At 32.7% G+C, this 72,089-nt stretch overlaps 3 protein-coding genes across 3 annotated transcripts; all 3 read left to right on the top strand.

Annotated features, from left to right (window-relative positions):
* The first annotated feature begins 36,554 nt into the window (after nt 1–36,554).
* Nucleotides 36,555–45,736, top strand: LOC149945481 (nose resistant to fluoxetine protein 6-like). Its single transcript, XM_090175597.1, has 11 exons — nt 36,555–36,647; nt 36,706–36,879; nt 37,971–38,064; nt 38,133–38,222; nt 39,574–39,739; nt 39,860–39,939; nt 41,007–41,129; nt 41,829–41,949; nt 44,212–44,398; nt 44,461–44,603; nt 45,209–45,736. The coding sequence occupies exons 1-11, from the start codon at nt 36,605–36,607 to the stop codon at nt 45,605–45,607; spliced, it is 1,620 nt and encodes a 539-aa protein (XP_090031723.1). The 5' UTR covers nt 36,555–36,604; the 3' UTR covers nt 45,608–45,736.
* A 762-nt stretch (nt 45,737–46,498) lies between these two features.
* Nucleotides 46,499–55,993, top strand: LOC149945480 (nose resistant to fluoxetine protein 6-like). Its single transcript, XM_090176575.1, has 10 exons — nt 46,499–46,799; nt 50,855–51,099; nt 52,930–53,044; nt 53,110–53,197; nt 53,826–53,926; nt 54,217–54,393; nt 54,468–54,561; nt 54,623–54,712; nt 55,676–55,841; nt 55,910–55,993. Exons 1-10 carry the CDS (start codon nt 46,499–46,501, stop codon nt 55,991–55,993), a joined length of 1,461 nt encoding a protein of 486 aa, XP_090032701.1.
* A 964-nt stretch (nt 55,994–56,957) lies between these two features.
* On the top strand, nt 56,958–59,679 carry LOC149945479 (O-acyltransferase like protein-like). Its single transcript, XM_090176573.1, has 4 exons — nt 56,958–56,999; nt 58,321–58,507; nt 58,854–58,996; nt 59,464–59,679. The coding sequence occupies exons 2-4, from the start codon at nt 58,450–58,452 to the stop codon at nt 59,677–59,679; spliced, it is 417 nt and encodes a 138-aa protein (XP_090032699.1). The 5' UTR covers nt 56,958–56,999; nt 58,321–58,449.
* Nucleotides 59,680–72,089: the final 12,410 nt, after the last annotated feature.

The following is a 72,089-nucleotide window of genomic DNA, read 5'->3' as shown; positions in this document are numbered from 1 at the left end:
ACAATAAACCCCTCGGGTACTCTTCTTGCAAATGCTAGAGCGGCCCAGCGGCCTCCCAGATTAAACCTTTGTCAGTAGATGGCGCTTAGAGCTCTTTGAGAAACGATTAAAAATGAGTGAACGTGCCAAGAGTATGAATAACACGTGATAATGATTCGCTTTCTGTATGTAGAGATTTGCTGTTGCGAATAAAATAGAAACTTGAAGGCCCGAACACTAATATATAAAAAGCCCGACCCGACCTGCTCAGATTTATATAAAAAGCCCGACCCGACCCTTTTAAAAACAGGCCCGGCCCGGCCCGGCCCGGCCCGGCCCGGCCCGGCCCGGCCCGGAAAACAAATTATAAAATTAAAACTGACCCTCCAAAAACTTCGATATCTAAAACCCGAGCCCGCTCCAGCATGTGTTGAAAACCAAAGCGTTGTTGGGTGTGGGAGCATTTCAAAATTGAAGGAAGAATGGCTATTTGTCACTATTGTTAAGCATTATTTCGGTTACAACAGAAATGATTGAAGCAAAAATATCAGAATATTCCTCATACACTGGAGACGAATTTCTTCAGCGATAATCCTTTCAAAGCCCACTTTCTTCAAATTTCCACCCGACGTCGATGTCAATGCTAGCCTGTGTTCTACTGTTTAGTGCTGTATTTATTACTTGGCGTGTATGTATTGTTTTATATCTATATGCACGCGCGCTTTATATTAAGAAATTCGCCGCGACTTTAGCGGGCTCTCTTTATGTCGGTTGAACAATCGAATTAAAATCCATTGTAAAAGGAAGCTCGTTCATTTTGGATTTTATCTTCACGTCCCTCGTGTTTTTTTTGTGGTCTAAAAACTCAATTACGGTTTTTTTTAAACACTGCTTTATTTTACTTTTAATCTATTTTTCGCTTTTTTTAACCGTGCATGCACCGGCATACACATAACCAATCAACTAAAACTTAATATGAGTAATAAAAAATATGCCTAGATCAAACCATGCACAATTTTTTTAATTTTTCTTCTTCTTTGTTGTACTGAAAGGGCTTATACATTTATTTTTTAATCATTACTAATGCATAGAAAGATTTATAGAAAAAAAAGGAAATTTTCAAGCGAATTAAAGGCACTCCACCACAGTAAGAACCCCTACCCCTTTTACCCATGTGAGAATTTCCGTAGTACCCTTTTCCCCATAGTCGAACCTCCGCAGTAAGGGCCCCTTACCCCTTTTTCCCATGCGATAATTTCCGTGTCACCCTTTTCCCATAGTCAAACCACCGAAGTAAGGCCCCCTCCCCTTTTTCCCATGTGATAATTTCCGTGGCACCCTTTTCCCCATATTCGAACCACCGCAGTAAGGTCCCCTCCCCCTTTTTCCCATGCGAGAATTTCCGTGGCACCCTTTTCCCCATATTCGAACCACCGCAGTAAGGCCCGCTTCCCCTTTTCCCATACGATAATTTCCGTGGCAACCTTTTCCCCATAGTCGAACCACCGTAGTAAGGCCCCCTCAGAAGCGGCGCCAGGATTTTTCGGGAGGTAGGCCAGCCATTTGGAGGCGCCCCCCCAAATTATGCAGCCCCTCCACAATTTTGTCAAATTTGTCCACGTTGATTATTTTTTTTAACAAGTGGTGCAATTTTTGGGTAAAATGGGTACGCCACGGAACAATTAGAACGAATTAGGAATTTTAACATTACTAAAACTAGAGTGTATTGATCCTTTTTTTGAACCGATAACACTTAACAAATGAGTGGTTATTTACTTATTTCTACGACTGAATTCCAGTTCATCAATTTACATTCATTCCTTCGGTACTTCGCATGTGCATCTCTTACATGAGAACTTACAACTTTACGATAATGACTGTACGTAGGTACACTAAGTAAAGTAAGTTTAAGAACCATTTATTTGTAAAGATAAAATTAAAGATATAATTTGGGTCCAGTAGTCGCAAACAAATTACAGAATTGTTTCTGATATTAAATAATTTGAAGGCCAATATATTCAATTTTGGATAACCCTTAAGACGACTTTTGGAGGCCCCTACCAAAAATTCAAGTCGGCCTACCCCGGCCTGTTTCTGGCGCCGCTACTGGGCCCCCTCCCCCTTTTTCCAATGCGAGAATTTAAGTGGCATCCTTTTCCCCATAGTCGAACCACCGCAGTAAGGCCCCCTTTTTCCCCCGCGATAATTTCCCTGGTACCCTTTTCCCCGAAAAATAACTCAAACACTCGCCTTTCTCTCTCGTTACAAACCCCCCTGTACCCCTTCAAACCCACTGTATCGAATGTCTGATTTGCTCCCCTAATGACGAACCGAAAAAAATACGCTCATCCTTGAGCCCCGATTTCCCTCGGTCCCGCGAACCGCTTTCTCTTCGCCGCCTTCGGCTTCCTTACTGACTAATCAAAACCTCGAACGAACGAAGGGCTCCTTATTATTTAGATGAGAAAACCTAAGGAATTTGTAGGAAGGTGGGGTGGTGGAGTAAAGATGGGGTGGTGGAGTAAATATAGGGTGGCGGAGTAAAGGTAGGGTGGCGGTGTAAAGGTGGGGTGATGGAGTAAAGGTGGGGTGATGGAGTAAAGGTGGGGTGGTGGAGTAAAGGTAGGGTGGCTGAGTAAAGGTGGGGTGGTGGAGTAAAGGTGGGGTGGTGGAGTAAAGGTGGGGTGGTGGAGTAAAGGTGGGGTGTTGGAGTAAAGGTGGGGTGGTGGAGTAAAGGTGGGGTGTTGGAGTAAAGGTGGGGTGGTGGAGTAAAGGTGGGGTGGCTGAGTAAAGGTGGGGTGTTGGAGTAAAGGTGGGGTGGTGGAGTAAAGGTGGGGTGTTGGAGTAAAGGTGGGGTGGTGGAGTAAAGATGGCGTGGCGGAGTAAAGGTGGGGTGGCTGAGTAAAGGTGGGGTGTTGGAGTAAAGGTGGGGTGGTGGAGTAAAGGTGGGGTGATGGAGTAAAGGTGGGGTGGTGGAGTGAAGATGGCGTGGCGAAGTAAAGGTGGGGTGGCTGAGTAAAGGTGGGGTGGTGGAGTAAAGGTGGGGTGATGGAGTAAAGGTAGGGTGGCGGTGTAAAGATGGGGTGGTGGAGTAAAGGTGGGGTGTTGGAGTAAAGGTAGGGTGGAGGTGTAAAGGTGGGGTGGTGGAGTAAAGGTGGGGTGTTGGAGTAAAGGTGGGGTGGTGGAGTAAAGGTGGGGTGATGGAGTAAAGGTAGGGTGGCGGTGTAAAGGTGGGGTGGTGGAGTAAAGGTGGGGTGATGGAGTAAAGGTAGGGTGGCGGTGTAAAGGTGGGGTGTTGGAGTAAAGGTGGGGTGGCGGTGTAAAGGTGGGGTGTTGGAGTAAAGGTGGGGTGGTGGAGTAAAGGTGGGGTGTTGGAGTAAAGGTGGGGTGGTGGAGTAAAGGTGGGGTGTTGGAGTAAAGGTGGGGTGGTGGAGTAAAGATGGCGTGGCGGAGTAAAGGTGGGGTGGCTGAGTAAAGGTGGGGTGTTGGAGTAAAGGTGGGGTGCTGAAGTAAAGGTGGGGTGATGGAGTAAAGGTAGGGTGGTGGTGTAAAGGTGGGGTGGTGGAGTAAAGGTGGGGTGATGGAGTAAAGGTGGGGTGGTGGAGTGAAGATGGCGTGGCGAAGTAAAGGTGGGGTGGCTGAGTAAAGGTGGGGTGGTGGAGTAAAGGTGGGGTGATGGAGTAAAGGTAGGGTGGCGGTGTAAAGATGGGGTGGTGGAGTAAAGGTGGGGTGTTGGAGTAAAGGTAGGGTGGCGGTGTAAAGGTGGGGTGGTGGAGTAAAGGTGGGGTGTTGGAGTAAAGGTGGGGTGGTGGAGTAAAGGTGGGGTGATGGAGTAAAGGTAGGGTGGCGGTGTAAAGGTGGGGTGGTGGAGTAAAGGTGGGGTGATGGAGTAAAGGTGGGGTGGTGGTGTAAAGGTGGGGTGTTGGAGTAAAGGTGGGGTGGCGGTGTAAAGGTGGGGTGTTGGAGTAAAGGTGGGGTGGTGGAGTAAAGGTGGGGTGATGGAATAAAGGTGGGGTGTTGGAGTAAAGGTGGGGTGTTGGAGTAAAGGTGGGGTGTTGGAGTAAAGGTGGGGTGGTGGAGTAAAGGTGGGGTGTTGGAGTAAAGTAAGGGTGGCGGCGTAAAGGTGGGGTGGTGGAGTAAAGGTGGGGTGTTGGAGTAAAGGTTTGGTGGCTGAGTAAAGGTGGGGTGGTGGAGTAAAGGTGGGGTGACGGAGTAAAGGTAGGGTGGCGGTGTAAAGGTGGGGTGTTGGAGTAAAGGTGGGGTGGTGGAGTAAAGATGGCGTGGCGGAGTAAAGGTGGGGTGGCGGTGTAAAGGTGGGATGGCGGAGTAAAGGTGGGGTGGTGGAGTAAAGATGGCGTGGCGGAGTAAAGGTGGGGTGGCGGTGTAAAGGTGGGATGGCGGAGTAAAGGTGGGGTGTTGGAGTAAAGGTGGGGTGGTAAAGTAAAGGTGGGGTGTTGGAGTAAAGGTGGGGTGATGGAGTAAAGGTAGGGTGGTGGTGTAAAGGTGGGGTGGTGGAGTAAAGGTGGGGTGGTGGAGTAAAGGTGGGGTGGCGGAGTAAAGGCAGGGTGGTGGAGTAAAGGTGGGGTGTTGGAGTAAAGGTGGGGTGGTGGAGTAAAGGTGGGGTGGTGAAGTAAAGGTGGGGTGGCGGAGTAAAGGTAGGGTTGTGGAGTAAAGGTGGGGTGTTGGAGTAAAGGTTGGGTGGTGGAGTAAAGGTGGAGTGATGGAGTAAAGGTGGGGTGGTGGAGTAAAGGTGGGGTGGGGGAGTAATGGTGGGGTGGTGGAGTAAAGGTGGGGTGGTGGAGTGTAATCGTTTCGGAACAAATTTTAATATTTTTTATTTAAACCATTGTTTTTTTTTTAAATCACTTGGTTAAAGCCTTGTAGAATGGCAGGTGATTCAAATGGGGCCCAGCACAAATATAATCCATGATCGATAAATAATCTTGTGGCTCGAACTTGACTCAAAGAAATATAGCCCATACGGGCCAAAATATATCGGGGGCGGGATTTTAATGCAACGCTATACTTACAAAAATAATGAATTTTGGAACCCATTGGCTGAGGCGTGTTTTTTTAAGGAAGTGGGCAATGGACCGTGGGCAATGTGAAGTGGGAAATGGGTCGCGGACAATGGATCACGGACAATGGGTCGCGGGCAATGTGAAGTGGGAAATGGGTCGCGGAAAATGGATCACGGACAATGGGTCGCGAAAAAAGGGTCGCGGGCAATGTGTCGCCGGCAATTTAAAGTGGGCATTGTGTCGCGGCTAATGGGATTTGGGCAATTGTTAGGGTGTGACTACTTGAGATTCTGATATCTTATAAAATTATTTATGATGGTGCAACCCCAATTTAAATCAACGTTCTTTTGCTAAATGGTTCTTTTTTGTTTTAAAATAGTATTTTTTTTGCAAATCTGATGACCGTTTATTTATATCTAACCATTAACCGATAATTTATCAAAATCCAATATTTTATTTAATAAATAAATTTAATGGATTTTAATTTAATTCAATTTAATTTAATTTCATTCAATTTATTTTAATTCAATTTAATTTAATTTAATTTAATTTATTTCAATTTAATTTAATTTAATTCGATTTAATTTAATTTAATTTAATTTATTTCAATTTAATTCAATTTAATTCGATTTAATTTCATTCAATTTAATTTAATTTTATACAATTTAATTAATTTAATTCAATTTAATTTAAATTAATTCAATTTAATTTAATTTAATTTAATTTAATTTAATTCAATTTAATTCAATTTAATTCAATTTAATTCAATTTAATTTCATTAATAAATTTAGTTTAATTCAATAAATTTAATTTCATTAATAAATTTAATTTAATTCAATAAATTTAATTTCATTTAATTTCATTAATAAATTTAATTTAATTCAATAAATTTAATTTCATTTATTTCATTAATAAATTTAATTTAATATAATTATATTTAAATTTCATTAAAAAAATTTAATTTTATTTTATTTTATTAATAAATTTAATTTAATATAATTATATTTTATTAATAATTTTAATTTTATTTTATTTTATTAATAAATTTAATTTAATATAATTATATTTTATTAATAATTTTAATTTTATTTTATTTTATTAATAAATTTAATTTAATATAATTATATTTTATTAATAAATTTAATTTAATATAATTATATTTTATTAATAATTTTATTTTAATTTTATTTTATTAATAATTTTAATTTAATTTATTTTATTAATAATTTTAATTTAATTTTATTAATAAATTTAATTTAATATAATTATATTTTATTAATAATTTTAATTTAATTTTATTTTATTAACAAATTTAATTTAATATAATTATATTTTATTAATAATTTTAATTTCATTTCATTTTACTAAAAATTTATTAAATTTAATTTAATTCAAAACACTATAAATAGCTGTAGAAGATTATTAGGCGTAACTTTAAAACTCAGTAAGAAAATAAACTCTAAAAAACATTTTATACTTCTATATCATAGCTTGATTAGGTCCAAATCTATCTACGGATCTTTAACCTGGGGAGGGTGCAGCAATTATCTGTTGCAACATATCGAAAATATTCAAAAGAAATTTGTAGAATATCTTCATACATATTTTAAAAAAAATACTATTTATAATTATTCAAAAATTCTAAATGATCTCAAAATTGACACACTGGAAGACTCTCGGAAAAAGGCTGAACTAATTTTTCTTTATAAACTACTAAACAATATAATACCCAGTGAAAATTTAATTTCTAAACTAAATATATCTGTTCCTCAGTACAATACTAAAACTACAAAAATGTTTAAAACTGAAAAGAGTACTCTGAATCCTATTAATAGAATAGAAATAACTGCAAACACCCACTCCAATGAAATAGATTTGTATATCTGTAAAACATCTGAAATCAAAGCATTGCAAATGTATGCGAAATGTATGAAATTAAATTAAATTTATTAATGAAATTAAATTTATTAATGAAATTAAATTTATTAATGAAATTAAATTTATTAATGAAATTAAATTTATTAATGAAAATAAATTTATTAATGAAATTAAATTTATTAATGAAATTAAATTTATTAATGAAATTAAATTTATTAATGAAATTAAATTTATTAATGAAATTAAATTTATTAATGAAATTAAATTTATTAATGAAATTAAATTTATTAATGAAATTAAATTTATTAATGAAATTAAATTTATTAATGAAATTAAATTTATTAATGAAATTAAATTTATTAATGAAATTAAATTTATTAATGAAATTAAATTTATTAATGAAATTAAATTTATTAATGAAATTAAATTTATTAATGAAATTAAATTTATAAATGAAATTAAATTTATTAATGAAATTAAATTTATTAATGAAATTAAATTTATTAATGAAATTAAATTTATTAATGAAATTAAATTTATTAATGAAATTAAATTTATTGAATAAAATTAAATTTATTAATGAAATTAAATTTATTAATGAAATTAAATTAATTAATGAAATTAAATTTATTAATGAAATTAAATTTATTAATGAAATTAAATTTATTAATGAAATTAAATTTATTAATGAAATTAAATTTATTGAATAAAATTAAATTTATTAATGAAATTAAATTTATTAATGAAATTAAATTTATTAATGAAATTAAATTTATTGAATTAAATTAAATTTATTGAATTAAATTAAATTTATTGAATTAAATTAAATTTATTGAATTAAATTAAATTTATTAATGAAATAAAATTTATTAATGAAATAAAATTTATTAATGAAATAAAATTTATTAATGAAATAAAATTTATTGAATGAAATTAAATTTATTAATGAAATTAAATGAAATTAAATTTATTAATTAAATGAAATTAAATTTATTAATGAAATTAAATAAAATTAAATTTATTAATGAAATTAAATAAAATTAAATTTATAAATGAAAAGAAATGAAATTAAATTAATGAAATTAAATTAAATACAATTTTTAATGAAATGAACTTAATATCAATTTATTAATGAAATTAAATAAAATGAAATTTATAAATGAAAAGAAATTAAATTAAATTAATTAAATTAAATTAAATGCCATTTTTAATGAAATGAAATTAATATAATTTATTGATGAAATGAAATGAAATTAAATGCCATTTTTAATGAAATGAAATTAATATAATTTATTGATGAAATGAAATGAAATTAAATGCCATTTTTAATGAAATGAAATTAATATAATTTATTAATGAAATGAAATGAAATTAAATTAAATTTTTTAATGCAATGAAATTAAATTAAATTAAATTTTTAATGCAATGAAATTAAATTTAATAATTTTTTTAGTAAAATGAAATTAAATTTAATAATTTTTTTAGTAAAATGAAATTAAATTTAATAATTTTTTTAGTAAAATGAAATTAAATTTAATAATTTTTTTAGTAAAATGAAATTAAATTTAATAATTTTTTTAGTAAAATGAAATGAAATGAAATGAAATGAAATTTTAATGTGTTCCAAAACAACCCTTTTTACAGTGTCAACTAGTTGGTACACAGCGTGTTACTTAGATATACATATTTAAATATCACAGTAGTGAAATCAGATATATTATAACCTGAATTTATAAAAAAAACTTGAGTCTGATAAAATATCAAAGACTTAACTAGGTTAGATACAATTGGTTGTTAAATTTAGAAATTTTCGCATACATTTGCAATGCTTTGATTTCAGATGTTTTACAGATATACAAATCTATTTCATTGGAGTGGGTGTTTGCAGTTAATTGTATTCTATTATTAGGATTCAGAATACTCTTTTCAGTTTAAACATTTTTGTAGTTCTAGTATTGTACTGAGGAACAGATATATTTGGTTTAGAAATTAACTTTTCACTGGGTATTATATTGATTAGTAGTTTATAAAGAAAAATTAGTTCAGCCTTTTTCCGAGAGTCTTCCAGTGTGTCAATTTTGAGATCATTTAGAATTTTAGAATAATTATAAATAGTATTTTTTTTTAAATATGTATGAAGATATTCTACAACAGATAATTGCTGCACCCTCCCCAGGTTAAAGATCCGTACATAGATTTGGACCTAATCAAGCTATGATATAGAAGTATAAAATGTTTTTTAGAGTTTATTTTCTTACTGAGTTTTAAAGTTACGCCTAATAATATTCTACAGCTATTTACAGTGTTTTGAATATGGTCTCTAAAAAATAAGCCTTTATCGAAAATCACACCAAGATCTTTAATTAAGTTTTTTCGGGGAATAGGTTCATTATCAATTTAAAAAATATACCAAATGTTTTCAGTTTTTCTACTAAATGAAACAAGAGCTGATTTTGATGGGTTAATAGCCAAATTGTTAGAAGAAACATCATTTTAAACTCGATTAAGATCTTCTTGTAGAGGTACGGAGTCCGAAAAGTTTGAAATTTCTTTACCAATTTTATGATCGTCGGCGAATTGATACAAGGAGGAATTTTTAGTTTCGAATTGCAAGTCGTATATATAAATATTAAATAAGAGGGGGCCAAGGGAGGACCCCTGGGGAACCCCCGTATTGACACAGTAGGAGACGTCGGTTAAAACACCGTTGCATTTCAGTATGTTTTTACGATCGGACAAATAGTTTTCTAACCAACGCAACAGACTGCCATGAAGTCCATACTTTTCAATTTTCTTCAGTAGCAATGGGTGCGAGACTTTATCGAAAGCTTTGGAAAGGTCCAAGAAAACCACGTCAATCTGTTTCTGGTTTTCTACCGCTGTGGTGACGTCACTTAAGAAATTCATATGATTCGTTTCAACACTTTTCCCTCTCAAGAACCCATGTTGGAAAAGAGTTGAACCAGTTCGAAATATATTTGTGTATGATATAATATAATTTAATTTCATTAGTAAATTTAATTTCATTTCATTAATAAATTATTTTCATTAAAAAATTTAATTTAATTCAATAAATTTAATTTCATTTAATTTCATTAATTAATTTAATTTAATATAATTATATTTAAATTTCATTAAACAAATTTAATTTAATTTTATTTTATTAATAAATTTAATTTAATATAATTATATTTTATTAATAATTTTAATTTCATTTCATTTTACTAAAAAATTTATTAAATTTAATTTCATTGCATTAAAATTTTTTATTTCATTTCATTTCATTTCATTAATAAATTGATATTAATTTCATTTCATTTAACTAAAAATTTATTACATTTAATTTCATTTTTCTAAAAAAATTATTAAATTTAATTTCATTGCATTAAAAAATTAAATTTAACTTAATTTCATTTCATTAATAAATTGATATTAATTTCATTTCATTAAAAATTGAATTGAATTTAATTTTATTAATTTCATTTCATTTCTTTTCATTTATAAATTTTCATTTTATTTAATTTCAATAATTAATTTCATTTAATGTAATTTCATTTATAAATTTTATTTAATTTAATTTCATTAATTTAATTTCATTTCTTTTCATTTATAAATTTTATTTAATTTAATTTCATTAATAAATTTCATTTAATTTAGTTGTTTTGAGCTTATTTTTAACGTATAATTCGACTTAAAATACGTTTTATTTGAAACATTATTTATTCTATAATTGCCTTTATATAAATTACAAATTAATTGTTGCGTGTTTGTATTTAGAATGTAACTCGATTAAAGGACGTGGCCTAATAAGAAAGGGTAACAAAGCTGGTTTTAAAAGAATGAAAACGTTTTCCTTGAAAATATGCACCATTTGAATGACAAAAGGAAAGTTCATCGGCGACCTTAACATAAAAACATCAATTCAAAAAATTTAAAAGTTGTAATTTTTCACTCATTTCTGCGTAAAATGAAGTTGGAACAAAGAAAGAAGTAAAAGAAAACTTACGCATTTGAAATGTTATTACCAATTTCCGTTCAAAACATTGAAAAGTAAATGTGTTAGTTCATTATAAAATTGGAAATGTTTTCCCCGTAATAGAATATCTACAGGGTGTATATAAATGACACGTTTATTGAAATGTCATTTCATTTAGTATGCCTTAAATGAAATATATATTTACACTTTATGCAAAAAAATATAAAATCATAATAATAATAATAATCAGCTAGGCTAATAGCCAAGGCACCACCCTAGGTCCAAGTCATCTAGCTACTTTTAATGCCATCCTAGTGTTTTCCGTACACGTTTATAATTATTCGTGTTTAACTCTCTACTAAAATAAGCCACTAACTCTAGAAGAAATTGCTATTAATCAAAAATTGAAGTTATTTAAATAATTGGTTCAATTATTTAATTTCATTTATATTATGTTATATTACATTACATTACGTAACATTACGTTACGTTACGTGACGTGACGATTTATTACATCGCATTACATTGCCATTACATTTACATTACATTGCCATTACATTTACATTACATTGCCTTTACAATTACATTACATTTACATTACATTTACATTACATTTACATTACATTTACATTACATTTACATTACATTTACATTACATTTACATTACATTTACATTACATTTACCTTAACACTTACATTAACATTCACATTAACATTAACATTTACATTAACATTTACCTAAACATTAACATTAACATTTACCTTAACATTAACATTAACATTTACATTAACATTTACATTAACATTTACATTAACATTTACATTAACATTTACATTAACATTTACCTAAACATTAACATTAACATTAACATTTACCTTAACATTTACATTAACATTTACATTAACATTTACATTAACATTTACATTAACATTTACCTTAACATTTACCTTAACATTTACATTAACATTTACCTTAACATTTACCTTAACATTTACCTTAACATTTACATTTACATTTACTTTAACATTTACATTAACATTTACATTTACATTTACTTTAACATTAACATTAACATTTACATTAACATTAACATTAACATTTACATTAACATTTACATTAAAATTTACATTAACATTTACCTTAACATTTATCTTAACATTTACATTAACATTTACCTTAACATTTACATTAACATTTACATTAACATTTACATTAACATTTATATTAACATTTACATTAACATTTACATTAACATTTACATTAAAATTTACATTAACATTTACATTAACATTTACATTAACATTTACATTTACATTTACCTTAACATTTACCTTAACATTTACATTAACATTTACATTAACATTTACCTTAACATTTACATTAACATTTACATTAACATTTACCTTAACATTTACATTAACATTTACATTAACATTTACCTTAACATTTACATTAACATTTACATTAACATTTACCTTAACATTTACATTAACATTTACATTAACATTTACCTTAACATTTAAATTAACATTTACATTAACATTAACATTTACATTTACTTTACATTTACATTTACTTTACATTTTACATTATACTATTAAAATTTGATTTAAAATGCTCAGAGAAGATTTACTTTGCCGTCACTCTGTATAAGTAATTAATTAATTATTTATTTAAATAATCAGGTCTCGGTGCAACTGGTTTACTGAAACTATATAATGAAAATTCTGTTTAATTTTCGGAGTACATTTGATTCACGATCACCCTGTATGAGTCAACAAACATTAATGACAGTCACCTACAATTTACCCTTGAATCATCTCCAACCGACCGTAATTTGGGGAACAAAATTAAACAATTACAGGAGGCTTTTTTAAATCTCTGGAAAACAATGGTAAAATCGTTTCCAACCTAACGGAAGCGGTGAAAGAACTTGAGTCGCTTTCGGCCGAAAAACACACGCTGAAATTTCCAAAAGTTAAAACGTTAGAAAAATGGTCGCGTTAAAAGTGTTCGTTGCGTATTTCATCGCCTTTTCGACTTTGTTAGTGTTCAATTGTAGACGCGTATCGAGTGAGGATTTGACCTACTTGCCGGCGCCGGTGACTGAAGCGACGGAAGAAATTGCCTTTCAAAAACTAAGAAATATGGAGAAGTCTATGAAAGAGAATATCAAGAAAATTATCGATCAGGCGCTGCCCATGCTGCTTAATTCCAATGGCACCGGCATCGAGTTGAGCGGAGCTTGCATGGGCGCCATCTTGAAAACTGTCGCGGCTCTCAAGAAAATGAAAACATGGCCATTTGAAAGTAAAAAAATCCCTTAATTCGTGTATTTTGGTTTAAGGCAATATAAATGTCGAGCTCTAGTGTAGTCGAGATGTCGTCAAGTTTTAGGGCCGAATTTAGCGACAAATTTTATTTGGAAAATTATAATAAACAACTATTTGATTAAACAAAATAAATGTAAATACAAACTGAGGTTAACGGTAATAGATAGTGTAGGGAGCTGTTGGCTCGCGTTGCACGAAGGGCTTGCAAACACCCGCCTACGCATTGTAATCCGGCCACCTAATTTAAAGCAATAAAAGTCGCTTGATGACTTGGGCCTAAGGCGTTGCCAAGGGTATTAACCTGATCATAAATTAAACTTATTTATTTCAACTTAGGGATAATGACTATATTGAGACGACATTTAGCGTTGCTCCTAAAACAATGAAATCGGCTCGAAGGCAATAGCAAACGCCAGATCATAGGTGATACCTTGGAAGAGCATGACACCTCAGCGCCACCTACGTTCGTTTACCCGGCATCTCATTGGTTCCCTAAAAATTACGTCTTCCAACGTGATTGGACCACACGCCGATGACCAAATACCACGATTTAAATTTTATTTCAATAGCTGGGATGACTTAAACCTAGTTGGAAAGGTTTTTTGGTGCAGCCACGAACATGTTTTTTATCCCAAAACAACATTAAGTAAATTAAAATTAACCTTAGATAGACATTTTACCGAAATGTATAGCAGGGTGTTTGTGACGATTAAATTTGAGCTCTAACGATTAAGACGGTGAACGTGTGTAATTCGATAGACTAGTACTCGAATAGCCACTCTGCATGCCCTATGGCAAATATACGGCCCTTATTTACTCTCCGTTCCTAAGCTTTGGAAATCTCAACCAATCGAATATATACACTAGGTTGGTTGACCTATCGAAAACGCCATCTATCTTATCTTTTAGGTACTATACTAAAGCGGCCACTTACTTTAAATACAAATACCGCTTCTATACCTTTTCTGTACAATATCAATTTGCCCAAAACACTACCTTCAACAATATTTTGTTCCACCGACTACTTTTTGCGCTACCCTACGCCCGACTACCTTCGTTTCTCTTCAATATTCGACAAATTACTGCTTTCAGAAGTAATTAGCGTAACTAGGATTATAGTGGTTCGGTTAAATCAGCTATTCTAATCAAATTATTTTGTTTAAAATCTTTGAAGTAAATCGCCAATGTTGTTGCAAAGTTTTTATGAAAAAGTACAATAATTATTGCTATATCATTGAACACAATAATTAAAAGTACTAATTAAATTTCATTGAGTTTAATTTAATTTAATGTCGATTGACATATCACTGACCCCATAAGCCTATCATTAGGTCCCCATAAGCAAAGGTCTACCATAGGGACCCATGGTAACGGCGTTGTCCTGTAGATCAGAAAATTACAACGATAGGGCAGTAGCGACATCTTCCTTTCTACATTTAAACTATTATCTGACTTGGTAGAGCAGCCACGCTCGAGTTTATAAATGCCACACAAAACGCGTCTTAATCTCAAATTTGAAAAAATAATACCTTCAGAAACACAACCCTTATTTCTAATAGTCAGTTTTCGTTTCTGATGAATCATTTTGCCGCGATAAAAGATAAAATTGCGAATAAGCCTTGGCTACGGTGCTAAGGGCTCGCGGCGGAGATTTATCCGGTGTGGTTCTTTAAAAACGTTCGCGCACGGCTTGCGCGCATTCATAATGCATTTCGCGAAATTTATTTCAGAAATGCATAGTTGTGGACGTAGCCACTAGGTGTTGCAGATTTTGAATACCTACCTCTTAATAAGGGGTATGTGATCCTAAAAAAATTGGCCTAGACCTTTGCTTATGGGGACCTTATGATAGGCTTATGCTGACCCTTATAAAACTATGAAAAAATTAGCGAATAAGTAAGATGAGATAGCATAGTTAAGTCCATTAAGAAAAGGGATAAAAAAGCTAAACCCTAAACAAATTTCAAGAAATTTAAAAACTTACAAATAGCTCGTACCAATAGGTCTTCGAGCAAACCAAAAGACGCGAAACTCGGACCAAATAGATCGAGTGCAAAACGAAATTAAATTAAATACATTAGCCAGAAATTCCAACGGTAGACCGGTTTCGTCCTATTTGGGACTCGTCAGTACCGTGCGGGAAATCTGGCTTGCGACTATTGGGGGATCTTAAAATTCATTTTGCGCCTGAAAATGCGCCGCCATGTTAGGGAAAGCCGAAAAGGGGGAGAGGGGTGGAGAATAGTATATACGAAATGTAACGTTAAAAGGAACCACCTATGGACTGCATTGCAAAGGATGAAAAATTATCTACTTATTCGCTAATTTTTGCATGCTTTGAAATTCAATCCATAGGTGGTTCCTTCTAACCTCATAAAACTAATTGTTGCAGAGTGATTTGTAATACGGCAGCGGCGGCATCGGCTACACTGTATGTGGTCCCAGTTCACACCAATCCCTGACGGATTGGGTGTGAAATCCATTTGGTCGTCGTCGTTCTTCGTTTGAGCTTTCTCCATATTGAGTCAGTAAGGCGTCGAAGGCCTCATTATTCAAATAATTATTTGATTTTAATTTTAAATTAATTGAAATAAATATTAAATATTAAATATCGTTATATTTAAATAAGAACCAAAATTTAAAACTCTATTAATATACGCTTCCGCTTAAAGTAGGACGGTCAAGCTTTAACCAGTTAGATAGCCCTATAGCCCGGTAAAAACTAAAATTTATGGCGAAAACCGCATCAAAAAATATTAAGCGGCTAATTTTTAATAAAATAAAGAAATTTCGGGAAATTGAAAAGCGCGCGTCCGCTGCGACACCTGGTGAGAACTCGGTTAGACCCAAAAAACAACGTAAAATCGCGCACTGCTGAAGACGCGAAAAATTTGTTTTGCACGCGGTGCGCGTTCTAGTTATACGAGAAAACCTAAGCCTAAATTGGGCGAATTTAAAAGTTAGGCTAGTTCGAAAATCGCTCACTAAGGTGCTGCCAAGGAGGATAGCACCTTAGTTATCCTCCTTGGTGCTGCTAAGATACACCTTAAGATGGCGGCGAAAATTCAAACCCAAATACTTGGCGTTATTTTGCGTTTCAACTTTTTAGGCCAAAAACTATTTTTTCAAGACAAAATAAGGTACGTGTACTCGTGTAAGCATATTGAACTTCTTGTTGAACTTTTGATACGCAAATAAAACGATATTTGGAAAAGCTTGTCCGTTCCCCTTTAAGCTGAATTTCTAATTTCCAGTGAAGCGTAATAAGCATTCGGTGGTTCTGTGGTAGAACACTCGTCTGTCCGGCTTCACATCGCACCCGATGCTTTCGGAGATTGATAATAAGGCGTATACCGTGAACGTTTTGTGGAAACCGTGCAATTTGGATGCTAAGACGTTTAACGTAACCCTTAGGACTCGGTCCGTCCCAAAAAACCGAGAGCAGAAACACAAAAACATCAAAATGCGCCATAACCAACCAAAAGTTATTTACCTTGACGATACATTACCATTTTAAGATTAAGTTACACTAATTATAACAACAATTATAGCTGGAGCCTGGCTAAAGTGCTAGATCTTAATTATTGAGAATTATGCCTACTTCCCGCATTTAAGCGCCTACTGTGGTGCGTTCCCAATTCAAAGGATATCGCAGGCTAAAACTGAAACTAAAACCATTTTCTTATTAGTGTTGAGAAAACTCGGCAATAGTCACTTTGAATTCATTCGAAGAAATATTGAAAAAGACCTTTTCTGTTTGCAAATCCTGGGTAAATGATGAAAATGGGGAGGACAATATTTTGGCGAGTTTTGACGATATCAAATCGAGGGTGGTGCTATCGGAGGCTTTCGGTTCTAAAAGCGCGCGTTGCGATGCTTTTGAAATTTAAAAATCTAAGGAATGATACACTTTATAAAGTTTATATTCTCGAATTTGTGGCATAAATTCTCCTATCGTTTTTACAATTATTAAATTTATCGTTTTTCTCATTTTATTTGAAATCACATTTTTCTTACAATAAATATTAATTAAATTTTGAAGATTTTGTTATACTATTTATAACCACAAGGCCGTACTTGACAGCAAGTTTATATATATTTGCGGTGAGTGACTATCCGCTGCCATTGGGGTCTACTTTACCCCGGACACGAGTGAGGGGGGGGGGGAAACGTCACACCCTGCGCACGCATCAGTCACGTCGTGTAACCAGTATTTGGTTACATCTTCTCTTTGGCTATTTTATTCGAAATCCTTCAAGCCCAGCCACTCACAGGAGTGTTAACAAAAGGGAAACGGATCAGAGAGAGTGAAATGGTGAAATGAAAGACCAGGCCCTTCCCAAAATAATCCCTTAGCCAAAGAGAAGATGTACCAAATACACGTCAGTTTTATGATACCATTTGATTTTGTTGAGGGGGAAATAGTTTACTGTTAGAGCCAGAAGGGGATTGGAAGCAGCGCAAAAATAGTTTCAACATAGTCGTTCTATCTGTTAAGAAAGACGTAAATACATTTTTGGTAAAATATAATTTAAAAGGTATTTCCTTCCGAAAACGTGGTATTCCTAGATTAATCACTTAAATATTAATAGGTCTATTCTGAAAATCAATGTGTTAAATTTTGATTGCCCCATCTCGCGAAGGAATTCATAGCTCTACTTGGAATGCTTATCCTGGCGTATCGCGTATGGTAAGATCACTCTGACGGCTTTGGCCCCGCCTACGTGAGAACAATTCCCTTTGCGCGTGCTCCCCTTTCACTTTGTTATTTGTTAAGTTAACATAGTGACGTCAAAAAAACCGTCAGCCACATTGAGAAGAAAATCTGCCGCGATAAGCATAGCAAGTAGAGATATGGATTCCTGCCCGAGCTTAATGGAAAATTACGAAACGAACGTTAGACGTAGGGGATGTGGCGCAGCAAGAGGAGCCGGATTCGATCCCTGCTTGTCTCACTGGGTTAAACTCGGTGTTAGTTTTTTTATGTGATCTTGGAATCAAGATGTTTATTAATAAATTAATATAACTTATGATTTAATAATGGTGTTTAACTGGTGTTCAACACTCGGAGCTACTACTCCTGCACATGTTGAGTTTTTAAATACTCTCCACTTTTTTTCCGTTTCTCATTTCCATAAAACCTCGCATGGCATGCAGGGCTGGTCACCACAGTATAACCTGGCCACCTGAAATAAGGGCATTAAAAAGTCGGTAGCTGACTTGGACCAAAATTATTATTAGCCTAGCTGAATATTTTTAAGATAAGGGGAAGGGAATCGATCTATGATCAAATCTCTCTGGAAACTGCTATCTGCTTAATATTGATTTATCAACGAATCTAGAGATGGTGGTGGGGATTTATTAAGAAAATTTCATTTGCTAAGATCCAGAAAGGCGACAATAAATAGTCTTTTATGTGGTCGATCTCGAGTCGAGCCTTTCTGGATCTTTTTTTAGTCCATGGTATTATATCGTAGGTAGATGGCGATAGCATCTCCACAGCACGACGAAAAATAAAAAATACACTAACTTTGACCAGTGCTACTTACGTCGTTAGTTCCTCCGTTCCTCACTACGAGGCGTTATTTGTTGGTTTTAACTTCCTACCCTCCCCAAGGCATACTTTCCCTTCTCACTTCCAACTTGTATTTCGCTCGTAACATTCATTAGAAATAGGTCCGATTGACACACCTTTGGTAATGATGTCACTTTTGACATAGGTTGAATGCCAAGTATATTTTTGCCTTATTGCCTTACTCAATTTTGCGTGGAACTTGTCATTAACAATGGAACTTTTGTAACTTCTACTCGCAGTGATCGACGCGACTGGAAAACCTTCGGGAGGCATATTTAGAGGAGTGAGCTCGGCTTACGGCAGTTACCAAGAATGCATCGACATCGTCATCCCGGGATTCACCAAGAAGAGCAAAACTGACATGGGCCAGTACTGCATCATCCAACTGTACCCGCCACTGCCCCCGAAACCCCCGAGACTCATGTTACACGAAAGCCCTTTCAAACGCATTAACGCCACCTTCAAAACAGAGGTACGGACATTGGCGTCAAAATTCTAAGTATTCTTCCCTTGATAGTGATAATTCTCATTTCTCCAAATTTTGACGGTCGTTCTCACAGGAAGTGACGTAATCTCTTCTCACGAGTTATCTTGAGAAGAGTGAGAATGCCTCCGAGCTTTTCAATAGGGGTATTATATATAAAAATGGCAGCAAATATTCTAGTTAGTTTACTTGATGCTGAAGAAAATAAATAGTATGATATTTTTGTGGATGAAAATGAATTTCAGAAAAAACTTAATGTTAAGTTAATTAATTTCCGATGAAATATTTCCTTTTGAATTATAAATAAAATGTTTTCTTCCTTCATATATTGTCGTGAAATCGTGTAAAAATAATATTTATTGTCAAAGGCTTAATTTACAAAGTTCGTCGAATTCTCGTAAGCTGCCATATTTAGAAGAATCTTTTTACATTTGGCGCTTTTTAGCGAGCTCTAACGGGGAGAAAAATTATCACGAAGAACTCTTCTCAAGAGTAGAATTCCTTCTTAGAATTTTGACGCGCCCCTAAAGCGAGCACTTCACCGAAATCTTTATAATATACGATTTGAACGATTTCAGCTGATGACGTACATGAGAGACAGCTTGGGCATTTTGTATCACGTACCGTTCAAATGGGGAATCTGCATTCCCTCCACTTGCAATGCCAACGATCTGAATCAAGTACTCGATCTTCGTAAGTACTCCGACGGAAGGTTTCTATTGGCACTTCTACAATGTTAAATACCAAAGTGTAGAACACTTCGAACAGGATCTTTTTATGAAAAGGTCAACGCACTGCAGTTTTTTTTGCGCAACTCGTTCGTCAGTATCAGACCGGTAAAAATATCACTGTGACGTTTTGCGCCATCTATTCTGGTACGGTAAACTACATTTAAGAAATAATATAAAAGTTATTTTATGGTACTATTTATAATTGTTTTGCTTTCTTAAAGCATGTGGCGGATCTATCAAAAAAAGTAAAAAAAGTTTACAAAAATGCTTCTAAAAGCGCTTCTAGGTGGCAGCACCTTCCGGGGACTTAATGCAAAGGCAGTTTGTCCGCGATCTAGTGGTTTCCCAAATTTAATGCTATTAATTTATTATACGAAGAAAAGTTAAAAATGCCGACCAACTTAAACCACGGTTATCAATTGTTTATTTGTTTTTGGCGTGCGCTAATTTTTCCTGTATATTAACGTCACACGTGAGCTAACCTAACCTAACCAATTCGACCAAGATAGAAATAAACGAAAGGCTATTTTTCCGACGGAATTCCGACAAATGATACCACCCGTTCGGACACATGAAACCAATAACCTTTAAATTCGCACAATTGAAACAAAATCATTTTTGATGATTGGGACATTTATAATCCAATTCGGACATTCGAAATTCGAACAATTGTTACTTGCCCTTTGCCACACCTTTTAGGCTAGATTTTGATGCTTACTCAACTGGTTTTGATTTATACGCTAACGACATCTAGTGCGAGCGAATGCAAATAGACAGGAACCGCCACTTGCTATAATTATTTCCAATAATATCCAAATAATTAAGCGGAAATTATATAATACCAGAAGTGTATAACATGTCTCTAAAGAGAAGTATTCATTTACTGTTATTTCGATTGACACGTACTTTCGCAGGCTCCCTTTGATTTTTCAAAAACGTTCTAATACTATTTCATGGGATAACTATAGTTTAAAATAATAATAAATTAAAATATAGTTTATCAATAGACGGTAAAATAAATTCCAACGGCTTCCCAGCCTCTGAAGGGTTTTTGAATTTGGGGGTAGGAAAAAGGGGGAAGCGTTTCGTGACAGCATGGCTGCCAGCCTCCCCACTTCGCGACTTTAATTGTCACTGAAGTCATTTCAACCGTTTTTCACGTCTATTACGATTGATCTCAATTAATAATTTGTATTTTAATTTAAAAAATTCAAGTTATAGGTAAATTTACAGTTAAACAACCATTTGGTCTAGCTTTTATTCCCGAAATATAACGGTTAGTTTACTTAGATGGCGCCACGTGCTCTACGAAGAATCATGATTTAGATATTTGTTACTCGGCGACAGTTAAAAATTGGTCTCTGCGCATGCTCCAATACCAACCAATCCGGTGTTCCCTCCCTGGCTAGTGTCCAGTTTTTAAGTGGCAAAGACGGTTTAAAATTCCACCCCCATTTATTTTACCGTCTATTGTCCCTACGCTGTGTAATTTTTACAGTTTACATCTTTAAGCGAAGTAAATCTTGAGGCGTGGGACCGGAGCAGACTATAAGAATAGACCATTCTATAAATAACTACTCATGTGGTTATTTACTTTTGGGTATAGAGAGGCAGAAGGTTTGGCCAGTAGCGTAACTAGGAACTCCGGGGCCCCCCCGCGAAAAACGACTCGGGGCCCTTTTAAATAGTACCGATTTTAATCATAAACGTTTGGGGGCCCCCTAGTTCTCGAGGGCCCCCCGCGCCGCGGGGTCTGCGGGGGCGCTATTTACGCCACTGGGTTTGGCCCGATTTTTCATGAACCAAGGAAGCTCAAAAAAGGGGTCTCTGGCAAACATGCCAACCTAGTTGTCTGGATAAATAGTGGATTTTTTTTATCAAAATCCTACTCATTTAACGGTTATAGTTTTATAAAAACCATTATAAATAGTTAATTACCTATATCGCATTGATTTTGTAAATAGCTCAGTTATGGAATTACTATATTTTGAAATATACTATCTTCACGTAGGCTACCTTAGCTCTATTTTGAAAATCAACTTTAGGGGTGACGCTTCAGAAAATACCAATCAAATAGGAATGAGCATAAGCAAAACTTTTAAGAGCAAAGAATAAATAAGTGTGCAAGTGCTACTGAAGTTGCGCTATGTTGTCTATGTGAAAGTGCTTTGGCCTGTTTAGCTAGGAATTTATAGAAAGGTCTATTAACGAACAGATTTTATTGGAAGAAATACGCTGACCCATAAATCTGTAATAAGATCCTGCTTTGGACACGGTGGTATCCACATCGTTACCTTCCCCTCCTACTTACATTATATTATCCGTCGCGATCACCCATCTATTCTCAACGAGAAACGTGCGGGTGACATCTTCCTGGTATTCTTCAAGGAAAACACACAAAATTGTCGCGGCTATGTGAATCCATATTCAAAGTTTTTAATTTCGTTTTACGATTCCCAATTCTAAAGATTGAAAAGCCATAAAAACATTTAAAAAACTTTCCTGCTTTCATGTAACTGGTTATTAACAATCATTTTATTTTTTGAGGAACACAAAAATATTTTAAAGGGCGCTAAAAAGGATTTTAATTAAAAAAATATTTTCAATCAAACAACAGCTTCCACAAAAGTGTTTACAATTTTCCCTATAGTACTTTCAATTTTCACTATTTTGAATTTCCACTAAAGTATTTTAAATTACACTATTTTAATTTTCACTATTTTAATTTTGACTATTTTTAATTTCCAGTAAGGTATTTTCAATTTTCACTATTCTTTATTTACACTAATGCATTTTCAATTATCATGTTTTTTTAATTTCCACTAAAATAATTTCAATTTCCACTAACAATACCTAAATGTTTCACTAAAATATTGAAAACTTCACTATGTTACATTTTCACAAAGTAAATAAATCCATAAAAATTGTTTTCACGTTAAAAAAAGAATAATAAATTTATGTTGATTAAAAACACACGAGACTTTTCGAGCCACGGCTCTTATTTAGTAGCCGAAGGGAAGCTTGTAACATTAATGATTATTAGGACACCCTCGTATGATTAAATCATGATTAGATTCGAATAAAATTAAATCTGTAGCTTTGGCTGTACATTAAAAGTGATTAAATCATGATTATTAGGACACACTGTAAAAAAAGTCATCTCCCCCTCAGTACTAGCGAAAGAAAATGATTATTACAGGAGATAATTGACGGAAAGCGTTTATATTAAGAAATGCCACAATAATTTTAATATTGAACTGGCTTTCGTACTGAAAAACCTAAAAAAAATTCAAAACAAAATAAAAAAACTGACCATTTGTATCCACCCTCCGATGATCATTTTCGAGGGGGGAAGAAATGAGAAGCCAACGATATACTTTCGACGGAAGTCGATTGAAATCCGTTTCCGTTTGTTACGGGTTCTGCTCTCGCAATCGGGATTTTGAAAATAACGGCAGCTATTCTTAACGACTTGGATCTTCCCACATTATCACTACAAGCATATGTAACATAATTACTCATAAGTATGCCACTGTACCTTTATTCCGTTCAAAAATCTTCACTAACGGTTTGTTTCACCACGAACCAGTAAAAAGGTGGACTACGTTAGATTTTAACCTTTTTATTCATCCTAGTAGTTTTGGGAGTCACACTATTGGCTAGTAACATATTTATTTAAGCCAATGGAAAACCTCTAAATTTAGAAGGAATTTTTTGCGTCGGAATTTTAGTCAGCTTTATTGAAATTTATAAACTCGCTCGGTTTGTGCGGATGAAGTTAAATTATGAGTAATTTAGAAAAATAAAAGGTTGGGGAAAATGACCAATAAGTGATCGCTTTCCGAAAATGGAACAAGTCGTCGAAGTGGGATATTCCACCAGCGTTATTAAAACCCATATCAAGCCTAGGCTCCAAAGAATCTGCAAAGACGCCAACCTTGAAGATGTGCCAGAAAAGCTTACCCTGAATTTCAACTATGTTTTCCAATAAGCCTGCTTCTTTTATTTGACAATGCAAATTTATTTTAGAACGTGAGTCTCCGAGAACTTCATTAATTTGCAAATTAATTATATTAACAGAACTTGACACTATATTGTAGTTCATTTTAGCTCCTAAGCCTTGGTTGTTCAAACCGGTTGGTTTACTAAAATAATGGCCGTCGGTTTATCAGACGTAGAGCTAAATGGCGACGGCATTATCGGCATTTGAGATTCGATGACGTCAAATATGACGTCAAATATTACGTAGGGTACGGATGACGCAATATCTGTGAAACAAACCGTTAGTGAAGAAATAGAGCTAGTGGCATACTTATGAGTAATTATGTCCATTTAGTTCATTAAAAATAAGAAGTTAAATATTATAAGATTATTTACCTGTATGTAAAAGCAACCAATCCAAAATAAAAGTTGCAAATCGCGCTTGTATCTAAACACGTTCTTAGGCCTAGTATTAGAAGTACGAGGTTTACGGTGTGTTACGAGAGTTTCAAGAATTTCCCGCTACGCGGTACCGGGGTCGTAAAAGCCATTTGTGGTCAGAAAATTGTCGTAGTGGTATATACGGGTATCACTATTATTAATCTAAAGTCCCACCCTTGGTCCCACTGCTATAACTTTAATTAATCAATATTTACTTCGCCCCTCATACTGTATTTACACTGTTTTATATTTTCGTGTTGTATCTCGTTATTTTTAATCAGACTGAAGCAGAGCCGAGGCTCGAAACGGCTCGTATGTTTATCTTTCGCTAACGATTACCGATTTTAGGGAAAAGAGTTAACGATAAATACAAATCATTTTTATAGAAATTCTAATAAATCCTCTACAGTTTAGTTATTTTCCAGTTCTCTATAGTATTTAGAGTGCTAGATTTATTCTATAGGAAAACCTTTAGAAAAAGTTATTTAAAAGGGTTTCTTTGTGTAATACCTAGATTTAAATTATTCTAAAAAGCATAATTGCTCTAAACGTATTCTAATATCTATGGTTAGCGGGGCCCTTCCGAATCTCGAGGCCCCCCTTGAAACTCGAGGCCCCCCGCACCATCAGCTACGCCACTGATATCTTTAGGAAAAGTGCGCGAGTAAAAGTATTCTGTAGATGATATCCAAATGCATAATTTATTCGATGTAATTGCTCTAAAGGTATTCTAATCTCTTTACTAAAATGACCTGCCTATGCTGAAAGCATTCTAAAGATTTTACCTAAATTATTTTAAATAATGAAATTGTTTTCAACGTATTTTATAATTTTTAGGAAAATGACCTGTGCTAAAGGTATTCAATAAATAGTACAAAAGTTTTTCTATAAATAATATAGAAGTTATTCTATAAATAGTATAAAAGTTATTCTATAAATAGTATAAAAGTTATTCTATAAATAGTATTAAAGTTATTCTATAAATAGTATAAAAGTTATTCTATAAATAGTATAAAAGTTATTCTATAAATAGTATAAAAGTTATTCTATAAATAGTATAAAAGTTATTCTATAAATAGTATAAAAGTTATTCTATAAATAGTATAAACGTTATTCTATTGATAATACCAAATTATTCTTTAGATAATACCCAAATTATTCTTTAGATAATACCCAAATTATTCTTCAGATAATACTAAAGTTATTCTTTAGGTAATCCCCGAGTTAGTCTTTAGATAATACCCTAGTTATTCTTTAGGTAATACCCTAGTTATTCTTTAGATAATTCCCAAATTATTCTTTAGATAATACCATAGTTAGTCTTTAGTATTTACCCAAATTATTCTTTAGATAACACTAAAGTTATTCTTTAGATAACACTAAAGTTATTCTTTAGATAACACTAAAATTATTCTTTAGATAACACTAAAGTTATTCTTTAGATAACACCTTAGTTATTCTTTAAATAATACCCTAGTTATTCTTTAGATAATACCCTAGTTATTCTTTAGATAATACTTTAGTTATTCTTTAGATAATACTCTAGTTATTCTTTAGATAATACCTTAGTTATTCTTTAGATAATAACCTAGTAATTTTTATAATAATCTAGTAATTTTTATAATAAATTAGTTATTCTTAAGATAATAACCTAGTAATTTTTGTAATACCTTAGTTATTCTTTAGATAATAACCTAGTAATTTTATAATACCTAAGCTATTCTCGAAGACACGCGAGCAATTTTGTGAAATGGAATAGGAAATGTTTTAAACATTTCGGTAAAATTCATCCAAGACTCTCTGTTTCGCAGATAAAAAAGAGATTTATTGAACAAACTTACAAAATAATAATATTAAATAATGACAGAAATACATGAACCGAAATTATCAGCGTCCTATTCCTCTAACACGGGAGGCAAGTTCCCCGTTTTCCCCCACCTTAGAGAGAACCTCGAAAAGAGAACCTCCTCACTCCCGCGGCGAAGGTTTGAATACGCTACCTGGCGACGGCCAAGCGAAACTTTCTCGAAAAACAAATAAATGAAATATGCTGCTGGGGAAAAATTACAAGTGCATCATGTGTCAGTGGAAGAAAGGCTGTCACTATTAGAAGCAACGTCCAAGGAAAGAATAGCTCAAACAAATATCATCGTATTCAGTTGTTATTAATTAATGAAGCCCAGTTAACGACTAATAAAAACTAGACTAACTTGACTACGTTAAGAATTATAAACAATAAATATTTGTATTATTTTGATAAAATAATTGTGCTTGTTTTATTTGAAATATAAAGCTGAATAGCAACGTAAAGGTAGCCTTACTCGTAAACGAAATCATCATTTTTATTTCTTATTTCTACTAGCTCTTTTCTCGTGGTTTATTTCAGTTTCTTCTTCTTCCGTAGCCTTCTGTTTCTTTGGTCTTCCCATATTCTTTACTACTGCAGGCCTAAATATTTTTATCTGGGTTTCATTTATCTTAAGTAGCTCCATTAAGTAATTTGTATATTTTCTAATTCTAATAAAACTTAAGTATTTCTCCACTGACCTCTATCAAAAACAAAACACGGCTAAGCCTAGGTTTGCAGACCACGTTGCTCACGATTTTCTTCGATGAAATAATTTATCTTAGCCTCACTAGATGGCGGTCTAGTTACCCGTGGTGCATTCGAAATTTTCTCTGTAGTCGCGGGAGGCGGAAAATTAACAAGGCCTCCGTATTTAACCCTCCCCTGTCACACGGGGAAATTGCCGCCCGAGAAAAATTTGTTCGTTGATAATTTCGGTTCATGTATTTCAGATAAATAATGATCAGTTAGGCTAATACCGAAGGCACCATCTTAAACCCAAGTCAGCTACCGACTTTTAATGTCTTTAAATCAACAACAATTAGACTTGGAAACATAGATTATAACCAGTTTTCAATATTTACCGGTCAATAAATCCTGTGAAATCAGACTTCCAATTCTTTCTAAAATCCCCTAAAGGTACTTATGTCGCACCTAATATTTCCAATATTGTCCGCTCCCCTCTATGACTTTTGACATTTTCGATGCTGTTTATTAGTATTAATTAAGTTTTTAAATTAGTTTTTTAGCGACTTGCACAGATATTGCTGTTTATTAGTATTCTCTAAAATAGTTGAGGTTTTCCATAAAATAGTTGAGGTTTTCCATAAAATACTGGTTGCAGAATATATTAACAAATATTTTTTTTAGCGTGACTCCCATTCCCCCTCCCATGGTGGGGTAAAATTCGACCACGAAACCGGCGGATCGAATCAAACAATTATCGCTAAGAATAAATAAACACATTCTCAATATTACCTGAAAGAATTAATTCGTTCGAATATTTGTCAGTTCCAGAGCATGCGGGCCTGTACGCCGACGTTATCAGCTGCGAAGTGAAAGAGCCCACGAAGTACACCACCATACAAGTTGTCATTCTGTGAGTTTTTAGCATTCCGTACCAAGTACAATTAACGTAATAGAAATAAGTATACCACAAAACGATATAATAACTGGGTTATTTCAAGTTTGGAAACCAAACCTTTTTTGTCAGAATCTCGCGGATTTATTTACCTACATTTTGAACCTTTTCGTGTATTTTCACGGGCAAAATAAATTTTGTAATCGGGTTAGTTTGATAGTATTCAGTTTATTTCTCAAATTTGAAAAGGGGTAGATCACTCCTCTTTCAGATGCGTACTTAATAGGATTAAATCCAATTAAATGAATTAAATCGTTGTAATCGAGATTTTTTAATCCTATTTAATCACGATTTAATCTTTTAATCTTAATTTAATTTTTTAATCCTATTTAATCACGATTTAATCTTTTAATCTGAATTTAATTTTTTAATCTTGATTTAATCACAAGATAATCTGTTTAATCACGATCTAATCAGCTTAATCGTGATTAAATCGTTTTGATCACAATCTAATTTTTGAAATATATTTCTTTTTTAATCGCGATTTAATCTTCTTAATCCTGATTTAATCACCTTAACAGTGATTTAATTATCTTAATAGTGATTTAATCGGCTTAGTCACTAACTCGATTTAATCGTGATTTAACCCATTTATTCATCTTTATCATGATTTAATTGGATTTAATTGATGAAGGGTGCAAACTTAATCATCGAAGTGCCCCTCGACCGATGAGCGTTTGTAATAATAAATTTTTATATTAACATAACGCTGAAGTTAAAACTAAAAATTTAGGTGCAATTATAATATTTTCGAAAATGTAATATAAAAAATTTCCTCATCCACAATAAACGTAAATAAAATGACCTTGAATAAGTGATGTACAATAGTAGAAGCTTTCCAACTTATTTTACTAGGAATATGTAAAGGCAACATGTAAAAGCGGTGGAGAACGCTCAACGTCTCCACTTTTATCCGTTGTGAATGTCATTTGTCGATCAGTTTCCTTGCCATTTTGGTAGAATTTTTCTCTTTTAGTTCAACATCTATATATATGTATATATAGAAGTGGCACTATTGTTATGACTGAATTGTAGTAGTAGTAGTAGTAGAAGTAGTAGTAGTAGTAGCTTGGACCAATAAATAAGGGACGGCTCACTCGTAGCTTCTACCAATGCTTTTTCCCGTATAGCAACGCTGTTGCGACTAGCCGCTTAGAAGGGGATTGAAAAACGGGGGATATACTGGAGCGTAATAGACAGCGCCACCTACGTGTTAAAATTTGAACTATTATATAGCAGCACGTGACATTCCAGGAGCACCGTAAAGAGTGTCTGCTACTTCTTGGACCAATGCAAAATTTTCTTGGAGTAAAATTTTGATAATTAGTTTATACTTTAAATGAGGTTTATTGTTTTGCTTGTTTGGTTCAGTATGAGGAATAAGTATTGTATAGTTAAAAATTGTAGAAGTGATTCTCGATACTCTCATCGAGATCATATGATAGGAGTTAATTTTATCCCTTGGCCCAAGCCTAAAAGGTCATTGGAAAATGTAAAGCTTGGCTGTTGTGGCTTAATCGAAAAGATTTTGACGTGAATCGCGTTACAAGTGATACGTACATCTGTTCCAAACATTTTGTCGAAAACAGAGGACCCACGCTTGAGAATCCAAACCCAGTCTATCGTACAGTATCCTATTCAAAAGAGAACGTCACTGATGCAAGCTTAGCCAATATAGATGTAATTGTAAGTAAACGTATTTTTAAATATTACTGGGAAATTTGTGATTCTTAAATATATTTTACTAAAGTCTAGAGATGCATTTTCTACAAACATGAGGACTTATTCTAAAACTCAAAATTTATACTTGGAAGACTCCGACGCTAAATTAGATTCTACTAACTGTGGTGAGAATAAATATTTAGGCATGTATGATAATATCGCTGGAGTAGTGGAGATTGTGCATGAGGAACAGCATGAAACAGATAAGCAATTTGTAGTTCCGTTGATGAAACTTGAGGAGGATAATATCTGTGACACAAATGACCATAATTATTATAAGAAGCTTATTTTGGAAGTTGAAAAACTGAACTGCTTCTTTCGTAATCAGCCACCACCTAGTAATTGGGCTCTAGCTTTAAGTAACAAGAGCTTAGAGTTATGGAAGATGAACCGACTAACTAAAGGCATTATTGTCAACTAAACTTTAGATTGCGACTATAATCTCAAAATTACAGTACTAAATAAAGAATTGAAATTACACGATGCTCTACCCAATTCGCCAGAAAATGTGTTTAACACTTCAGAACTATCCGCAGTGTTGATATCTTTAGACACTGTAAGTGTATGTACAGGCAATGTAGAAACCATTTTCAGTAATATTGCTAAAGAAAGAAATTTACAAACATCAAATTTCATTTGGTTGACCAATGCCTATCATCATATAAACTGCAAGCTACTAACAACAAGCGATGTGTCGTAAACTAAGATCAAGTTTTAGGCTGCAGTTGAGCAGGAAGAGGAATTCAACATCTGATAAATATTGCCATAAATTGAAACTCAGTAAGACTGAACTTGTTTCGCAGTTGAAAATACAGAAAAAAAAGAAAATAACCTCAAAATTAAAATTAAAAGGATTAAATAAAAATGCACAAGAAATATTTCCAAACATGGGGCTACTGTGTCGGATTCTGATAACGACATTCTTTTAAAGGTTCTTGAAACCGAATTAAATGAAAAGGAAACTAAAACTTCATTTCAAGATATGTTTTTACAAGTTCAACTGGCAATGCTGAAAAAGAAAAATATTCACCCTTCTCAAAGGCGTTGGCATCCTTCAGTTGTAAAGTGGTGTTTGTTTTTATACCACAAATCGCCTTCAATGTACAATATATTAAGGGAATCAGAAACACTGTAATTACCTTCTAAAAGTACTCTTAGAAATAAATCAATAATTGGAAATTCACCTGGATTTCACGATGAAATTTTTGAAAAAATGTCAAAAGAGATAAATCCAAGGACCTTGCCAGAATTTCAGCAGTATTACGGGTTGCCTATTGATGAAGTAAAGATCAAGGAAGACCTTGTATACAAGAAGTCAACAGGTGATATCGTAGGGTATAACCATTTAAATGAATTTGGAGAAAAGATGCGTGATTTCAGAACTGAAAATGAAAAAAGGGAGCCAGAGCTAGCTAGCCACGTACTAATGCTTATGCTAAAAGGACTAACAACTCACCTTAAGTATCCGTTTGCATATTTTGCTACACATTCACTGACAGCTGAGGTGTTAGACTCTATAATTTCCGAGGCTGCTAAAAGATTAGAAGAATATGGTTTCAAAGTTTTATGTGTAATAGGAGATGGAGCGGCTACTAATAGAAAAGCTTTTAGTAAAAACACATCAAACTCCTGTGGCTTTAAATCTAGAAATAGATTTGCCTACGATGAAACTCGTCCAATATATTTCATGTTCGATGTTCCACATCTTTTGAAAACAACCAGAAATTGCTTTGCAAATAGCACTGATAGTTGTAAAGTAAGGAAACTTAATAATAATGGTCAAGACATTCTTTGGAGTACCATAATTGAAGTATATAAAAGGGAACAAGAACGAAGTGGCTCTCTTCGAATGCTTCACAAAATAACTCGTGACCATGTTTATCCGGGAGCGTACAGTAAAATGAAAGTAAAATACGCAGCACAAACACTCAGCAAATCGATGGCAAATGCTCTCAAGTGTGAATTTGGAGATAATAGTGGGGTATCAGAAACCATCAAGTTTATTGAAATATTCAATAAGTGGTTTGACATTTTAAATGTTAGGAATTTAAACGAGGGGCAAAGAACACGAAATTCAAACTTAGAACCATTCCGAACGTCAGATGATCAACGTTTGAAGGTAATACCAAATTTTAACCCCCTTTACAACTTTTATATTGTCTGACCCCCTCAACAAATCTCTGACTACGCCCCTATACTAGATATCATTAAAATAAGGCCTTACTAATTTAACCTCTTTATATTACAGTGGCTAGAAAATACTTTTTTGAAATACCTTGAAGAATGGGAGCTGTACGTGAAAAACAGAGAAGGAAATTTTAAAAATGATGAAAGAAAGAAAATGCTTTTGAGTAGAGAGACTATGGCAGGCCTGAAGCAAACTAGTAAGCGCTCAAAATAAATTCAAACAATTTTTTTTATTTAAAGATAATTTTTCATTAGCTTTAGCGATGCTGGAAATTATTCCATTTCTTCTACAGAAGGGAGCTGGTTTTGTTTTAACCCGCAATTTCAATCAAGATCCTCTTGAACAAGAATTTGGACGTCTCCGGCGGTCTAATGGAACAGCTGATAATCCAACCGTACAGTAAGTTGGAGATACTATGGGCACATTAAATAGTTTAAATGTTAAATTTGCAGTTACTAATGGCAATACAGAGAATTTTTCTCGTGTGAAGACATGGATTATATGTAACTATTCATTAAATATCTCTAACTAAGAAATTTAAGATATTAAAGTTATGTTGCATAAGCAAGAAAATTGTCGTTATTTTTGAATTCGAAATAATTAACAAGGTCATGTTAAATATATTTATTTTTACTTTTCAAAAAAATCTTAATTTGTTTATCACAAGTTGTTTTAATACCATTTTAAGTACATAAAAATTTTCATTTGTTTATCACAAGTTGTTTTTAATACCATTTTAAGTACATAAAAATTTTCATTTGTTTATCACAAGTTTTGTTTTTCAATGCCATAAAATCATTTATTTGTACCCTTTCATTAAAATCTTAGTTTTTCAAAGCCATTTTAAATTCGTAAATTCATTTATTTATACTCTTTTCTATAAGAGCCTTTCTTAGCCTTAATTTATTATCACAAGATTTCTTTTGTTTTTCAAAATGTTTTTGTTTATACAAATTTTTAAGTTTTTTAATTTCCCCATTAGCAAGGGTGTTAAGAAGGGTAGTTATTGCCAAATTGAAGAGAATTTTTGATTTTGGTTCACAAATATTGGCCCTCGGTATAAATTGCTGCCATTTGTTAATGATGTTTTGAGAGTCCATTATTTTTGCGATAGATTTTTTTTTACTCGAAGCACATTTGCCATTGAAGAAAATACAAACTTTATCACAGATTGCACAAAAAAAGTAGAAAGTTTCTTTAGAGGGGCATATTAGCCCTCCCCTGTTTTGTAACTTCGTCCATTCATTTGGCAAATTTTCTTCTTCATTGCTGCATTTAAGGGTTAATACTAAATCCTTTCCTTCTTTTGAATGTTTTTGAAGCCTAGCTAATACTGCTCCAGACACGTAGTACAAAACATCATGGTTTTCTGTATTAGTTTGAACATTATTGGTAACCACTTTCGAACCTTCCTTTTTGAATTCCAGTAAATAAAGAAAAAAATCATCTAGTATTAGGTTTACCCCCATCCGCTTTAGGTGATACGATAAACTCTGAGAACCCTGTAAAATTTGTAATGAGTGTCTCTCCTTTTTCATGGTAATACCAAAAGTAATGTAAAATCAATATGACACTGAATGATTATAAGTTAATAGATCAATTGCAAAATCAAGAGTTTTTAGTGGAGAAATATCCCACTCCTTAGATTTTCATTAACAACATAACTGACAGGTTAGTTTGATGGTAACAAATAATGGTTTCCCAAAGTAATCATTATTTACACTTTTAAAAACGTTTCAATTTTCATTTGGCCTTGGCTAATTTGTAATAAAAAAGGCTGGCAATCCCAAATTCCAATAGGGGGTTCCCTGTACAAAGCCCCCTTGGGCCTACGTTTGACTGTACTAAATTTCCACCCCCTTAACTTTTACACAATTAACCCCCCCCTTGATTAATTTCTGCTTACGCCACTGGGTGAATAGCAATTGTCATAATTATGACTATTACGTTACTTATGGTAATATCTGCCTCGGTACTATCAGATGAAAAATGATTATTCAATAGAAATACAAAAAGTCTTACTTCTACATCATCCAAGTACTTAGCCATTAAATCAATCTTCTCATTGTCATTGACAATTTTTTGACTTTCTTCCCAAAATTTATTGCTGGGTAGATTCGAAAATCCCACTAGATAATCAAACCAATTCTTTACGTGACAGAATTCAACTTTTTTCAAAATGTTTCGTAGCATTTTTACTTCAGGGGTATGGTATTCTCTGCCTGCGGAAATGACTTTTGATATTGACCGCATTAATGTGTCTTCAAACACCAACTTAAAATCTGTATCTGAAGAAAATTTCATATTAGAACTTAGTACAAAAGTAATCATAAATTCTCAAATACTTAATGTATTTGGAATTTCTGCTTTTTTCGTACTTTGTCTGTGAAATTATTTAGGAAATTAGAAGTCACTATATAAAAAATTACAAATTAGGTGTTTCAAAGGCTTACTTCTTTGTTTCTTTGGTAGGTAACTTTATATTTTTTCCAATACTCAGATCGAGTGGTTTCTCAACATTGCTTTCTTTAACCTTCTAATGGCATAATAACATTAAATTCGTTAGAAATATATAACTTAAAATATTATATTTAGTTATTTACCATTGCTTTTTTCCTTGGTGGCATGGTGAATTGTGCTTCGATCTTTGACCAGAAATCTTAGTGACCACTTAACGAGGCGCTGAACATGTGACAGCAAATAGCCTATCACAACATTGCCCCGTTTTTCGCTAGCGCCACCGGGTGAGAGAAGAAATAACTAACAGGTCGCGTCAACGTCGTTGGCGTTATCTTATACCCGTGAGCCGTCCCTTATTTATTGGTCCAAGGTAGTAGTAGTAGTAGTAGAGGTAGTAGTAGTTGGTGTTGGGTGTCATAATTTTGGAACACCTTTCATAATGTTTTATCAGGGCTTCGTTTCAACATCGATCTTTTTTAAAGCATTATATGGTTACTCGCTACCCGCAGAGCCAAGATTCGTCAGTTTAAACTCTTTAATTACAATTTGGAAGAGCTTGAAATTTTTACTGATAAAATTAGCGATTAAGTGGATTAGTCCATTATGAAAAGCGATAATAAATTAAAGCTAAACCCTAAACAAATTTGAAGAAAATTAAAAACTTACTAATAGCTCGTACCGATAGGTCTTCGAGCAAACCAAAAGACGCGAAATTCGGACCAAATAGATCTTCGAGTGAAAAAAATAAATTAAATTAAATTAAATAGCCAGAAATTCCAACGGTAGACCGGTTTCGTACTATTTGGGACTCGTCAGTGTACCGTGTGGGAAATCTGGCTTTCGACTATAACACCGAATAGAGAAACTAAGCCTAAATTTTAAAACTTTCAAAACAAGTTGCATAGCAACGGAAAGCCGAAAAGGGGGAGAGTGGTGGAGATTAGTATATGTTAAGTTAAAAGGAACCTTCTATGGACTGCAGTCCATAGGTGGTTCCTTTTAACTTAACATTGCGTTCTTTTCTGATGACATTTACCTGGATCGTCCGTACCATACAAATGCAATCCCGTAATTTTAAACGCATTTGGGGGAACATTTAAGCACTCGCCTAACTAACTAACTAACTAACTATTTAGCTCGATAACCGATCAATGTACTTTCTTTTTTAATAATACTCACCTGTTTCCCCTCTGTTCGCTCAAAACTTCCTGTCAACTTCAACTAATTAGGGGGATTTTGCGCCCTTTCAAATATACGACGTAAAATCGTTTTTACGCGCTAAGAGAAAATACATTATGACGTGCCCTAGTGGAAACCATGCTTAATAACGCAGTATGCGTAAGTGACTTAGCGAAAATGGCCAAAAAATACTTAATTTACATTCTTTTCGATGATGGTTTTGGGTACCTATAGATCCCCTACGAATATATAACAGTAAACAGTACCGATGCCATTAATAAATGCACATTTTACACTTTTTGATGAACTTAGTAGTTCCTAATTAATCAATTCCAAACCTGGCGAAAATTTCCAAATGATTTTTCGTACTTTCGTACCGTAAATATTCAGTTTTGTAACGGTCGGTGTTCAGTTAGATGGTGCCACCAGTCATGTTCCATGAGGACTCTTCATTTACGTCTATCATTGATATTTGTTACTCGGAGACCCCCAAAAAAAAAACAATTCCGGAGCCCGAAATAGGTGTTTCTGTAAAATACGGGAGGTCACGTGTAAATGTTATTCTACGTCACTAGCTATAGTTATTGACCGGAATCCATACCTCTACTTGGAATGCTTATCGCGGAAGATTTCGTCTCAATGTGACTGACGGTTTTTGTGACGTTACTATGTTACCTTAACGAACAACTACATGACAGGGGAGCGCGCGCAAAAGGGATTTTTTCTCTCGTAGGCGGGGCCAAAGCCGTCAGAGTTATCGTACCATACTCGATACGGCAGGATAAGCATTCCAAGTAGATGTATGGATTCCGGTTATTGAAGATAGAGAGCACGCTCTAAAGTCGATAAAGATTTTGAAATTTGAAGTTCACGCGCGAAACGCGCGTGCCAATAAACTAAAAAGCTTAAGCTCATGACGCGGAGTTAAACATTTTATACTCTAATTTTTTCATTGTTTTATTTAACACCTATTACGGCCATGGCTGTTTTCTTACCGTCTATAAGTGAAAATTACAATTGGTAGAATGAAACGTGTCATACCTACATATATTATATTACCTATGAATGTACTTATGTGCCATCTTGTTCCAATATTTCTGATTTTATAGATCTTTGATGGTTTTCGTAGTGCTAGTCAATCTCGTGTCTACCGTTTATGACGAAACCATGATTCTAAGAAACAGCAATTCCTCTAAGAAACCAACTAAAAGTACACAAAATAAAGCGTCTTCTCACGACAGAGTTTCAGGTTTTTATTCTTATTATAGATTTTTGGTCAACGGCAGCCACCGTGTTTTCCATGCGTCAAAATTTCTTGCAAATGATGCAAACGCGAGAGCCGAAAGACAGATCCTTGGACGCCCTCAACGGAGTCAGGTTCATCACAACCACCTGGATAGTTCTAGGACACGCGTACTATCCCACTGACATTTCACTGACCCGTAAGTAATTTAAAGTTAAAGAATTCTCCAGCTAGAAATGCGTGAAGCTGTGAGATTTCCAACCCCATCTCGTCTCAGACGCCAATACTTCACATTAACGTTCTTCTTCTACTGATCCATACTAGTTTTATACTTATCCATACTATTTTTCTAGTTCTCCCTACTAGTTTTCCCTACTAGCGTTCTAGTTATCCCTACTAGTTTTTCCTACTAGCGTTCTAGTTCTCCCTACTAGTTTTCCCTACAAGCGTTCTAGTTATCCCTACTAGTTTTCCCTATTAGCGTTGTAGTTATCCCTATTAGTTTTCCCTACTAGCGTTCTAGTTATCCCTACTAGTTTTCCCTACTAGCGTTCTAGTTCATCATACTAGTTTTCCCTACTGGCGTTCTAGTTCTCCCTACTAGCATTCTAGTTCTCCCCACTAGTTTTCCTTACTGGCGTTCTAGTTCTTACTACTGGTTTTCCCTACTGGCGTTCTAGTTCTTACTACTGGTTTTCCCTACTAGCGTTCTAGTTCTCCCTACTAGCGTTCTAGTTCTCCCTACTAGCGTTCTAGTTATCCCTACTAGTTTTCCATATTGGCGTTGTACTTCTCCCTACTAGTTTTCCCTACTAGCGTTCTAGTTCTTCCTACTAGTTTTCCCTACTAGCGTTCTATTTCTCCCTACTAGCGTTCTAGTTCTCCCTACTATTTTTCCTACTAGCGTTCCAGTTATCCCTACTAGTTTTCCCTACTAGCGTTCTAGTTCTTCCTACTAGTTTTCCCTACTAGCGTTCTATTTCTCTCTACTAGCGTTCTAGTTCTCCCTACTATTTTTCCTACTAGCGTTCCAGTTATCCCTACTAGTTTTCCCTACTAGCGTTCTAGTTCTTCCTACTAGTTTTCCCTACTAGCGTTCTATTTCTCTCTACTAGCGTTCTAGTTCTCCCTACTATTTTTCCTACTAGCGTTCCAGTTATCCCTACTAGTTTTCCCTACTAGCGTTCTAGTTATCCCTCATCATTTTATCAGAAAAACCTTCTAGGGTATTCACGCGCACGCTGTTATTTGAGCGACATGAAGTTAATCTCGAGTATTTTTTGATGACAGGGGAGATCGTAAACATCGAAGGATTCACGGGTGACTTTTTTATGCAAGTTATTACCAATGCGTTCATAGCAGTATCTTCGTTCATTTTTCTCACGTAAGTATTGTAAATCGAGAATATCCATGTCACTAACAATAGTGCAAAAAATTATTTAAATTTTGTAGAGGTATTTTGTTGGCCTATAACATCGTAAAAACTGTTGATTCGGGACATAAGTTCAACCCTTTGATAGTCGCCATTCGTCGAATATATAGGTAAATAATAGAAGCTAAGTAGAGCTTCTAGCTGACACATCCAGTTATAACAGAAGACTAGGGGGAGTATGTAAATATTACGCGAGACTACGAGAAGTATGTAGACATTACGCGAAGACTACGGTAAGTATGTAGAGATTACGTGAAGAGTACGGGAAGTATGTAGATTACGCAAAGAGTACGGGAAGTATGTAGATTACGCAAAGAGTACGGGAAGTATGTAGATTACGCAAAGAGTACGGGAAGTTTGTAGATTACGCAAAGAGTACGGGAAGTATGTAAATTACGCGAAGAATACGGGAAGTATGTAGATTACGCGAAGACTACAGGAAGTATGTAGATTACGCGAAGACTACAGGAAGTATGTAGATTACGTGAAGACTACAGGACGTATGTGGATATTACGCTAAGACTACAGGAAGTATGTGGATATTACGCTAAGAGTACGGGAAGTATGTAAAGATTACGCTAAGAGTACGGGAAATATATAGATATTACGCTTAGAGTACTTGAAATATGTAGAGATTACGTTAAAAGTACGGGAAATATGTAGAGATAACGCGAAGATTACTGTAAGTATGTAGATATTACGCGAAGAGTACGAGATATTATGGTACGTAGATATTAAATTTAAAAATAATAACCACTGTTGCGTAGTGAACAAATTAATGTATTTAATGAAACATAAAAATACAGTTTGGCAAGCCAAAATATACCTCTGCGGTAGAATGCTCACCTGTCGTTCAATGGGGCTCGGGTTCGAATCCCGGCCGATTAAAAAATTATACTACACCCAATGACAAAAAGAGGGCGCTTTTGGAAAAACCTTTTCCCTGATTCTAAGAAACTGCGTACGCAGTGATTACACTTTGCCCCGAAAATGCGAACGCGTTCGCAGGCCTGACAGACAGACCCACAGACAGACACGGTGGTTGTATAACCCCTCCTAGGGTACAAAGTCCCCTCGGAGAGGTAAAAATGAAAATAGTGACCAATTGATAGGGATAACAGCAAATAACTGATAGAGCACAAAACCTTATTTTGTTACTTTACGTGTAATATGTAGCGATTTAGCGAATAATACGGGGAGAAATTAAATACTAAGCTAGCAGTTCTAGCTATATGTAGATGTAGTACACGGAGTAGGTAAAGGTTACGCGAAAATTTCGCGGAGTAGGCCGAGATAATATATTCACGGTGCACATTGATTGCGTTTAGTGCTCAGCCCCTCGGATTAAATGGATAACTAGAAATCAGTTAGATTAATTAGCAGGTATCGGATGTGTCGGTTCGAAGCGCTATCATTTAAGCGATTTTAACAAACCTCGAATGTGATTCGAAAACGTTCCAGGCTGCTTCCGAGCTTAGCTCTGACGGTGGCTTTGATATTTCTAACACCGTTGATGGGGTCGGGGCCCACCTTCAAGAACACGACTAACGAAGCCGTTCAATATTGCGAGGACAACTGGTGGCGTACTCTGATCTTCATCTTGAATTTCTTCCCTATGAAAGATGCAGTAAGTGCTTTCCAGTGCCAAATGGATCGTTGCTAAATTTGCCCAACAATGTGTTCGGGCTTGGTTTGGTGGCAATGAAATGTCGACGAACAAACACTCTTAAATTTAATTTCTTCCTAGTGCGTTCCACACTCTTGGTATTTGTCCGTGGATGTGCAATGTTTAGTAGTGGCTATAATTTATTTCATCATTCTCTTCAAGTAAGTCGGACAATGCTTTAACCAAGAACGGGTAAAAGCAACTGAGAACAAACAAACAGGTAATTTGGATGAAGTTTCATTGAGAAATTCGACTATTGTATTTATAGCTTGATGTTATGATACGTCATTTCAAAATAATAAATTATTTTATATTATTATAATATTTAAAATTAAACAATAATATTAACGTTATTAATAATATTTATTTTTTACATTTAATATATATAAATAAAAAAAGACGGTTAAAACAAAATAAACAAGCTAGCCAATCCTCTTTGTTTTGTTTGAAAATGGGTGGGGGGGGGGGGCATGTGACGTAGACCCGACGCCAGTGCCATCTATAGTCAATAAAATATTTATTTTCAAGATTTGTTCCGTTAAAATTTGATTTTTGAAAGTTCGTCAATATAACAAATCCAAAGGCTTAGCCCTCTTTTAAACCATAATTTTGCGTTAATTTTGGATTAATTTAAAATTAGACCTCCAACGTTAACCAAAATAAAGATATTATTACCTTTTAACTGATTTATTTTGATCCATGATGGTTTTCCATCTATTTCAGTTTCTTTAAAATAATTATCGATAATCCATTGAAGTTTACAAATAAATATAAGATATCAAATGACTAAGATCCGATCGGTAGCCATGTGTAATAAAATAAAAACATAAAATTCGTAAATGCGCATGCGTGTACTACGGTATAAAGCAAACCAATCACGGTGTCCCTTCCCTCTAAGATTTCCTCTAGACACACTTTTCGACGGTTACAATATTTGAATGTTTTTTATTCGTCTATTTTAATATATAATTGATAAAATTAATATCTATGATGTGAAATGATATTATAAAATGTTTACATTTCAAATTATTTTATTTATTATCAATATATTTGGACATCAAGTATTTTAAATTGTAAATGAACGTGGCAGAGGGCCTCTTAAATTATTGTTATAAAGTATTGGATCACGCGACCAGACCCAAAGCTACGTTTGTTGGTTCTCAGCTTCACGATCTGTTCTTGATACGCGTGAAACGAAACCACAGATAATTATAAATATTTCAACCAGAACCCAGATTGGCGCTTACGTCTATTTGCTCTTGGTGGCGATTGCGGGGAACTGTGGCATAGGCTACGTCACCAGCATCTACAATTACCCTCCTAAAATAAGCTACCGCATCGTGGACGCCGAGTAAGTTACTCCAAGAATGTTATTAGTTCTACTTAGGAAAAATGAATATGACGAGATGATTTCTAGCGTTTCTCCCAATCTCCCTCATGCCTATTCAAATGAGTCAACTTTAAAAAAATCATTGTTGGCCAACACGGGACGCAAGCCACCGAGTGGCTTCGTGTGATAAATCCTAACGTTGTTCCTAACAAACTCGTTTGTTGGCCAAGATTTAAAAATCGGCCGGTTATTGCTCAGCTACAAATATTAAAATCTAATCATTCTTGTACATATACATAAAATTGTTATTGAGCAAAATTAAATTATAATATTAATATAAAATACCTTTATTATTGTAAATTGACATAGTTTATTGTAGTAGGGTAGGTCCAACGCCGTTGATGAACGTGCAGGTGACGGTTTTCCATAACCCCTCTTGTGCCGTGCAGAGGCTCAGTTATAAAAATTGTGATTTTCAAGCTCGTTTTTTTTTATAAAGTGGAGTTTTGCACCCCCCCCCCTGACAGTGGTCTAAATGGTGCCCCCAAGAAATCGGGGGCCCTAGGTGCGCACCTAGGTGTAATATCAAAACTATGATGCTCAGGGATCGTCTCAATATAGTCATTTCCCCTAAATATAAATAATTACATCCTTGTTTTCACTAATTACCAAAACTGTTGGCATGACTCGTCTAATATTGTATCTCATTTACAAACGCAGTTTTTTTTCGGAGTATCTCGACATCGCTTACATGAAGCCCTACATTTATTTCTCCGTCTACGCAACGGGTTTGGGCCTGGGAACGTTCCTGGCAAGAAACCAGCAATTCAAAATGAGCAAAGTACGTTGAAAAAGGCCTTTTTTAAGAACGGCCATGAATGTTTTCATTGAAAGACCCCTTTGTTAGCCTTGAAGCGCAACTTTCCAAACTTGGCCCATGCTTAACAGGAAATTTATTTCGTAAAATTTAAGACCCGTTTTTCGATTGTAAGAAAATATTTAAAAATAATAACGGCAAATACCTTTATTTATGATTATCAATTGATTTTGTTGTAGTAGGTGGTTTCTTTTCGCCTGTTCTCGGGCTACAAGTGTATTTTTTTTACCCTAAATCGTTTTATTCGCCTGTTACGGTGATGATAATTACTCTGGCCCATAAACTATTCGCTTGTTCCGGAGTATTAGGGCTACTCTTTTTAGTCCTTCTGAAAAGGAGGTGTTAAGAGAGTTAATCGGATTTTGTCGTCTGCTAGCCAGAATTTTTCGGCTAAGTAGACCACACGCAGCCATTTTGGAAAAACGTTTTACTCCGACTCGAACTATTTGCCACCACAGAATCGGAGAAAAATGACGTCATAGCGTTACTCTTCTTACCCTACCCTGAAATCCTGGAACAAGCGAAAAGAAAACACATAGTTTTTAATTTTATTCGAATTTCGAATACTTTTCTTTGCCAGTGAGAAAACCCGGAAATGGTTTGAATCAAAAGCGTATCTCTAAGGTTTAAGAGGCTAATATGTTTTGCTAAAAGTAGGGCCCATTTTAAGCTTTTAAATTTTACGAAAGGTAAAATAGCTTCGCTTGGGCCCCCACCAATTAACTTCAGGATGCCCCTCAAAATGTATTTGTCAGTCCCTAAGTAAAATTAAAAGTAGGCTACGTTGCCTAACACTGGCACCACCTCGGTCTCCGAATTAACTTAAAGCAAGTGACGGAAACTTCGATGCTTCTTCGTACTTCACCCAAATCCCTGTAAAGTATCGCCCCCTTTCGTACTTCACCCAAATCCCTGTAAAGTATCGCCCCCTTTCGTACTTCACCAAAATATCTGTAAAGTATCGCTCCCCTTTCGTACTTCACCCAAATCCCTGTAAAGTATCGCCCCCTTTCGTACTTCACCCAAATCCCTGTAAAGTATCGCTCCCCTTTCATACTTCACCCAAATCCCTGTAAAGTATCACCCCCTTTCGCACTTCACCCAAATCCCTGTAAAGTATCGCTCCCCTTTCGTACTTCACCCAAATCCCTGTAAAGTTTCGCCCCCTTTCGTACTTCACCCAAATCCCTGTAAAGTATCGCTCCTCTTTCGTACTTCACCCAAATCCCTGTAAAGTATCGCCCCCTTTCGTACTTCACCCAAATCCCTGTAAAGTATCGCTCCCCTTTCGTACTTCACCCAAATCCCTGTAAAGTATCGCCCCCTTTCGTACTTCACCCAAATCCCTGTGAAATCCCAGCGTGAAATATTTAATTTGATCAGACGACGAAAAGCTCCGGCGATTTTTCAGCTTAGCCGGCGAAAACAATTCCTGTAACTCTTTCAAAAATGCTTAGCCTAGGACCCTCTTATTGATAAACATAATGCAGGTGTGTACCTTTCATATTTGCACCTATTTTGGTTCAATGGAAAGATGTTCATTATAATATTCGATTGAAAGCCTCGGTCATCAGACGGTGAACGTGTTAAATTCGAGAGACTAGTGGCAACTTTAAGCGAGGGGCTGATCACTCCGCGTAATCGATGTACAGAGCCGTACCTTTGACTGTACTAATGGGATTACGCGTAATCTTTGAAGTCCCTGCCTTTGGCAGTGGTAATCTTAGCGTAATCCGGTGTACAGACTTTCTAAGAGTGGTTAGCCCCTCGACTTTAAGGCAGCTATTTAGTCCTAGTTCGTAAGCTTTGAAAATCTCAATCAATCGGAACTAATAAATTAGGTTGGATTAGCTGTCGGAAACGACATCTATCGTTCTATACAGGCACTTCACTAGAGTCGCCAATTCCTATCAATAAAAGGCATCGCCCATCCTAACCCCATATGGTAGAAATGGTAAGGATATAGGTGGATATTAATGGTAGAAATGAATACATCCATGGTAGGGCAATAAGCGAGTTTCAATATCCACTCTCCCATCTATCGGCTTTAAAAATAACTATCAGGATGGTACTTGCCATAACAAAGGTAAGCCTAAGCTGACGTCATAGGTCACCAAGGTAACTCTTATGTATGACGTCTGCTTTTTCTTCTTTCTGCGCGTGTGTCAGATATTATTGAATCTTGTGTATTAAATACGAAACGCGATGTATTATTTTAAACAATAGTTAGTCGCCGTTGTGGGTTGGATCACCGCCTTCGCCGTTGGTCTGTCCGTCACGTACGGTACCCACAAGTGGAACATAGGAGAGCCGTACACTCAAATGGAGGCTATCTTGTACTCGTCAATGTACAGGCACGCTTGGGCCCTCAGTGTTGCTTGGCTGACTCTGGCCTGTTTCTGCGGAAAAGCGGGTATAACTCGACATCATCTCTCGCGAGAGGTCAAAAATTTTACAGTTATAGCTTTCAAACAGGTATCATCAACGACATATTATCGTGGCCTGGATTTCAACCGTTGGTTCGTCTGTCTTACCTCGTCTATCTAGTTCATTTTCCTTTCTACATGGTTTACACCGCGGTGCTGCAAGGACCGCAGGACTACACGCACAATACCATCGTAAGTTCCTCGCTCTTCGCAATACTATACGGTAACATAATTAAGCGTAAGTATACCATAAAGTCTAAGCTTGTTCGCCGGATATGTCTTAAATTAAAGCAAGTTGCGGCTCTATCATGGCCACCTATATTATGTTATTAGAGACGGCCACGAATCTATCCGATTTTTCGAAAAACGCGACTTTACTGGAGAGCGTGGTGCCATCTATTTATGGCAAAGGAATCTAAAATAAAAATAGCCAAATAGTAACGTCGTCAGAGAGTCATTGTAGAGTATTATAGTTAGACAACTTACACTCTATTTAGTGGGCTTAAATCTAAAATCTAAATTATATATCCCATGTAAAAATATTGTTTATAATTGCTGTAATTTATATTATTGACCAATTTACAAACGATCCAATTCGAGGGGTACCTATAAGTACTGCCTTTTTGATTTCGACGCTAGCGACATCTATTGAAATAGAGCTACTTCAACTCGAGCGAGGAATATAAGAATTTAAATATTTTCGGTTTCCGTATGAGTGATTATGTGCCAGTTCTAGGCCACTACCCAACGAGGAAAAGGACAAGATTCTTAGTTTAATACGACGCATTTTGTTTCAGATCTTCAACTTCTTCGGATGTCTTTGCATATCTTATATCCTAGCGGGATTCATCAGGGTGTTGTATGAATATCCGTTAGTTAAGCTGGACGCTTTGTTCTTCACCTGGTTGGCAAAGCGCACCCAACATACTAATAAAGTGGCAGACACGGCTATAAGTATCGACAAAATCCACGGTTACGATAACGAAACCTTCAACGAAGACCAACGCAAAAAGGGCGTCAACGAAAATGGCACTAACGCCATTAACGACAAACTGACCGAAATCGAAACGCGGCTCCAAAAAACAAACGACATCGAGACGGGAGTCGCGAAGGCAATCGAAAACGAAGCGGAACAAAACGAAACTAACCAAATAATAACTAACAAAAGTGATGACGAAATCATCACAAAATTTTAATGCAAAGTGGAATTTAGTATCTGTCTTTGATTTTCCCAAATTTAAAAAAATAAGTGAGCGTGCTCTAAAATTACAACCGATAAGCTTGAAGCCGTGTAAACCTTTACGCTATGTAATTTTTGAAATTGATTTTTGATAACCATAAATACGTATTTTGTTTAATTTATTCACAGCCGTTAGAAAGGTAAAATGGTTCAATTATAATTAAGTTAAGAGTAAATTAAATTTGCTAATAATAAAATTTAATAACTATCCCATTTTTTGTACTTTGTAAATGCTTTGAAATTAAATTAAAATTTATTGTTTAAATATTGTATTTTATTATTATACTTAATGACTTTATTATAAGCACATACTTTCAAACATTTAGCTTTCTTGAAAAGCGCGATTTTACAGGCATAGTTGCGTAACACTAAACATATCAATATTTTAATACTCTCGAATATCTTGCAGAAAAAGTAATTGATTCCAATTGATTGATTTAATTTTCAAATCGAACGGTTTTGCTTGTCACAAAGAGCGCGCGTCATTATACTTGAGGAAACTTAGACATTTTTATTTTGCTCATTACGAAATAAACCGCAAATTTTTTCCTTCTAAATAAACACTCATTATTCATTTACTCGAAGCTAGTTAACTTTAAATTTATTTCGAAAAATATCCTCCTACGATAATATCTAACAGCAAAGAGATTTAATAGCCAACAATAGAAATTTTGTGGCGAGATACAAAGGAAACTACCAATCGGGAAATAGCGAACTGAAACGTCACAAGGTTACCTTTTTATCATCAAATTAAGTAACTCTCTTTAGTGTTGAAAGTTCTAAAAATATAGAAAATTTCTGTCCATTACTGGAAAGGCCTTCGTATAAGGTGGAATAATTTTATACTATGAAAAGAATAAGACTGTTCACCGTCTTTTGTTTGGGGATCACCGTGTGCTTGGTCTCCATCAATGGCGAAAGATTCAGCGTTATTCCCAATCCTAAAACAGAAGTGTCCGAGGAAGTGGCTTACCGGAAACTATTGAAAATGGAAAGCAATATGAAAGCCAGCGTTGAATCGCTAATTAAGAAGATGTTGCCAATACTCTTACAGCAAACCTCTGATGTGGAATTGAGCGTAAATTGCATGGCTTCACTGCTCAAGACACTAGCGGCGCTCAAACAATTAAAACTGTGGGCTGCGCAACGTAAGAAAACTCTAAACTCTTTTTAATCCCATTGCTTAAAGGGAAACAGAATAATTTGAACATTTTTGACTGAATATTAGGTAGCTTCCTCCCCTTCCGTACCTCGTGATAGCAGATCCCACTAATCATAATTTGGAATTTTTTAAGCCCTATTTCCGAAATTCAAACTATTCGTTGACTCCTAAAACGATTATCAATCTGATTGTGAAGTTCACACATTCACCGAGTTTGAATTTGGTGTGCAAATAACAGGTAGCGATAATTTTTGACTGAAACCAAGCCCTATTGAAATTTTAAACAGTTAAATTTCGGCGAAATATTGACAATTCTTAAATTGGAACACAAAATTTGCTATTATAAACATTCGCTTCGATTCTGATGGAATTTATTTTGAAAAGCCTGGTAGTCATTCCGCTAATAAAAATAAATAAATGAGTACCTGAAGTATAGGGTTTGGTTTATTTATGCGAAGTTTAAAACCACTTTAAAATACAGTATCTAATTAGATATAAAATGTTGATAATTGGGCTAAACTAATCATGACTGAAACGAGTCTACATGTAGATGGTATTGCAGCCCAGGACTATTCATACGAACCAACATATTTTCGATTATTTTTGAGCACAGTTTTCGACTTTCGGACTTTGATTAGCAAAACACATTGCATTTTCATTCAACTGTTTCACGAAAAGTGGTCGAAACTTCGTTTCCTAACCGGCGAAAATTACTCAAACAATACCTTTTCTACTAAAAATACGACAATTTATATAAATATAGGTATTTTACATTAATATTACCATTTAGTTTTGTGTGCTGACCAACCACATTTTCCAAAAATGTGGACTCGTTTGAATAGGTCTTACCCGAGGTGGTTGTCACCGATTTTGTTGAAACTCGGGGGATAAGTAGACCTTATGGTAGTATGAAAATTTCCAAAAGGGAAAAGTTGCAGTGGGCTTTTGTTTTCCTATGGCAACTGAAAATGTTTTTGACTTCACCATTTAAAAAAGCATGGGATTTTCTCGGTTACCCAAATTTTGTTAAAATTTTATCAAAATTGATCAATTTTACCCAAAATCCTTGATAAATTTTACCCAACATAGGTCAAATTTATCTTTTTGGGTAAGTTTTGAAAATATATATATTTTTTATTTTTTTAAGTAAGTTCCCTGTGAAACTTTAGAAAATCCCATGCTTTTTTAAATGGACATTTTCGGTTGCCATGGGAAAACTAAAGCCCATTGCAACTTTTCCCTTTGGCAATTTTCATACTACCATAAGGTCTACCTAACCCCCGAGTTTCAACAAAATCGGTGATAACCACGTCGGGTAGTCTCCTTGATAAGGTTCCACTTCTAGGGTAGCCATGGAGAAGAAACACTTAGTCGAAAAGTTCTAGCTTGTTTCATCTCACACCGCAATGGCAACTAGACAGTTAATCAAACTTTTGATAAGTTATTATTTTTCTGGCACCTCATAGGATAAAAAGAGTACATATAGTGGTTTTAATTGAAATGCGCTTAAGCCTTGTATAACTACGGCACAATCGGAGCGAATACACAAGAAAGAGGTAAATCTTCCATATATGTGCTTAGACTATATTCACATCAATACAAAAGGGGCGCTTTATTATTGTTCAAACATATTTGGTCATCGTGTACCCTTATTTACGAAATATTTAGTTATAACTTCCTAAGACGAATTTCACAATGGGCCCAGTCTATGCTATTGTCTATGGTATGATAAATGGTAAAGGGTAATAAAATTATAAGTAGTTAAACAAAATTGGAGAGTTTGAATAATTCAATATTCCTTTTTGTACGAAACATAATAGTCAGATCTCGAGGTCTTTTCTTTTGGGGAAAATTTTAATTTTAATTTTAATATTTTTTCCTCAATTTGCAAAAGGTCCCATCAAAATAACGGAAACTTACCCATTGGATATAATCATAATGCAAATGGTATGCGGAGTTAACAGATTAATTTTACCATAAGTAGATAATAAAAATCTGATCAGAGAAGTATTCATCTCCCTATCCTGATAGGAACTAAGGAAATAACATTATCAGGATAGGGAGATGGAACTAAGGAAATAACATTATCAGGATAGGGAGATGGAACTAAGGAAATAACATTATCAGGAAAGGGAGATGGAACTAAGGAAATAACATTATCAGGCTAGGGAGATGGAACTAAGGAAATAACATTATCAGGAAAGGGAGATGGAACTAAGGAAATAACATTATCAGGATAGGGAGATGGAACTAAGGAAATAACATTATCAGGATAGGGAGACGAAACTAAGGAAATAACATTATAAGGCTAGGGAGACGGAACTAAGGAAATAACATTATCAGGATAGGGAGATAGAACTAAGAAAATAACATTATCAGGATAGGGAGATGGAACTAAGGAAATAACATTATCAGGCTAGGGAGATGGAACTAAGGAAATAACATTATCGGGATAGGGAGATAGTACTAAGAAAATAACATTATCAGGATAGGGAGATGTAACTAAGGAAATAACATTATCAGGATAGGGAGATAGAACTAAGAAAATAACATTATCAGGATAGGGAGATGGAACTAAGGAAATAACATTATCAGGCTAGGGAGATGGAACTAAGGAAATAACATTATCGGGATAGGGAGATAGTACTAAGAAAATAACATTATCAGGATAGGGAGATGTAACTAAGGAAATAACATTATCGGGATAGGGAGATAGTACTAAGAAAATAACATTATCAGGATAGGGAGATGTAACTAAGGAAATAACATTATCGGGATAGGGAGACAGTACTAAGAAAATAACATTATCAGGATAGGGAGATGGAACTAAGGAAATAACATTATCGGGATAGGGAGATAGTACTAAGAAAATAACATTATCAGGATAGGGAGATGAAACTAAGGAAATAACATTATCGGGATAGGGAGATGGGACTAAGGAAATAACATTATCGGGATAGGGAGATAGTACTAAGAAAATAACATTATCAGGATAGGGAGATGGAACTAAGGAAATAACATTATCAGGATAGGGAGATGGAACTAAGGAAATAACATTATCAGGATAGGGAGATGGAACTAAGGAAATAACATTATCAGGATAGGGAGATGGAACTAAGGAAATAACATTATCAGGCTAGGGAGATGTAACTAAAGAAATAACATTATCAGGATAGGGAGATGGAACTAAGGAAATAACATTATAAGGCTAGGGAGACGGAACTAAGGAAATAACATTATCAGGATAGGGAGATAGAACTAAGAAAATAACACTATCAGGCTAGGGAGATGGAACTATGGAAATAACATTATCAGGCTAGGGAGATGGAACTAAGGAAATAACATTATCGGGATAGGGAGATAGGTACTAAGGAAAAAACATTATTAGGATAGGGATATGTGTACTAAGGAAATAAATTTATATCCCTATCATAAATTTTAGAAAAGGGTTCATTTTCATTAAAACGCCTGTATTCGAATTCGTGTTTTTGTAATGATGATGTGTACTGCGTGTTTGTGTTGTGACGTGTGTGGATGTTGGTTTGTGTTTTGTATGTACCAGGTTTCTTCTCTCCAACTTCAATTTTTTGACCTTTGGGACGGACCAAGCGCTAAAACATCCCAACATACAAATGGCTGGGTTTCCACCGAATGATTACGGTATACGTCTTATTATCAACTTGCTATAGCATCGTGCTGAATTTAAACCCGAGCCCACCTGCATGACAAGCGGGCGTTCTACCATAGAAACACAGCTTATTACGCTGAAACGATATTTAGAAAAACAGCTTTGGCGAAAATCCGTTTTCCTTTACTCTTTTAGTAACGTCAACATATTCTATAATATTTTTAATATTTATAAATTAAATTAAAACTAATTTTTTAAATTTAAAATACGGTCGTGGTCAGGAATCGAACCCGATTAAAATTTGAGCAGGCGGACTGTTTACCGCTGAACCATTGACTTTCGTGTCACTGTACTGAAAATTAAAATATGAAAGGAAAACTCTTACGAGGAGAGGTATATGCATTTTCCAACAGTGCTTGACGCAACGGGGAAACCCGGAGCTGGCATATTGTCGGGTACCGCCAACGAGTTGGGATCCTACCATCAGTGTTTGAGAGTGGTCATTCCTCAAGGAAGTTCCGCCGTGAAAGGACAAAGACCGGCCGAAACTGGACAGTACTGCATAATCACGATGCGACCTCCGCTACCCCCCAAGCCCAGACCAATTATAGCCTTCACCCCTGTTTTCAAACACGTCAACGCTACGTTCGAAACTGAGGTAACTAACCGTAACCTTTTCTTCTTTTTATAATTGATAGTTAATAATAATAATAATCAACTAGGATAATACCCATGGCACCCTCCCCCCCCCCAAGTCATCTAGCGACTTTTATTGCCATAAAAGTAATGTAGAACACTAATATAAAACAAATGAAACGCTTTTACATTTAAAGCAAGTGTTGGCTCGACGTGAAGTAGCTCTTTTTTCAACAGATGTCGCTAGCGTCTAATTAAAACAAGATACTAAAGCTACATTTGGACCCAAAAAGCGGGACATAGAAGTACCCTTCGCGTTGATTGGCTTTTTTCCAAATTTGTCAATGTAATTTATATGGGATATATAATTAATTAGGTTAAAATTCACTAAGTAGAGTATAAGTGGTATAATTATAATACTCTACAATGGTTCTCTGACGACGTTATCATTTAGCTATTTTTAATTTTAACTTTCTTTGCCATTAATAGATGCCACTAGTATAGTCGTTTTTCGAGAATCGGATAGAATCCTAGCCACCATAATGCAGGTGGCAATGATGGAGCCGACAGTTGCTTTAAGGGATTATATCATGATTTGAAAATTATGGGTATATATGATGAAACTAATTTATATTCCGATCCTTATTTCACAATCACTCAAACCTCCATCCGGTACGCTACGATTGGATTACAGGCTGTTGCATTATTTTGCAGAAATTTCATTGAACGCATCATCTTCGACTAAGCCAGGAGAACGCTCGCGTTTCTCTCTCCACTTGCTTAAGAGGTTTTCCCCGAGATATTCGGTTTCTCCTTCCATAAAAACTCGTTGAGGTTAACGGTAGTAGTTAGGGTATAGAGCTGTTGACTCGCGTGGCATGCAGGGCTTGCCGTCACCCTCCTACGCCTTGTAGCCTGGCCACCTGTATTAATGACTTTAAAAGCCGCTTGATGACTTAGGTCTAAGGTGGTGCCTTGGGTATTAGCCTAGCTGAATATTATTATTATTTCTTAAACCACCATGGAACGACAGACTTTATACACTCTTTAAGACCATTGACAAGAAAACTACACTCATTTACGGTCGAATATAATCGAATTTGATCTAATGGTATTTAGCGCCTTCTCTCCTTTTTGTTTTTTTACTATTAATAACGAAAATGGATTAGACTGGATACTAGAGGTCATTTACAAAGTTTGGTTTTGCCGCTTGACGTACGCTTTCGATTGACCTTTTCCGCCGCCATTGCTATGAGTTCAGTGGAAGCTGATTCATTCAAAGGCAATTTTGCTAAGCAACTCACTATCCAAACTTGTGAAACTCAAAATCACGTACGCAATCTTTACAAATGTCAAACCCTAGGACACTAGACACTTTGGAAAGGTTTCGAAAGATAAAATTGAACACTTTCGGTGTCAACTGTATTAATAGCCATACGATAAATACATTCGATCAAGGACGTATCCAGGATTTGATTTCAGGGGGGGTTTTGAGGGAAAATTTCAAGGGGGGAGTGCTGACGGAAGTTTCACTGATTTTTATTAGGCACCCCCCCCCCGGTCATCAGCATTTCGGGGGGTTTGAACCCCCAAAACCCCCCCTTAAATACGCCCTTGCATTCGATAACAAAATTTTACAATTTGATCTTTCCAAAGGGGCTAGTGTGAACACGGCTATAATGTCATGGCGGCCATTATGGCGGCCATTTCAAAGAAAGGCTTAGCTACGACGTATTCCTACGACACTACGAGCCAGAACCAAAAATACTTATGTCCTTTTTGTAATATCCATAAGACGGCTTTGATAAAGGCTACAATGCTTAATATTGACTATTTTGGCGTATATTTTTAGTTAATGACTGAATTTTCCGATATGTTATTCGCCATGTATGAAAATCCGATAAAATACGGAGTTTGTTTACCGTCGACGTGTACCAGAGACGACTTGACTCAAATGCTCGGGTTTTGTAAGAAATATATGTGATTTATAAGCCTAAAGGTACGCGGGAAAATCGATTATTTTGTTTTACAGTGGAAAGTGAACTTGGGATGAACGCCGAAGTGGAGAGCTGCGAAGTGCCAGAACCATTCCACATGACTAATTTACAGATTATCATTTCGTACGAAAAATTTATCTGTTAAGTATCATAAAGTATGTGGTATCATTTGATCAAACTTAGTTGTCCGGATCGCGGTAGCGGTACTATTGGGTGTGGTGGGAGGGTGCGGAGTGCCCCAGGTGTGACCCTCAGTAATGCCATTGATCAACAGAGTTGTAAATATTTTTTTTGAATCGGAGACCCATTAAATTATGTCATTTGACAGAAAACCCTTCCGAAAATTCCTCTCTCCAAAGTTCAAATTGGGCTCCAATGTTTGAATAAAATTCGGTTTGGATCAAATTGGAATAAAGTGCAATTTCATATATTGTAGTTGGATCAAACTTAATACATTTTATATCGTAATTTTCATTCGAAAACTCGATCTGCCGAAATCTGGGTATAAATTCTGAATCAAATTTGATCCTTCAGTTTCGTAAGGTTATGTAGTTTTAAAATTTGGAAAAATACCATTAAATAAATAGATGGCGCCACGTCACAGGGACCTCATTGATTTACTTAACGTGTAAATGAGCATGTGGCGTGAGGCTTTACCAAGTTAACAAGAGCCCTTATTGAATTTTGAAAAATGATACTTACTATTTCAAAATACCCTTGGAAATTGTTTCATTGTAATTCGTCAATTTAGAGCGCTACTTTTAAGTTGCGTAATGATTTGCCTGGTAGCAACCGTCATTTCGGAATTTCACCAACACAGTCTTGGGGCGGATAAAGGTCACGAAGATAATGGTAAAGCTATGGCGATTACACGTAGTCCACGGTCGCACGACAGCTAAAATCCATTATCTAGTGAGTTCTAAAAAATATGATCATCAGTTGTTAAAGTTTCTTACCAATTCGTGAAATCTGGTATTCATGACATCTTTTGTGATAAGACTACTACTTTGAACCAACTAACACTGAAATTGTTTTTAATAACTAGTTTTAAACTCAATATTGCACCGATTGAGCTGGTCTTGTGACCGTGGCCGCAGATACTTATAACTAAAAAATTTGAAAATCATCTTCCCCATTTCCAGAAAGCTACATACACCAAATTCTGCAATCTTTTTCAATAGTGAAAAATTTTCGGAAACTAATGAAAACTAAACCAGTCGCGAAACGTTCTCTGGACTGCATGAATGGTATCAGATATTTATCTACCACGTGGGTTATCCTGGGACACGGATATATGAACTTTAACCAAATCATGTTGAGTAAGAACGCCAACACCAGCCAATACTGACAAAAACAAACAAACTACTAACTACAAAACTGCTTTAATTAACAGGGGAAGCGATTAATATTAAAACAATGAGAAAGGACTTCTTCCTATCGGCCATAACGGGGGCTTTCATATCTGTCGAATCATTTCTCTTTATTACGTAAGTTTGATTGTTAAGCCTTGTCCAACGACAATCTCTATAATATTGCAGCGTATAACAGGGGCGTTTTACTCTCGTTCAACATGGTGACGTACTTCGACAAAACACGATCTTACAAACCCGTTATAAACGTCTTACGTCGGATTTGGAGGTAAGTAAAGGTCTATTTTCAAAGGCCAACAAATAGGCCCAACTTTGTTGGACAACACGCAAATAGATGGATATCTTGTTGAACAACTTTTGGAAAAGGTCGTTATAAATTTGAAATTTGCATTATAATCTTATCGACTGAGCTCAAATGTGTTCAAATATTAATATTAATGTCGAAATATTTTGTATTAGTAATTCGCGGTTAACGTGCGAAATCGAGGAAAACTTCGTTCAGTGTCTGAATAATTAGCTCGGTAGCACCAGTACCTTTTTATGGATAGGGCAGGGCAGTTGCCTATTCCTGGCGTATAACGAAGTGCAAGCTATTCGTCAGAGCCATAGTCTGCTCCTGGTGCGGGGCAGGGCTAAATCGGGGTCTCGTCACGCAATCTAACGACTGCTAGTGTAACTAAATTGGTTTTAAGGCTTAAATTATGGTACACTACGATGCGCCATCTATTGAATATTAAAAGTATAACATAGTACAGTGGCGTAACTAGGAACTCCGGGCCCCCCCCCGCGAAAAACGACTCGGGGGCCCTTTTAAATAGCACCAATTTTAATCATAAACTTTTGGGGGCCCCCCGCGCCGCGGGGTCTGCGGGAGCGCTATTTACGCCACTGATATAGTATTTACCTTATTGTTTACATATTACGATATTATTACAAATAATTAAGAAGATGAACTGATTATATTAGAACCATATTTCCTCTATATAATTTATGTTATGTTGTCTAAGTTACCAGTGTAGATGGCGCCAAATAGCGCAAATAGTTTTTTTCCCGACCTAAGGCTGACGAAAGAGTAGCGCAAAATACCGAGAGAGCTCTGACCTTTTCAAAAAAGTGATACTGGTGGAACATTCTGTTGGACAAGAAAGTTTGGCTCATATGAATGGAACCTTTCGCAATTTATAATTTGCATTTTCTTCCACAAACTCAATAACGAAATCTTTCTATTGAGGTTTCTACCAACAATGGTGGTAATGACTGGTGTGGTGTTTCTACTTCCACTCTTAACGTCGGGACCCGATTACAAGGAATCAATGGAAGACATGACAGAAATTTGCCAACAGAAATGGTGGACCAATCTCGTCTTTGTCAGTAATTTCGTACCATTTCATAAACAGGTAAATTTCACACATTGTTCAGTTACGTGAAACGAGAACCGATTGTTATTGCGTCGCCCTTCATATAGTGTCTTACACATCTCTGGTACATTTCGGTGGATATGCAACTTTTTCTGCTCAGCATCGTGTATTTCTTAATTTTGTTCAGGTAATTAAGGTTCATTCTAAGTGTACCCCGAACTCAAAGATACAAAAACCGTGCTTAGGAATTCTTTCTGTGGAAAGGTGTTTCTGGGTCTAACTACTTTAGTATCGGTCATTTCGAGTGGACTCGTGACTTACATCATGGAGTACCCGCCTACCGTACTAATAAACACGATGGATATGAGGTTAGTTTCTACCTTCTAATTGACAGATCTGCAAGTACGTTAAGTTCTCAATCAGATAATCTTAATAGAGAAGTACCTATCAACAGTTAATGTGATTATTTGCATGACCACATTACTATTATCAAGTTCCATTTTAGGTCTTTATGATTGGATTAAAATATTTATGGCATTTGGTAAAATAAAAGAGTAGATTAATCACTAATGTGACTTTCTAAGACTAATTATTTATATTATTATCATAAGTAACATAATACCTAGAAGTATTGACACTTGCTTTTGTTTTAAATCTAAGTTCCTGACGGAACTTTTTTTCGACACCGACATTCTCGCTAAGCTCCGACTTGTACTCGCACTCGAACTGAGTAGCACGTTATCGTCCATATAAAGACACTAGGGGAAGCAGAGAACTAACTCTGAAAATCACTTCGGTGCTAATTTTTCCTTAATGACCTACTTATTGTTAATATGTTACTTATTTTATTATTATTAACATCGTCTCGCGAAGATAAATATTTGCACCTAGTACTTTTATATTCTGAACCGTGATTCCGGGTGTTATAAAGCGGTTTCACACCTTTTCAACTTTTCCATAGATACTTCTTTCGTAAGAGATATTTAACGTACTTCTGATTTTAGTTCCTATATATTCGTGAAAATTATTGTAAAAATTATAATCCTATAATAGTTTTGCTTATTTTTCCCCCACAGTTTTATTGTAGAATTCTACAGTAACGTATACGTCCTGCCATACGTCCATTTGGGAATTTACAGTGTGGGTTTATTTCTGGGAACATTTCTGGCTAGGAATAAAAACACCTCAATTTCCAAGGTACGAATATTCAAAAGGATAAGTTTCAAGGCAAATGAGGTCAAATACCAATAATGTAGGCTAACAGATATAAGTGACCCTAACGATAGCCACTGTTTTCACGATTTCCGGAAGTAATTCTAAAGAGAGAGAGCCTAGGTCTTGGACAAATAATTATTAATGAAGTTCTTTAGCAAGAGTGAAAACTCTTCTTCCTATCCCTCTATCGGGGAAAATAGGCGTAACAGCGTAATAGCCGCTTTTTACGATAGTTTTGCAGATGCGCAGAGTGAGTTAAGCATTTTTTAGTCAGGTGAGGGATCGGAAGAAGTGTGGTTTATGTTTCATATTAATAATATTAATATTAATAGCCCGTTATATAAAATCCGAGCAAAACAGGTCAAACATTTCGCAAAGACTATTTGAGCCAGATTGTGGGACTAGCAACTCTCTTTATTTTTTGTTTTCAAAACATTAGCTTATTTTCCGTCTTGGTGTGGGCCAGACATATTATATTTTTGGAGGTATTTCTAGCCATTTTCTTTTCGAAACTGACCACAGGTTTGTCAGATAAATAATTCTATCCTCGTCGAAAATCTGTCCAAACTTGCACACCCCTCGTTCTGGAAAGGTAGCAAGCACTCTTAGCTGATTTTAGAGAACGGTCTATTAGTACCAGCATGGAGAAAAGTGGTTTCTACACTTTAAGGGCGATGCCGCCGCCGCCGTATTCCACATAACTATCCACGAATTAGGCTTAGAAAGGCCAGGGATATTCCAATCGAAAGGATATATCATGCTCTCGGTAGCCCGTTATAAAGTTTGGAGATTGGGGGCCCAAAAGTTGGTAATTTATCCATTTTAGTTATTTTTTACGATATTCAACTTCCATTCTACATACTTTTTTATATTAGAACCGGCTGGTTGAAAATTATATTTTTAGTTAGTACTGATCATTTTTTAACTATGTTTTTGGTTGCATTAAGAAATTGTAATTTTAAGTATTTCCGGGTAACTCAAAAAATTCGGTTCGTCTAAAAATAAATTTAAATGAACGTGTTCGCGTTTAGCTACCTTATTTCCAAAACCAGGTAACTCGAAAAATTAATTTTCTATAAAATTCCTCTTGGGTTTATTAAGTTAATGTACAAGATAATTGAACAAAATTTCAAATTTAAATTTAATATTTAAAATATATTTAATACATCGCGGGGATTGTGTGTACTTAAATGTCCGTGACATCTTTTTTTTCTGGGAATCACTAGGCGAATAGGGTGGTGCCAACATATTCTGCTAACTTGAATGCCTTCTTACTAATACCACTTCGTGTTAATTGCTTTAGACTAAAGCCATAATTGGATGGATATTGGCTGTGTGTATCGGTATTACAGTGGTGTACGCGGCTTATCCATGGAACAACAACGTCCCATACTCAAATGTGGAAGCCTTGATTTTCTCGTCGACACAGAGGATGGTTTGGGGACTCTGTCTGGCTTGGGTGGTTTACACCTGCTTCGTCGGCAAAGGAGGTCAGACCTGGTTCAATAACAATTAAAACAAGTGGCTGCTCTTGAGTAGTACCTTGAGGGTGTGTTCAACCTAGTGTATTAGATCAGATTGGTTAAGATTTCCAAAGCGCCCTATTAGTATCTAAAATTTCACACGTTCTGCGTCGTATGACCGAGGCTTAGTGTAAAAATTTAGTTTAGCATGAGCAAACACCTATATTATTTTAACAACGGAGATTGTAGTCTACGATAGATGGCGATATTTAAGGGAGTTTTTTCAATGTAATACGGAAAAGCATCCAAGGGGATTTCTTGGAAGTCGCCACTTGCTTTAAAAGCTAATGACGGAACCGACTGAGTTTTCTAGGATACGTGAACAGCCTATTATCGTGGCCCGGATTCCAGCCTTTAGTCAAAATCACATACGCCTTGTACTTGGTTCACCTTCCGATCTATCTGGTCTACAAGGCATCCAGACTCGGAAACCAAGACATCTCGCACAGCGCCATAGTAAGTACCCGTACCTTCAAACTGTTGGCAAAGTTTTAAAAAGAATGCATCCATGTGCCCAAGAATATAGGATAACTAAGGATTAGCCTTTGATAAACTTAGCTACTGTTCCCATTTCTCATTGGTCATAAATCCTCTAGCAATCCAAAAGACCTTTGTAAACTAATTTAAACTAAGCTTAACCTAAGCTTAACAGTAATTTAACCTAACCCTAAACGTCACCTAACCCTAACCTAACTTTAACCTAAGCCGAAGCTCTAACCTAATTTAACCGAAATTAATAAAAATAGCAAAAATAAATTACTCCAAGCGATTTGCATATACCCCGCAAAAGAAACAATATAACTTAATCCGCGGCTAATGAAAATAGTCGCTTAATTTGTAGCGAAAGTTCATCTGCTTTTTAATTTCCAAACAGTTGTGTTAAGGTTTACATTTAAGTTGTGATAACAATTGGGTGTTTCCAGGTGTACAACTGCTTCGGCACATTGGTGACGAGTCATATCTTGGCTGTGTTTCTGAGGCTCTTCTACGAGGCACCTTGCATCGAATTGGAACGCGTGTTTTGCTCCTGGTTGAACAACGCCCAGGGGGACAGCCAACCCAAAGAGTTAGATACAATTAAAGAGACACCAAACAATCAACTAAATGAAGAAAACGGGGCTTTTAAAATAAATTTTTAAATTAAAAACATGGAATTTTAATTGTAAAAGGCATAAATTTTAAATTATCATACTATAGATAAATGCCATTCTCCAGGGCAACTAAGAATCTGTAACGTAAGCTGTACACAAAGTGACGTAATTCCGCGTTTCCAATTTTTTTCTTCAAAAGGTGGCGCTAGTAGTCGACGGTTAAGTTGTTAGTGCCGGTTTTGGAGAGGATAAATGTCCTGGAGAATATATAATTTGTCCATGTTCATAATATCGATGTAGCAACATTAGTTTTTATCGGCTACACAAATCCCTTTCTAGAAGGGTCGGTGCTATGTCAATCGAAAGAAAAAATTATGCCCTCGGTAGCTTGTTACGAGTGTTGGAGATCGGCGGACCACAAGTTTGGTCATTTGCCAATTTTAGTGATTTTTGGCAATTTTCGACTTAAAATGTACATATGTTTTACCTCTCCGAGGGGACAAAGTGCCCTAGGAGGGGTTATACAATCACCGTGTCTGTGTGTCTGTCTGTCCAGCGAACGCTTTTGCATTTTCCGTGCAAAGCTTAATCATTGCGTACGCAGTTTCTCGAAATCTCTGCGTCGCGACAGTTTTAATTCAGTTTGATTGGATATTTCGTTATTGTAATGTTTATATGTAGGGTGTGATTGTTGAGTTTGTGTTACGACGGTTGTGGGTGTTGAGTTTGTTGTGTTCGTGTTATGACGGCTGATGGTGTTGAGTCTGTTGTGTTTGTGTTTGTTGAGTCTGTTGTGTTTGTTTGTGTTTGTTGAGTCTGTTGTGTTTGTGTCTGTGTTTTAAATATTTATAAATTATATTAATCTTATATTTAATTAAATATTTATAAATTATATTAATCTTATATTTAATTAAATATTTATAAATTATATTAATCTTATATTTAATTAAATATTTATAAATTATATTAATCTTATATGTAATTAAATATTTATAAATTATATTAATCTTATATTTAATTAAATATTTATAAATTATATTAATCTTATATTTAATTAAATATTTATAAATTATATTTTTTTATTCAATAATCTCACACAATTTTGTTCAATAATGACAGTACAAAATTAATTCGCGTGTGACCCCTCCTAACTAAGCACGATGCTTGTTTTTAGGAGGGGTTTTATAACAAATGTTTATATATAATATATATTTAAATCAAGTCATAGCGATCGGTAACTAATTCATATGAGGAAGTACGTGGATTAGTTACACTTATACAGTTAAATTTGCAGTGAAGCTTATGTATTGGGAAGATTTAAAAAGTTCGTTTATAGCTCTATGAAATTTTTCTATGGTATCTAAGTTTCTAAATTTAATATCCAAGTTGTTATATAGGGTTGGTCCTAAAAATTCAGCATTTCTTTGAGTTTTAGTTTTTTTACATAGCGGAACTTTTCTTTTCAGTTGAGTATTAAATCTTGTCGACCTGGGGTATGTATTATTGGCATTTTGATTAGTGTCGCTTACCATTGTTTTAAAATAAAATAATAATATAGATTTATAGAATAATTGTTTTAGAGGTAATACATTTAGTTCTTCATATAAAAGTTTGGTTGGGTAGTTCCATGGTTTGTTTAGGCATAGCCTAACACACCGATTTTGTAGCACTTCAATGACTTCCAAGCGACAGTCGTAGGCACCACCCCAACATATTAGACCGTAGTTTATGATAGATTGGACGAGACTAAAATATACAGTACGTAGAATTGGTGTACTTAAAAAGTCTCGTAATAGACTCAACCCGAATAGGGCAGATCGTCTCTTTTTTGATATATATTTTATGTGTTCAGACCAGTTTAAGTTTTTATCCACAATAACACCAAGGTATTTTACTGACTCTGATTTTTTAATTTTTGGGCAAACACAAGAGCTATTGTTCAATTGGGACACACAGTTAACATTCTCATGGAACTTTAAGTCATCAATTAACGTTTCAGCAGCTTTGGTCAAAGACAAGGTTAAGTACCTGGACTTATCCGCGTTTAGACTTAGTAAATTTATATCTAACCAATTTTTAGTGTTTATTAGGCTTAGATTGGCTTTCTTAAATACTTCGACCCACGAGTCACCAACGAATATCTGAACTGTATCGTCCGCAAACGCAACGATATGATCGGATATGCCCCTTTCTAAGAAATCGTTTAGATAAATAGTAAATAATATGGGGCCTAATACTGTCCCTTGAGGAAGGCCAAAATGGTATGTTTCAATATTAGACAAATTATTTTTTATTTTTACTCTAGCATTTCTGTTTTTAAGGTAACTTTTAAACCACTGTAGGGCGTGTCCATTTATACCAAGTTGTTCTAGTTTTTCTAGCATTCGCTGATGACATACGGTGTCGAAAGCCTTCGCCAGATCAAGGAAAATAGCAAGGACTTTAGTATTATTGTCCAGTGCGTTTACAATAAAATTATGAAATGAAAATAATCCGTCGTTGGTACTTAACCCTTTTTGAAACCCAAATTGGTTTTTTGAAATTAAGTTAAATTTTAGTAGGTATCCATCTAGTTGTATTTTTACGCATTTTTCAATTATTTTTGACAAACAGTTAAGTGCGATATCGGTCTGTAATTAGGTATCAGCGTTGTATCACCTGCCTTAAAAATTGGTGTGATTAATGCGACTTTACATAGTGTTGGAAAAATGCTAGTGCCTAAGCTGAGATTAACTATATGGGTTATTGGATATACAACATGTTTTTGTATTTTTTTAATAATAACAGGTTCATCTTATCAATTCTTAGAGCGTTAGAATTATTTAATGATCTAATACAATTGTTTATGTCATTTGTATTGACTGGGTTAATAAAAAAGGACTTACCTCTATCTCGATTGTAGTTTAAATTAGGGTAAAATTTTTTGAGTTGCGTTAAATCTCTTAAGTTCGTAATCCTATTGGCTAAATTTTGGCCCACACGAGAGAAGTATTTATTAAAAGAGTTGGCAATTTCTCGTGGGTTTTCTTCAACATTGTAAATATTACCTTCAACATTAATATTTTTTAATTTACTTTTTTTCTTTAGAATTAGGTTTAATAACCTCGTTTATAACAGACCAAAGTTTGCCGTTATCATTATTGGCATTTTCCACTTTTTTTGAGTAGTATTTTATTTTTGCATACTTAATCAAGTTGTTTAATTTATTCCTGTATATCTTATATTGGATTTTTACTTCTTTATTGAATGGCTCCTTTTTTAATTTGATTTTTAATTTATCTCTAGTTTTAAAACTTTTAATCAAGCCGGGAGTAATCCATTGTTTTAACAGTTTTTCTTTAGGTCTTTTAAATGGTACATATGGTTTTTTGGCCAAGTTAATATAAAATTGTAAACTTTCTATAAACATATTAGTACGTCTTTTTCTTGATATAGCTTGACCCATTTTTCAAAAGATAGTAGGGTGTTGAGTTTACAAAAGTCAATTCTTTCCTTTTCGTCAATATTAAGCTCGGTTTTATTGCGGGATACGTTATTCTTTTTAATTTCAAGCATTATTAGATAATGGTCGGTTATGAAGGTAGACAAGATGTAAGAGTTTTCAAAAATTCCATAGCCAGCATTTGTTTTACCAAAAAAGTGATCTATACAGGTTTCCCTGTTTAATACGCATCTGGCGGGCTTGTTTATTAGCGGAACATATTTTTTTGAATTTAAGATGTTGATATATTCCGTTATCAAAAAAACTTCGCCTGCTTTTATTATGTCTATATTTATATCCCCGACAATTACCACATTCGGAAAGTTTTTGTAAGATTCTACTTCATTTTCAAAGGCGATCAAAAATTTTGCGAGATCAGAGTTCGGTGACCTATATATAGCTAGTAGACGGAAAGGTCGGTGTTCTATCTGAAAGTCGACCTTTAGACAATTTGAATCATGGATGGTACATTCCTCATATTTACATTGAAGGTAGCGATTAATTAATATCACTTCACCGTCATTATGGTTGTTAAACACGGAAGTACTAAGTACTTGGTATCCAGTTAGAGCTACAAGTGAGATATCAAAGTTCTTAAGCCAGCATTCAGAGAGAATTATAATATAAAATTCAGTTTTTAGGTCATTTAATAAAATAATAAATTCATCGAAGTTTTTTCTTATACTACTTATGTTTAAATGTATTAGTCTAAAAAACATGTTGTTTTTAGGTTTGTTAGCATATTCTTCAATTGTAACATTAGTAGAATCATTTTTTAGATTTGAGTTCATTAGTAGTAGAATTTATTAACCAACAGTGAAATAAATATAAAAGAGAAAAAAAAGGTAGAAAAATTTAACATCTAGTCCCTTAAAATAGGCAAGCGATTTAATTCTGATAGCCTTATCTCCTTCTTGTTTACGCAAATAGACTTTTCCATCTGCAACCCAAAAAAACTTGTAGGAATTTTTTAAAACGAATTGCTTAACTTCATAGAGTAGCTTCTTATTGGTAGGGGTTAAATGTTCGTTCCGAAATACTTTTTTATTCTCAAGCGAATTATGTAAGTCTGACGCCAAAAGTCCTTTCGTTTTAATTTTTTTAAAGTTGGCTATGAATTTCGTTTTGATAGATTCTTCTCTGAATTTGACTACGATAGATCTAGGTTTTGAATATTGGACTAAACCCTTTGGGTGTCTATGTACATTAATTACATCGTTGTTATGCATTATGACTGATAATTTCGTAGCGACTAAGTTGATTATATCATTGAGGTTTTCATTAGGACTTTCTTTAATTCCAACAATTTCTATGTCACTTGCTAAGTTCTGTTGTTGTAGCAATTGTACGGTCATCTCAAGGTTATCCACTTTCTCTTCAAGTAACTTATTCTTTTTCTTAATATCGGAATTTTAATTTTAATTTCCGAAAGGGAGTTTGTTTAATCTTATATTTAATTAAATATTTATAAATTATATTAATCTAATATTTAATTAAATATTTATAAATTATATTAATCTAATATTTAATTAAATATTTATAAATTATATTAATCTTATATTTAATTTAATATTTATAAATTACATTAATCTTATATTTAATTTAATATTTATAAATTACATTAATCTTATATTTAATTAAATATTTATAAATTACATTAATCTTATATTTAATTAAATATTTATAAATTACATTAATCTTATATTTAATTTAATATTTATAAATTACATTAATCTTATATTTAATTTAATATTTATAAATTATATTAATCTTATATTTAATTTAATATTTATAAATTATATTAATCTTATATTTAATTTAATATTTATAAATTATATTAATCTTATATTTAATTTAATATTTATAAATTATATTAATCTTATATTTAATTTAATATTTATAAATTATATTAATATTATATTTAATTTAATATTTATAAATTATATTAATCTTATATTTAATTTAATATTTATAAATTATATTAATCTTAAATTTAATTTAATATTTATAAATTATATTAATCTTAAATTTAATTTAATATTTATAAATTATATTAATCTTATATTTAATTTAATATTTATAAATTATATTAATCTTAAATTTAATTTAATATTTATAAATTATATTAATCTTAAATTTAATTTAATATTTATAAATTATATTAATCTTATATTTAATTTAATATTTATAAATTATATTAATCTTATATTTAATTTAATATTTATAAATTATATTAATCTTATATTTAATTTAATATTTATAAATTATATTAATCTTATATTTAATTTAATATTTATAAATTATATTAATCTTATATTTAATTTAATATTTATAAATTATATTAATCTTATATTTAATTTAATATTTATAAATTATATTAATCTTATATTTAATTTAATATTTATAAATTATATTAATCTTATATTTAATTTAATATTTATAAATTATATTAATCTTATATTTAATTTAATATTTATAAATTATATTAATCTTATATTTAATTTAATATTTATAAATTATATTAATCTTATATTTAATTTAATATTTATAAATTATAATAATCTTATATTTAATTTAATATTTATAAATTATATTAATCTTATATTTAATTTAATATTTATAAATTATATTAATCTTATATTTAATTAAATATTTATAAATTATATTAATCTTATATTTAATTAAATATTTATAAATTGTATTAATCTAATATTTAATTAAATATTTATAAATTATATTAATCTAATATTTAATTAAATATTTATAAATTATAGTAATCTAATATTTAATTTAATATTTATAAATTATATTAATCTTATATTTAATTAAATATTTATAAATTATATTAATCTAATATTTAATTTAATATTTATAAATTATATTAATCTAATATTTAATTTAATATTTATAAATTATATTAATCTAATATTTAATTTAATATTTATAAATTATATTAATCTTATATTTAATTTAATATTTATAAATTATATTAATCTTTTATTTAATTTAATATTTATAAATTATATTAATCTTATATTTAATTTAATATTTATAAATTATATTAATCTTAAATATAATTTAATATTTATAAATTATATTAATCTTAAATTTAATTTAATATTTATAAATTATATTAATCTTATATTTAATTTAATATTTATAAATTATATTAATCTTAAATTTAATTTAATATTTATAAATTATATTAATCTTAAATTTAATTTAATATTTATAAATTATATTAATCTTATATTTAATTTAATATTTATAAATTATATTAATCTTATATTTAATTTAATATTTATAAATTATATTAATCTTATATTTAATTTAATATTTATAAATTATATTAATCTTATATTTAATTTAATATTTATAAATTATATTAATCTTAAATTTAATTTAATATTTATAAATTATATTAATCTTAAATTTAATTTAATATTTATAAATTATATTAATCTTATATTTAATTTAATATTTATAAATTATATTAATCTTAAATTTAATTTAATATTTATAAATTATATTAATCTTAAATTTAATTTAATATTTATAAATTATATTAATCTTATATTTAATTTAATATTTATAAATTATATTAATCTTATATTTAATTTAATATTTATAAATTATATTAATCTTATATTTAATTTAATATTTATAAATTATATTAATCTTATATTTAATTTAATATTTATAAATTATATTAATCTTATATTTAATTTAATATTTATAAATTATATTAATCTTATATTTAATTTAATATTTATAAATTATATTAATCTTATATTTAATTAAATATTTATAAATTATATTAATCTTATATTTAATTAAATATTTATAAATTGTATTAATCTAATATTTAATTAAATATTTATAAATTATATTAATCTAATATTTAATTAAATATTTATAAATTATAGTAATCTAATATTTAATTTAATATTTATAAATTATATTAATCTTATATTTAATTAAATATTTATAAATTATATTAATCTAATATTTAATTTAATATTTATAAATTATATTAATCTTATATTTAATTTAATATTTATAAATTATATTAATCTTATATTTAATTTAATATTTATAAATTATATTAATCTTATATTTAATTTAATATTTATAAATTATATTAATCTTATATTTAATTTAATATTTATAAATTATATTAATCTTATATTTAATTTAATATTTATAAATTATATTAATCTTATATTTAATTTAATATTTATAAATTATATTAATCTTATATTTAATTTAATATTTATAAATTATATTAATCTTATATTTAATTTAATATTTATAAATTATATTAATCTTATATTTAATTTAATATTTATAAATTATATTAATCTTATATTTAATTTAATATTTATAAATTATATTAATCTTATATTTAATTTAATATTTATAAATTATATTAATCTTATATTTAATTTAATATTTATAAATTATATTAATCTTATATTTAATTTAATATTTATAAATTATATTAATCTTATATTTAATTTAATATTTATAAATTATATTAATCTTATATTTAATTTAATATTTATAAATTATAATAATCTTATATTTAATTTAATATTTATAAATTATATTAATCTTATATTTAATTTAATATTTATAAATTATATTAATCTTATATTTAATTAAATATTTATAAATTATATTAATCTTATATTTAATTAAATATTTATAAATTGTATTAATCTAATATTTAATTAAATATTTATAAATTATATTAATCTAATATTTAATTAAATATTTATAAATTATAGTAATCTAATATTTAATTTAATATTTATAAATTATATTAATCTTATATTTAATTAAATATTTATAAATTATATTAATCTAATATTTAATTTAATATTTATAAATTATATTAATCTAATATTTAATTTAATATTTATAAATTATATTAATCTAATATTTAATTTAATATTTATAAATTATATTAATCTTATATTTAATTTAATATTTATAAATTATATTAATCTTTTATTTAATTTAATATTTATAAATTATATTAATCTTATATTTAATTTAATATTTATAAATTATATTAATCTTAAATATAATTTAATATTTATAAATTATATTAATCTTAAATTTAATTTAATATTTATAAATTATATTAATCTTATATTTAATTTAATATTTATAAATTATATTAATCTTAAATTTAATTTAATATTTATAAATTATATTAATCTTAAATTTAATTTAATATTTATAAATTATATTAATCTTATATTTAATTTAATATTTATAAATTATATTAATCTTATATTTAATTTAATATTTATAAATTATATTAATCTTATATTTAATTTAATATTTATAAATTATATTAATCTTATATTTAATTTAATATTTATAAATTATATTAATCTTAAATTTAATTTAATATTTATAAATTATATTAATCTTAAATTTAATTTAATATTTATAAATTATATTAATCTTATATTTAATTTAATATTTATAAATTATATTAATCTTAAATTTAATTTAATATTTATAAATTATATTAATCTTAAATTTAATTTAATATTTATAAATTATATTAATCTTATATTTAATTTAATATTTATAAATTATATTAATCTTATATTTAATTTAATATTTATAAATTATATTAATCTTATATTTAATTTAATATTTATAAATTATATTAATCTTATATTTAATTAAATATTTATAAATTGTATTAATCTAATATTTAATTAAATATTTATAAATTATATTAATCTAATATTTAATTAAATATTTATAAATTATAGTAATCTAATATTTAATTTAATATTTATAAATTATATTAATCTTATATTTAATTAAATATTTATAAATTATATTAATCTAATATTTAATTTAATATTTATAAATTATATTAATCTTATATTTAATTTAATATTTATAAATTATATTAATCTTATATTTAATTTAATATTTATAAATTATATTAATCTTATATTTAATTTAATATTTATAAATTATATTAATCTTATATTTAATTTAATATTTATAAATTATATTAATCTTATATTTAATTTAATATTTATAAATTATATTAATCTTATATTTAATTTAATATTTATAAATTATATTAATCTTATATTTAATTTAATATTTATAAATTATGTTATATATTTTTTTTTAATTTAAGCCAACTCAAACAAGGAGCTGACGTTTATTTAATGCTTTAAAAAATACACCAAAAAAAAACCAACAACAAACAAAAAATATATATATTTTTTACAACAGTTTTTTTAAAACAACTTTGCCGCACTCTAGTGAACATATTTTGGTGTCTAAAAATTGTTTGAAAACGAACTTTTCTTTTCTGTTAAAGAACTCGAATTCGACAAGAATACATAACAATAATTTCTTATTAAAAAAGGACTTTAACATATACATTGGGTCGCCGTCTCGGAAATTCATTTTAGCGTGGTACGTTAAATAAATTGACAATTTGGCTATATTAATTAGAATTGTTATTAGTTTAAAGTTCAAAATTTTTACTCGAGCATAAACCCAGTAAAGTTTATTCTCTAATTTAAAATTGGTATTAAAATCTCTTATAAAATTTTCAATATCGGTTAAAAACATTTTTGTTATTTCGCACTTGAAAAATATGTGTTTGATGTCGCCTCTATGTTTTTCGCATAGTGGACATATCGAACTGACATCGTAAAGTCTTTCTGCTAAAATCGGAGTAGTAATATTTGCCATTGCAATTCGCCAAAGAATATTATTTTCTTTGGGGAAGAAAGTTGAAAGCCATACAGTGTTTAGTTTTGGATTCACACCTTGTTTCTCGTCGACTATTTTAAGGACTCTATCTTTAAGGTTTTCGGATACGGGTAGAATTAACCTTTTAATTTGATGTTTTGATGTTTTTTCAAGGGGGATTAATTCTTTATCTAAAATTATTTGGAGGTTCAATTGGTAATTTGAGTATTGATTTTGGTTATTTGATTCGTATATAAAATCAAAAGTTTCTTCGCATAGTTTAACAATTTTTTTCCATTGATTCGATAGAGCGCGTTCGGTTTGTGGTCTTAGATTCCCATTTATGAAGGGATTTTTGAAACACATTTCTTCTTTGTTAAAGATGTCACTGTAAAACGAATATCCAGGGGTCTTCCATTTCGGGTGGTAAAAATCCAATACCAAAAACGGGTTGTAAAGTATTGGGAGCTTTAGGATTTCAATGATGTTGGTTGGCTTTTTCAAGCGCACCGGACAAGTACGCCAGAAATCAAACATATCGACATAGTACCTCGGTAGGTAGTTATAATTTAATTCAATGTTAGGCATTCCTAGAACTTCGTAACCAAGTTTAAAGACGTTCGTATTTTGAAGATAATGATTAGCAAAAGCTCCTTCTACCGGATGACATTTCCCAGCTATTAAATTTTTTAATTTGGTGATAGCAAAGTTTTTCCACTGGAGAGCTAACGTTTGTACGCCAAAACCACCTGAGATTGTACTTTGTTTAATGTCTTCGCGGTTGAGCCAGTGCTTTTCATTTGACCAGATGACATCGATGCAAGTACGAAAAAGCTTTTCTGATAGGGTTGTTGGTGCGATAAGAATAGGTAGAATATAATAAAATTTGCTTAGGAAAATGTTGCATAATTGGGCACGTATTTTAAATGACAATTTTTCCGAAGTTCGAGAGAAGTTCGTCAGATCTTCGATAATTTCATTTCCGAGCGTCTCGGCGTGATCTTTTAAACTATCTTCCTTGGTAGTGAAAGTAGCACCCAGAATTTTAATTTGTTCGCTACTCCACGTTACGTTAATTGGGCTGTCTGTCCTGCCCCTCCAACTTCCTAACCAGAGGCCGTTGCTTTTGTTTAGATTAAATTTGGAATTACTGACGGCGCTATAAAGTTGACATTCCTCGTTTAAAATGTGGAAACCAATATTTGTAGTTACGAATGAATTTAAATCGTCAGCGAAAGACATTACGGTTAAGGGTCTTGGTAGAAAAGGCAGGTTTATTGAATGATTTGCTAGCTGCTTTCTGAGATGGCAGAGTAAAGGTTCGATGGACGGGTTAAATAAAAAACTTGAAAGTGGGTCACCTTGTCGGATGCCCTTTGCAACTTGAATTTTTGACGATAAAGTGTTATTCACTTTAATACGAGCTTCGGCTGATGTATATACAGCTTGAATAAAATTTACAATAATGTCTCCGAAACCAATATGTTTTAAAATCTCAAATAAATAAGAATGTTTGACACGATCAAAGGCTTTTGCCTGATCGAGGGAAATGATCGCGAGATTGTCACTTGAACTAAAATTATAGTGGTGTATGACGTCTGTCAAAACGTTTAGATTTGATAAGATGTTTCTTCCTGGGATGCTCGATGTTTGGTCGACGTCTATTATTTTCCCAATTTTTTTCTGAATTCTGTTTGCGATACATTTCGATAAAATTTTAAAATCAGCGTTTAAAAGTGAAATTGGTCTCCAGCTGGATAACAGCTTTGGGTCACCGTTTTTAAATAGAAGTGTGATGATGGCGATGCTAAAAGAACTTGGTATATTCTCGAGGTTTAAAATAGTTTGAAAAAATTTAAAAATTGTGTTTCCTATTAGAGGCCAGAAATGCGAGAAGAATTCGTTTGTGAGCCCGTCTTTTCCGGGTGATTTGTTTGTAGGTAAGTTTTTAATAACGTTGTCTATTTCCACCTTAATTAGAGTGCTATTGCATTCACTAGTGTCTTCGTGATCTAATTGCGGTAAAATTTTTATGTATTCGTGGCAGTCTTCAGTGGACTCATCGGCGAAAAATGTTTTGTAATATTTTACAATCTCGGTGAACAATTCACCCTGTGTTTTAGTTACTTGTCCATTTTCTGTTCTTATATTGGTGATTTTATTAACCGTTTTATATTTTTATTGTTTTAGCAATTCTTTCGAAGGATATTTCATCGCGACTGTGGATTCA

Source organism: Leiobunum rupestre, chromosome 5 (assembly GCF_980474605.1).
Source record: "Leiobunum rupestre chromosome 5, qqLeiRupe1.1.hap1, whole genome shotgun sequence".
In the NCBI taxonomy this organism is placed as follows: Eukaryota; Metazoa; Arthropoda; class Arachnida; order Opiliones; family Sclerosomatidae; genus Leiobunum; species Leiobunum rupestre.
The sequence above is the reverse complement of the archived record's forward strand: the minus strand, read 5'-3'. Positions and strand labels throughout refer to the sequence as shown.

Coding starts and splice junctions, on each gene's coding strand:
- LOC149945481 (XM_090175597.1), top strand. CDS start 36,605: ATGATTCTAAGAAACAGCAATTCCTCTAAGAAACCAACTAAAA. Junction 38,223..39,573: donor GCCATTCGTCGAATATATAG/GTAAATAATAGA, acceptor AAAACGTTCCAG/GCTGCTTCCGAGCTTAGCTC. Junction 44,399..44,460: donor CTGTTTCTGCGGAAAAGCGG/GTATAACTCGAC, acceptor GCTTTCAAACAG/GTATCATCAACGACATATTA.
- LOC149945480 (XM_090176575.1), top strand. CDS start 46,499: ATGAAAAGAATAAGACTGTTCACCGTCTTTTGTTTGGGGATCACCGTG. Junction 51,100..52,929: donor ACGCTACGTTCGAAACTGAG/GTAACTAACCGT, acceptor GTATATTTTTAG/TTAATGACTGAATTTTCCGA. Junction 54,562..54,622: donor GAATCATTTCTCTTTATTAC/GTAAGTTTGATT, acceptor AGCGTATAACAG/GGGCGTTTTACTCTCGTTCA.
- LOC149945479 (XM_090176573.1), top strand. CDS start 58,450: ATGGTTTGGGGACTCTGTCTGGCTTGGGTGGTTTACACCTGCTTCGTC. Junction 58,508..58,853: donor CTGCTTCGTCGGCAAAGGAG/GTCAGACCTGGT, acceptor TGAGTTTTCTAG/GATACGTGAACAGCCTATTA. Junction 58,997..59,463: donor ACATCTCGCACAGCGCCATA/GTAAGTACCCGT, acceptor GGGTGTTTCCAG/GTGTACAACTGCTTCGGCAC.